Genomic DNA, 72,089 nt, shown 5'->3' on the forward strand with positions numbered 1-72,089 from the left:
CATAACTGAAGCAAATTGTACGTTTTCACTATTTATATATTTATGAACGAAAATCTCAGTCAAATTCGTATCTCATCTTATCAAAAATCGGACGGAAGACCCACTCGTTGCTCGCAACGAGATCGCATCTAGTTTTATTTATTTTTGCTAGTTTACACACATTTTTCTCTTAATAATATTTTAAACCTTTTTAACGTGGAAGTTGTCTCTAAGATCCACTGTCACACGTAAAATAGATTACCTACCAGTGACCCCAGTGACCATCATTGAATATCTCTATTAATTTTCTCAAATGAAATCATATTACCTTCAATTCTGATTTATTATTATTTTATGACACTAGAACATTCAAGGTCGGAAATCAAGCAGAGAAATTCTGTGAAGGAAAAAACAAGAAAGAGGACAATAGATGAAAGCCTTAGTAAGTACCTCTTTCTCTCTCCCTCTCTCTCTCTCTTAACTTTTTAAGAATTAGATGATACAAAGAACAACTAAACCATGTTTATATAAATTAAATGGTTATTTTTAATTTCATGGATTTTAATCTTTCATTCAAGGTTCAATAATATCCTAACAAGTGATAAAAAGCTGTATAGATATATTAGGGTGGCAGCAAGAATGTAGAATTTTGATCGTCATAGAAAGATTACTGTTTCATCATATTATTAGAAATATAATATTTGCATCATTTAGAATTAAAATAGGTCCAAAATATATATCAACCCAGGCATCCATTTTTTTTGTTTGTATATGTCCTTAAAGGGATTCAATTCGAAGATTATATCGTTATATCGAAGATTACCTGGTATATCGTTATAATTATAGATGACTTCGTACATGCTCTCGTTGAAATGGAGGAGAGGCAGACCAAATACCAGTTTGACCAGGAGGAGAAGAGAAGGAGGCTAGAGGACGAAGCCGAACAAAAACGACTGGAAAGTGAACGCCAATTTCAATTACAGCTCTTTCAAATGCAGGCACAAATGCAGATGCAGATGGCCTCACTAATTATGGGCACTTCAGCTCCCATGTCAGGACAAGCTCCAGGGTCAGCAGGAGACAACGATTCAAATATCCCAATACAAGAAGCTCTTCATCATCTTGACTATTATGATTTATGATCATCTATATCAGAACTTATCTCAATTCAAGACTTGATTCATTAACTTGTCAAAAGTCTTATGCGTGTATACTAATTGGATCATTTTACTCATTACTAAAATAAATAAGTTTAGATCTTGCAAAGTTAAATCACTATCATTCATAACATAATATACATTTTATTGACTGGGTTCGACGGCAGCATGCGTTTTGTGGGACCCAAAAACCAAACTGTTTGCCTGAGGCCCTGAACACAGTCAATAAATGTTTTGTTACACCTTATCTTTTTTCTACATGCATGTATCTGGTACTGGTTTCTATAATGTAAATTTTCTTTAACCGCACTGCAAATTAAACTCGGTCCCACCCACAGTGTGACGTCCAATATCTCATCGACAGGTCCAATATCTCACTCAGCGGTTAAACATCGATATTTAACGGACCGCTCAGTAAAACATTGGAAATGTCAGACTTTTTAGTATAGATTTATACAGGAAAGAATTTTTAAAGATGTAACAAAGGCTGATTTGAATTATTTGAATATTTTGACTTTTACTATATCACAATACAAGTCCATAATATTTTTACAGACTTTCTGGACTACAAATATGCGGCAATAGCCTCTCTGATAATGTTTGCATTATGTGGGACGTTTCCTAAATATCTGTTTTGGTCAGTCTGAATTGTCCTCGTCCAATCGTCAATAGCCTCTAAGCTGTCTAGTTCACTCAAATTATTTAAAACACAGCATGCTGTGACAACATCTACGAAAAACGGAAGTTTTCCATCAAATCTTTTGGACAGTTTTCTCCATCTAGATTTCAATCGCCCAAAAGTATTTTCAATCACCATTCTTGCACTTGAATGTTTGTAATTATATTGAGTTTGTACTGGATCAAGATTTCCTTTGAAAGGTGTCATTAGAAAATGTGATAATGGGTATGCAGCGTCGCCAATAAGATGCAATGGTACGTTTACAGTATTAATTAAGAAAGAGAGTTGCGGTAAAAAGTTAGATATTTTCTTACAAATAGAGGAATGTTTAAATATTCTGGCATCATGAGCTTTTCCGGGCCAACCAATATATACGTCCAAAAATCTGTAGCGATGATCTGAAACGCCCTGCATAACTAACGAATAGAAACCTTTGCGATTATAATAGTCATTTGGATTTTCGGAAGGTGCCAAAATCTGCAAGTGTGTACCGTCAATTGCGCTTACTGTTTGGGGAAAACCTCTGAAATTAAAACCATGTACAATATCAGTAGCTTCCTCCTCTGTTCTAGGGAATCGAATAACTTTTGAACACATGTTTTTTTAAAGCAAAAACCACATCATGAACGATTTTCCATACAGTTGACTTCCCACAAGCAAAGGTGACAGACAGAGAGCGAAAATCAATTGCAGAACTTACATGCAACAAAGTTATCAAAATCTTTTTGCGCAATGGAACCGCAGTTCGCATATTTGTGTCCCTCGATTTAACTGTGTCCAGTTCCTTGACCAAGTAATCAAATGTATGTTTCTGCAACCTTAAGTGACTTTTAAATTCACTATCTTTCCACGAAAGAAAATCCGTATACAAATCACTTTCCCTCTCAAACTTCCAGGTTGATCTTCTGAATTGCAATTGATTCCGCCAATTCAATATAAAACCAATAATTAAAAAAAATGAATCGTCTACGATGTCTGCGATATCTCATGAGACGTCCCCACCTTGATTTTCTTCTTTGTTTCAGCCTAAGGTATCTCTCTTTTCTTTGCTGATTTAGTAATTTATGATGAAATATCGTGATATGGAAATAACAGCGAAGGAAAAGGAAAAATTTGCTCAGTGTGGCTTTCTCCATGTTCATTAACACTCAAAATTTGACGTAATTTGCAAATGACGTCATAATAGGTTAACGTCAAATTCGTTAAAACCTTGCTATCTTGTGCTCAACATAATTTTGAGAATTATTATTATTACTATAATTATCATTTTTTAAACTTGTTTGTATATCTTTATTTAAAGATATACTTTGAACCGATTATTTACATGTGATGCAGGCTATACGTATCTTCTGTTCACTTCCTATCATCTAAGCAGTTCATATAAATGATTCTGTTAGAAAATATAACAACTTAAATTGTTTTGACAGGCAACACATTGGCTAATAAATATTTATTTTTTTGTTTTTAGCCATAGCTAAATTTCTCGCACCTGTTAATCTTAAAATACCAACAAATTTAATGCGAATTAATTTACTTCGCATTAGCTGTCGTGTGAACGCTATTTAATTCGCATTAGTTTAGGGTGAATTCACCATGCATCGGACACCCTCGCACTTCAACAAGTTCTAGCGATATCGCTACCGACCGAATATTATCAAAATGGAACTTAATATGTAGTATGTGGTTAAAATATAAATTTTTGACACAATCGTGCCCTATTTATTGAGAAAATATCATTAAAAATCGATTTTTTCGGAATAAGTCAGAATTTACCATGGATCGGACAATATTCACCATGCATCGGACATACGATATTTAAACCAGAAAAATATCATACCTTGATCTCGGTGCTTTAAAATGAGTGATATCAAAACATTTTTATCTTTTATTTAAAAATTAACCTTCTAATTAAATTTGAATGACTATTTCGATCCACAAATGTGAAGAGATTTTAGTTGCATCACATCGCCTTAGAAAGGCTTTACAATACTAGTAATATGGCAACTCGCGCCTTTGTCTCGTGGGTTATCATCATCTAGTTTAAAGAAATAAACAGAGTCCACTTCTAGTCGTCATATATCGATTATTTGTATTTTCACTGAAAATTTAGAGTTTCTATTTTCTATTTCCGTAAAAAAACAGCTGTCATTTGGGTTTTATATGAAAATGGAAGTGATTACCCATGCATCGGAAAGTGTCCGATGCATGGTTAATTTGTGTCCGATGTACGGTGAAATAAACATACTAGTTAAAAACAACTCTAAGAAATATTATGCAAACATTGAAGTAAAATTTTTGAGAATTTCTGTAAAATTATCAATTATTGATAAATTTTACCTAGGTCAGACCCGTTCCGTTGACGTCTATTTAAAAGAACGACAACTCTAAAAATTGCAAAATCGTAAATTTCTGGTTACTCCCCTTTGATGATGCAAAATATGACGTAATTTCAAGGCCATTCCTGTGGTATTTTTATCACAACATGAAAATGAAAATCGGAATCATTAAAAAGTTTAAATCTTCACCTTTAAGACAGAAACAAGTAAAAAACTGGGGAGACTCGGGTTCAATGAAAGTTTATTGCTTAAAGTTGTCCGAAGCAAGGTATGTGTCCGATGCATGGTTAACTCACCCTAATTCGCATTAGTTTACTTCGCATTAATTTACTGCGAATTAAACTCTCCGTGTGAACAGGACATAATTCGCATTAAATTCTCCATGTGAACGCGGATCAAATTTAATTCGCAGTAACTTACGTTTAATTCGAATTAAACTCTCCGTGTGAACAGGGCATTAATTCGCATTATTTTACTTTGCATTAATTTACTGCGAATTAAACTCTCCGTGTGAAAGGGCATAAGATATGTATTTAGAGAATAATTAATGTATCATATTGAAGAAATAAAAATTTGAGGAAAGAACCTTGGGTAAATGTACTTTTTTCCTTATGGCAGTTCATCAAGACGAATTGTTTCTAATTTTCTATCATTGTGTTTTCTATTCCATGTGAGGTCACGCTATGAAAACTCTAAAACTGCATAGATTTGAAAAAAATATAACTTCATTTGTATAAGATAATTCTCTCACGATGATCATTTAAGAAAAAAAATCAACAGAAAAGGCATTCTAGGGAAAGAGAGGCGTTTTGATCGAAATTAACATGTGAAGTTCGAAGGGTACAAAAATACGTAAATAAATTAATAGAAAATGCACGTTGACGTACAACCCCGAGCCGTGCATTGTAAGAACGTCAGGCGTCATTTTAGCATGGAAGGGGACACTTCTGCAAGACATTTTGATTTTTTTTGTATAAATTTTAATATTTTTTTTCCTCTTGAATTCGAAATAAATCAATAAGCTATTAACTAATATGTATTTGACATGACGTCATTTACACATCGGGATACGTCGGCAGGACACGAAAGATGTTTAATTAGAACCTTTAAAATTGGGAAAATTTTCATTATCTTTCGGAAACAAGTAGTTGTTTAAAAGTACTCAGTGTATGTCAAATCAGATTTGTTAATTTACCAACAAAATTTTCAGTTTTCCTCCATTGAAAAAGTGTTACACTAAATTTTCATTGAATGGGACATTTTAAAAGACCTTTATTTCAATGGATGTCCGTATCCATTCTCTAAACAGAGGTTGTCAACAAAAATGTTACGTCTAAACGTGATATAAAAGAACGATCCTGTAATATTTCGAAGAGCTGTGAGAAGATTTTTCAACTTTTTTTCGAGAAAAAACTATGCAGAAAGTATTTTTCAGTTACAACGGGACAAGGCGGAAGTCGACGTTATTACCGAATATAATGGCCGGTCAATGTATGAATACCTTTGTAATAATAATATCTGTTCAACATTATTGGATAGAAAAAATAAACTTTATTTTCATATATAACACTACATGTTTATCATCAGAACTTCAATAGAAATGTAAGCTGAAAGGGAATTAAAAGTATTATTTCTTGTATGTAGCAATTCTTGACGTTGCGTCCTTACTGCTGTAAAAAATGGTCTTAATTTCTTATGTCCACTGAGTCATGACTGTGAAAAAATATAACTCTGAGTCAAAGTTTAAGCAGAATTTTTTATTACTACAATGAAAACGCAATGGCGGATGCAACAGCTGGATTCCAAGTTGAATGATACAGGATCTAACAATCTTTACCTTCAACTTGCCGACCTTGATTGTCTTCAAGGGAAATTCTATCTGGAGCTTAACTGTTTGAAAGGAGAATTGTTAAAAAAAAACTATCTTGATATAAGCAGCACTGTTAATGCCACTTTTAAGAAGTAAGAAAGCTGCTCTGGGATTACATTTTTTTCGACATCTTGTAGGGACAAACATTGACTAGAAATTGCACGGTGTCGTACTGAAATAACTTCATGATTCTTGTACTTACGAAGAAACATATGACAATGATTACATTAAGTTCATTATGGATCACAAAAATAAGCTATCCAATAACCAGTCAATGGATGGGTAAAATATCAAATTCAAACACGAAAGTCATGCCTTTCATTTATGCCCTAGATACGGATATGTTCTTCAATATTGTAGAATATAAACGGAACATGCTCAAAATCTTTCCAATAGGAAGAAAGTCAACCAAGAAATTATAGATTATAACTTTAAACAACTTTTAAAAAACAAACAATAACTTTAACTTTTAACAAACTTTAAAACACAAAAGAGTTTTATAAAAAAAAAAAAAAAAAAAAAAATATTGAATGACTTACATATAATCAATGTTTAGATTGTGTGAATATTTATGTGCCATGCACTATTTGACTCATTAAAACCTGCGTTTTACGTCGTTTTACGTGGAATATTTAGATAAAACTATAGCTAAGGACTGCATTATTAGTTTTATACAAAGTCAAAGTGACCAATCTATAATGTAATTAATATTTGATGATCTTTGAAAAAGCCCCAAGATTTCGATTATGTGTGCAGATATTCAATAAATAACCCCCCCCCCCCCAAAGTTTCCTGGTTTGGTTCAAGTCTGTCACTTTAGGTTTAGGGTGAAGATGCCGAAAAGTTACGATGAGATCCTAACATCCACTTTTCTATTGATATCAGTATTTATCGTTATAAAACTAATCAAATAAAGGCACAAGGTGATGAAAATTGGCTTTCCAAAACATAGTTTAAAATAAAAATATTTCAATTGAAAGAAAGTTATGACCATGACATTTTTTTCATAAAAACAACAAATAAATACACGAAACAAAACAGAACAAAATTATCAAACAAATAAACAAAACAAAATTTCAATGTAAACATTAAGGTAGTTGAATTACACAATCTTATCTGTTTTCCTTTCATTTTAAAAATGCATCGTCATCCCGTGTTACAAAAAGGACCTACACGTACTAAATGTTAACACTGCTTAGACATAAGGCACTGCCTACAAATATCAGTGAGGGAGTAAAATATCTTGCAGGATGTAGTTCGCTTTTGGGGAAAAGAGCTCCATTTTGAAAAAATGAGTACCTGTCAAATGAACAAATTTTAGCTACTTTGAAAATAAATGTTTCTGAGGTATGTTTCTTTTCATTTATGGACATCTCAATGAAGACATAATAATATAGTGTACGATAGAAAATGTAACTCGAGAAATTGAGAAAAAAAAGTTGCAAATTCATGTATTTCTCAATCTGTCATACATTGTGTACCAAGCTTATATGGTAAAATTGTTTGATTGTTTATGCTTGGAAATTTATTTCAAAAATCAAAGAATGATATTTGAAAAAGGGCTGCAGATCTTTTAAGTCAAATATACAAGGTGTTTCAACAAACGTGTCCCGACTTTTGATGTCTATATTTTTGCACAATAATTAAATATTTACAAATTTATAACTTATTGTATTTTATAGAAAATTTCCCTGCAATATAATAGTGATATAAACAATTAAGAAAATAAGGTCGTTATATTTTTCCATTGAAACTTTGATTACATGTTCTGTTCAATGTAATTAAAGTCTTCCATTATCTACGGAAGACCTTTTATCATTTTTTTATATTTCTATTTCACTTTAAATAATTACTTACCGATGTTTTGCACGCAACAGATAAAAAATAATAAATTTTAATTAAAATTTTCATTTTTAAAGGGTAATTTTGTCCACGCGTTGTCTCAGGAACAACTCAATAAATAGAATCATGAAAAGTTCATGGTGTTAGAGCTCTAGTATAGATAAGACCACTGCATTTTGTTTTTGCTAAAAGTTCCACGCTTTGGCGCTCGCTATGGCTCTAACACAAATGCATATCGAGATTATCAATTTATTTTACATATTTTCTACAAATCTATTTATCTCTGAATGTTTTGTCTAAAAATTAAGGACAAAAATTGTCCAGAACAAAACAATCTTTCATATGATATCAACAACTATGGAATGACCCATTAATCATGTTTTCAAGAAGGTCAACAGTTTTTTCTTAATATTTCATAAACAATTGAGAATGTCTAATATATATGGAAGAAAATTATTTAAGTTTATTTAAGTTACTGAATACGTTTGACCATTCGAGTGAAAAGCGGAAGTTGTCACATTGTTTAATTTCATGATTATCCGCTCGCTAGAATGATTAGACTACTAAAGACGTTTGGCATCATTTATCTGCGAATTGCAACATTCTGGTTTACATTTGTAACGTTCATTTTCTTGGATTATTTGGACGAAATACCTGTTTGTTTCTCTAGCATAAGGCTTTGCACTGGTCTTTACTTAAATCTTCAATTTGTTACAGGAAAAATTAAATACGGTAGATTTTTCTCCAACCTACAACTGCCCCTTAAAAAGCACAGACTGTCTTTATTACTACTCAGTTAAAAGTTCCGTTCCCTAACATAATATTTTTTTTTTTCGAAATTATAAACACATGGGTGAAAATAGACATTGTAAGGCAACTATGTGATAGTATGCAAGCGATGAGCCATTACGCTCATCCCTATCAGTCATAAAACTATCGGGCGTAAAATGTAGTAAATAAAAGTGCAAGTCATGTTAACAATTAAAAATTATCATATAAATGTAGTTTTACCTACAGATAATAGTGTAAACGGCTTTTTATACAAGATATCGGAATATCTGATATGTGCAATTTCCATTAATTATCATGTTTCATTCAAATCCTCAAAATCACCTGAGTGCACAATCTTAAAAAAATAGATTCTAAGTTTAACTTTATAATTCTATTCTTTCACAGTAAGTGAATTGTGAATCATTTAATGAATAAAACGTCTATAATTATTTATTGCAATTTCATCATGCTCTTTGTAGACTTGTTCATGACCGCCTCTGTAAATTGAGGTATGAAAAAAATTAATTTTCATGGTTTAGGTATATTTATTCCCTCAAGCTTTTTAGGGGACCAGATTTTGTTAGATAAGACAAAATTAATTTCAATTTTCTGTCCTTAATGCAAGCAATTTCCTACTTCTTTTGTTTAATTCCTCTAACATTTTTATGCTCTTCCCAAAATACACAAATGTAAAGAAATTCAGGAAAATGTCAAGAAATGTAAATGTAATTCTACGTACATAAAACTTCCTAGACCAAACGATCTTAAACTGAGGCCCATCATTGCAGGACCCGCATATAGTACACAAAGATTAAGCAATCTGCTCGATATAATCTTAAAACCACTGTGCACCAAAGTGACCAGTTATGTTCGTGATGATACTGATTTCCTCAACTATATTCCACAAACAATACGAAGAAATACACTGCTTGTTAGTTTTGATGTTGCCAGCTTATATACTAATATTACGCATGATTTAGGAATTGAGGCAATCAAATATTGGTTGGATAAATATCCGGAAGAAATCGACGATAGATTTCCCACAAACTTCATCTTAGAAGGACTAAGAATTGTACTAGAGAATAATAATTTTCTTTTTGCCGACGAAAATCATCTACAAATCAAAGGTACTGCCATTGGCACCAAGGTTGCCCCTACATATGCTTGTTTAGTTATGGTATTTCTAGAAATATATATATATATAGATATAGATATAGATATATATATATATATATATATATATATATATATAAGAGCCAAGAGCAGTACAACCATCTCTTTGATCAAACTATACAATATATACATAAACCATATTTTATTTTAGATTAGCGCCCCTTTTAAGAAATGATGAACGATAATTGTTGTGTTCAAGGGATACAGCAGTAGCGTCAAGGGCACAGGTGCCTCAAAATTAAAAAAAAAAAAAAAAAAAAAAAACAATGTACAGAAACATTGATAACCGCTGTTGATTAAGTGTGATTTACTTTAAAAAAGTAAGAAGTCGACAAAAATTTTAATTTTCTTGTACGGAATAAACTTTCATCAAACAATCCTTTGACATCATTATGTGCCTCTTTGTTATGTTTCTACTCCATAACTAAGACAGGCGAAGAATTGTATAAACAATGGAAACTTAATTATTAAACATTTTTATAAAAAATATTTAAATTAAAAAGTTAAATAAAAAATCCCCTTGGAAGTAGTGAAGAGATTTTTTTTGAAATTTATTATGATTTTTTTATGAAAAAAAAAAAAATGTTTACACATCATAGCGTATCTGAATTTATTTCCCATTAGAATTTTTCGGTGATACAGAAAATACATAAGGTTGTATTATCCCTTCGCAACAAAGTTATAGGGGATAAAGTAACGTGCGTGTATATGGGTGAGTGAATGCGTGCTTATATCCGATTTTTTTTTTCATATCGGGATCGATGTGCTCTTTTGCGAGGGGACGTCCCGCTTTAATTGCACGAAGTGCATTTCTTGGACATCTTTATAGATCTTTTTATATTTTAATATTACAAATGCTGTGAATCTTTAATAAATTGAGCTAGAGTATTAATCATAAAAAGGATACCTTGTGTAGAATTCAACAAGTATTTACTTTAAGAATTATTTTTAAAGTTAATTTTTCGACTGAATAAAAACCGTTCCTAGATCCTGTCTAGACCCCTATCCCTCCCCTTTACGAAATTACTAGATCTGTTCTAAATATAGCATGAAAATAGTATGCGACTTCCCTCATGAATAATTACATACTAGTTGCTTGGAAGGAAAAAAAATTCTTTAGTTTATATGTGTCAAAACGATTATGGTTATTTAAGAAATGTAGTTTTTAAAAGAATGTTTGGTAACTGAATTTGACGCACGCGACGTCATTACATTTTCAGTAAATAATGTCAACGTTGTTTTGAAGCGACCTTACTAAAATGCTCATAAAATACTGAAAAAGTGAGATATTTTAAAAAATGATGTATATTTGCATTCAGAAAGAGTCAGGCTATCAAAATTTACCAAAAAGTCAATTTGTGAAATTTTGACCTTAAGGGCCCTTTTCTCATGACGGCAGTCATATATATATATATATATATATATATATATATATATATATATATATATATATATATATATATATATATATATATATATATATATATATATATATATCAAAAATTACAATCAGTTGGTTAGTTATTATGTGGGTGGACTTCTCTAAAATAGAGTCATGCCAGACTTATTTTTAAAAATGCAAAATTGGTTAATATTTTATGAAAAATAGAACACTCTGTTCGAAATACATTGGAAGTTGAGCAATTGCATAGGTCGGAAAAACAAGGTTGTCATTTTTTTAGCACAGCTGTCGTTCAATATTAAGTTGACAGCTAGTTTCAACGAATGCTGTTTAAAAACCTTTTTCAATATTCAGGTTACAGCTTGCTGCACAGTTGTGTAATTTCTTTTCAGTAACTTACTGAAGAAATTAATAAAACAATGACCAGTTAAATAAAATATTATGTTTGAGCGATGGTGGAAATGGGGGAAGGGGTTTCTCTGAAATAAGAAAAAAAATCTTAGATTACGAAGATATATTTTTTTTTTTAACCATTATTCAATTCAAATTTAAAACATGTTTCACTATGTCAAACAACGATAAATCCAAGGAAAAAATTAATTTTAATTTTTTTTTTTTTAAGTTAAGAATGCAAGAAAGTTGTTGTGATCTAATCCTGATCCAGGTGTAACGTTGAATATTGAATCGGGAGTGCTGTATTACCTGCGTGTTATATAATTGTTTCTGCAATGACTGCAACGTTAATTACCGTACTAACAAACAAAGAAAAAACATTTTATTTATATTTATGTATGTACATATAATCATCTAAAGTAGTATTCAGTAAATTAAATATTGTACTATTGGTATGTAAATCATTATACGTTTCGTTGATAGAAGAGCCACTGTTCAAGAAATCTGTGCAGATGATACATGTACGATTAGTGGTATTAACTGATTGATAAACGATAATGATTTTTTTAAGAAATAAAAGAGAAAATATTCAGTGGATGTAAATATTAAGTAATATTTCAGTTTTAAGATTTACCTTTTTCCATACTAAAAGAAATAAGCCTAAGACCATCCCTAGTATATATATGTACGTTGTTGATCAGTGCGCGATATATCTTATTTTCGTGCATGACAACCTTACTTCTGACATCACTTTCTAAATGCCACAGGGAAGTATAAGCTTCTCCTGTTGACTTGTCACACCCGCCATGAACACTAAGTATCGATCAGGTAGTCGAATTCAGTATAAAAAAGCCTAAAAATTGGTATGAAACACGTTGGCCAAAATAGAACCATGAGGTTATATTTACAAAAAAGCCCAATATATCAACCATAGAATTTATGTAATGCTGACTTTTAACAAGGTTGTTGAAATCCCTATAACATCAACTTATCGTCATGCAGTAGCCTGCTTCTGCTTACAAATTGATCGTACTCGGAGCATGCCCTCGAGTATCAAATAAGTTGGGCTATGTAAACACTATATACGGGATAGGCATTGAAAGTCCTAAAAAGATGCTTAAAAAATCCGGATCTCAAGATGAACATACTCACATTGTACAAGACAAAATATGCATAAAAATGGACATGCATCATGCCAGAATGGAGTGCTGTTAGCCTAACAAATATAAATAAACACATTTCTGAACTAAATTGTTTATTATTTAACTATGTATACTGATATATATTTTATGATTATTTAAGACATATTTATTTTTATATAAATATTACACAAAAAGTTGCTATTTTACGCGAACCGTTCACTACAAATAAATTGATTGCATATATAATAGGCTCTTCCTCTTTGAAGTGGTTGGTGTTTTGACTGAAACTGAATAAAGTATATATTTTAATTGAATAAATCATAGTTATGAATATCAATTTATAAATACGTGTTTTTATGCTGTTGCATTTTAACCGGTTTGATGATCGAAATTCCATGACCCGGCTCAATATTTAACGGACTAGGGACTACATTTAACACCTTTGGTCTCAATGTTCAACGTTGTAAAATGACCCCCCGGGTCAAATTTCAACCCGGGTAAAAATTATACGTTAAACCTGGAAATGGGAGTGTGGTATGTTAAGTTCTAGACATGACTTTCAAAACTATATTATTAGAAACATTTAAATTTCCCAACCTTTCACTGCAAACTATTTTTAACCATGGACAAAAGGCTGGAATTCCCACTGCCTTTTGTTTGATCACATTCAAACCATTTATTCTCTGTATGACGAATGGATATAGAATTGCTGAAACATCCTTAGGTAATTACTGTAATAAATTGATACATGAATCTGTATCTTATGTGTGCTATAAAGAGCGTGTTGATTAAAAGAATATAGAAAAAAAAAAAACACTGAAAGAAAAGACATCTGTCGATTTTGGATTTAAAAAAAAAAAAAAACTTAATAGAAAATGGTCGTTGGAACGAAATATTAATTTGTAGATAATGCATAGAAAATGTGGTCTTCTCTATAAATTCTTTCAAAGAATAAATAGACAACTTGATACAGGTAAGAATATATTTTGTTTATGTTGTTTGCTTATTGAATTAATTCACTAAGGCTAACGTCGTAATTACACAAAGGACCTCTGACACTACATATACGAGTAGTTATTATAAGCATATATTGATTGGCGGTTTGAGAAGATATATAGTTTAATGAGGTACTCTAAATAAAAATATCTAAGCCCCAGCATTCTGCGTAGGAAATATTTAAATAAATCTTTACTATTGCAGCTGAAGTGCTCGCTATCAAGCGAATCGCAAAGAAACAAATGGAACTTTTCATACGTGGTTTTGTTATAACTGTCCATATCGTCGGTAAGCCATTAATCTTATCAATCAGATGAGAGGGATAACAAGTGAAAACTTTTAATGAGTTGTAAAAAAAGTTTCGAAAATAAATAAAACAAATAAATGAATAAAAGACTCTATTCTTCATTTGTTCAATATGTTATACTTAAGAAATAAATCAATTACATGTGTGACAAATTTATAAGGAATTTGTTAAGCATTTTCCCCATAAATTCACAGAAGGAAAGAATATAAATGTGAGTATGTATTATATCCATCAATGTAGTCATAATTATCCAACAAATCTAACTTTTTCTAATTTGTGACTTTTAAATTTATGTACATTTATTAGTCCCCTACCGGTGAAACCAGAGGGGACTATAGGTTTCCTCTGAGTCTGTCCGTCCGTCTGTCTGTCCGTCTGTCTGTCTGTCTGTCCCTCTGTCTGTCTGTCCCTCTGTCTGTCTGTCAGTCTGTCCCACTTGGTTTTCCGCACTTTTTTTCCTAAACGGTTGCAGATATTGAGCTGATTTTTGGTGTGTGAGTGTATCTTGATGAGTTACAGATCAAGTTTGCATTTCGTTCCGCTTCATTGATTTTTGACGGAATTACGGCCTTTTCATTTTTTAGGGATTTTCTGCAATTTTCTTCTAACAGCTTTCAGATATTGAGCTGATTTTTGGTATGTGACTTTACCTTCATTAGTTATAGATCAAGTTTGCATTTTGCCCCGCTTCATTGATTTTTGACGGAATTATGGCCTTTTCAATTCTTAACGGGAACCAGATTACACTTGCCGGTAGGGGACTACCGGTAGTATTGCTAATGCAATACTTTCAGAATACTTGTTTTTTTTTTTTTTGGTTTTTTTTTTGGTTTTTTTTTTTGTTATATCAATAATAAATGTATGTTATATATATGTACAATGACAAACTAATCTTGACAAAAACACTTTTGTCTTTTAATTCGTCTCCACTAGCTGACAATATTCAAGGTCTTACGAAATATGATAATGTGTGTGTATCAATTGCAGGTGTTTTGTCGAAGTTTGTGTTATGAATTTAAATGTCTTCTGATATTAACGAAAAATCAATGAAAGTTCTAGAATTTTGCTTTTTATTCCTTCGACATTCATGCGTGACAATGCCTATTCAAATTCTGACCTAGATCTTTAAATAACTAACAAGCGTTGATCTGAGTTTGTTCAGAAGTAGCAATGGATTTACTGAATGCAAACATAAAAAAAAATAATGACCAGATATGCATATCACGTTTCACGACACGTTTTATGTTTCTTTTTTTTTTTAATTTCTCTTTTACAATCATTTGAAGCTATATGACCATAACTTTAAACGACAACCGCTGTAGAATCTAGATCTGCTTCATTTAAAAAAAAAAAAAAAAAGACTGCATATTTACACAATTGTACAATTAGCTCTCATGAAAATTAAGAAAATTGAATCATTTAAAAAAAAAAAAAAAAAAAAAAAAAAAAAAAAAAAAAACCTCGAACTACTTACCCATTGATCACGAAGTGGTTGAGGGTTGTTTTTATTCAAAAGGTGTGCTTCCGAACTATTAAAAGACATCTTTTATCGACTGTCTCTCATTAACCTTTCTAGTAGATCGATTACATGAATAAGACGTTAAACCAATTACAATAATTTACATATCAATTTGTTTTTATTTTATACTTATAATTTTGTATTGATAGAACATTGTCCAATCCTCACACATGACGGTAATCTGTATTGGAAGAAATGTAATACAACAGGTTGTCAAAAAATCCATTCCGAAGTGTACAAATGTAAGAATGAATTTCAAATTATGACAGAGAAATTGTGCAGTGTTACAAATTATATATGGAGAAGAAGTTATCCTATTTCTATCAATTCTGAGCAATGTAGTCGTTACACTTTTTAGAAGAAAATAAGCAGTGAAGCTATTAAATTTCTACTTAATATATTTAACAAAGTTATAAAAACAATTTTTGTAGATCCTATTTGTTTTGGTGACATTGAAGTTGATTAAAAAGATTTACATGGGTATTAAAAATTAGCATAACAATCTCTTTCTTTAAGAACAAAACACATACACTAGTAAATGCATGTTCAAGTACAAACAAGACAGAGTACAAAATGCATATACGTATGTACAAGGATACCAGTATTCTCAACTCATGTATATGTAAATGTTAATTATATGTATTTCTTTTGTTTTCTTTCTCAGATCAAATAGTATATGGATAATGTAACATTTAAATTCGTAGACAACTAGCTTTTTTGGCTTGGACAACATTAATCAACCATGTATTTTATAAGCTGAGTGCTTACAGCGAAGATAAAAATAAACGACATCTCGAAAGTTGCAGGATTTGGGGAATTTAAAATATAAGTGTACATTTTCTTTGTAGATATAATTATTCAAATGACAATGATGATTTTGTATATGGGGTATACTGCTTTGCAGAGGAAATCAATCATTTTATTCTTGACTTAATTACATGTATTTTTACCTTATTCTAACAAAGGTTTTCTTTAATTATATACTGAACTTGAAAATGCTTGCAAACGTATTTGCCTAAATTTTATTATCAGTGGCGTTCATTATACTTTGAAACAAAATTTTTCTATTAAATAAAACCTTTGGCAAAAATACAGATACATTCTACCTTTTTCTTTAGGAATCCAATTTACCCAATAGCTTTTTGAAAACATTTCTATCTAGCTATATTTTTTTTCGATTAGAAGCGAGGACAATTACACGCCCTTATTTATTGGTCTACCAATTGGGGTAATCATGGGAGTCATAGTGGTTATAACGGTTATAATCTTTATGAAGAGAAGGCAGTCCCGGAATTGTGAGTTTATTAAGCATTAATTAAACAGAATGTTGGATAACCCACTCCTTTCTCATTTTACGGGAATACCTGAACACCTAACCAAACATTGGAATCATTTGAATGCATAGTTAGCAATGTTAAACTGTTTTACGTTTGTTCCGTACAGGTGTGTGTTACTTAGTAATAATAATGTTGATTGCAATTATCGTAAAGTTTGAAGAAATTCAATACAGTTTGGACCAGTGATATGAATTTCAAGGTATTGATCAATAGCAATGAAATTCCATACCAAAAACGAAATAATCATATCTTGACTTGGTCGATATATCTCTAATTTTTTTGGCAAAGTCTAATAAAATATGTGTAGAATTTGTTTTGAAGAAAAAAATGAATCCTAGATGAAATATCCCTGACATATCATCTTGTAAAAAAAATATAGAGAAAAAATAAAACCCAGCGTTTCAACAAATTGAGTAAGGTAAATGGGTAAATTTTGATGCTTTTCTAAATATCCTTGTCATAGGTGGTAAAAAATAAGTCTCAACCAGGACAAAAACCAGGGACCTCTGTTGTACCGTAACAGCGCTCTAACCACTGAGCTGTTGAGACCCGATATAATGACTGATATTCACAAACCTGTAAACCTAGACATACTGAAAACATCTTATAAATAATTCATGCTTACAACCAAGTGAGTTTTATTTCCCATGGTTTCAGAAAATGCAATGTACTGAAAAGATATTAAGAAGTACGTGTATAATGAATTAAAACTGTTGCTCCCTGTCACTTCGCTAAAAACGTGTTTTACAAAGTTTCCACTATTTTAATCTCACCTGAACTAAAGGATTAAGTGAGCTTATCTGATCACATTTTATCGGACGTACGTCAGCCTGTACGTCTGTCTAGCTGTCTGTCTCTCCTTCTGTTCACATGTTCGACTTCTCCAGAACCACTTGGCCAATTTCAACCAAACTTGCAACAAAGCATACATTTATGGAGAGAATTCAAGCTATTTAAATGAAGTGTCATGCCCTTTTCCAAGGGGAGATGCTTAAGAATTAGTCCGAATTAGCTGCCACCTTTCAAAAATCTTCCTCTGAGCCAGAAAAGTTGAACCTTACGTGAAAACTTCATTAAATATGTAGATTCAAATTAACTCAAATAATGACCCCCCCCCCCCCCCCGAGGATAGGGTGGGGCCATAATTAGGAATCAATATTTTACATAGGAAAATATAGGAAGAGATCTTGAAAAATGTTCTGAAGAATAGCAAAGCCATGATTAGTCATAATGATATGGAAACATCCTCAGGTAGTGTTAATTCAAGTTTGTTCAAATCATCCCCCCCCCCCAGAAATGGGTGGGGGCACAATGGGGGACCAAAGTTTTACATAGAAATAAATCTTCCTCTCAGGGGAAACAACGGCCTGATTTGTGATATTGATTTGGAAGCATAATCACATAGTGTAGATTCAAGTTATTTCAAATCATATCTTATTAATGTTAGGCCATTATTTACGCACTTAATTGTAAATGGATTTTTCCATTTTTCCCGTTCATGACAAGGAAAACACGGCGGTCTTGACCGTTCGGCTGGGGATACTCACTCCTCCATGGCAAGTGATCCATTTCTGATGTTTTTGAAGGTCCGTGCTTGCTCTGCTCCCAATTTGTATTGTTTTAATGGGTTTTGAGCTTGGATACAGATCGTTATCTCCATATTTCATATTCCAGTCAAAGATCGGGCCCCAGTGTGGAATCAATGCTTTAAATATTAAAATTTAGGATTTTTTTTTAAAACAAACAAAACCATACTAAGTCATCTTGAAATAGAAGCAACCTCAGGTAGTGTAGATTCAAGGCTTTACCACTTTGGGATTTTAAACATCTTTCTCTTAACAATGGTTACATATTTATATATTTACATTTGCAAATGTTTTCTTTTATATAACACTATTAAAATAGAGCATAAAAAGACTATTATCTATACCCGTATAAACACAGGTTCCTCGCGTCATAAACGTTCGACATAATTTCTCAGTGACGTCTTAAAGGGTCGACGCCCAATCAATAGATCAAACTCGTGCCGTTGAGGTTGAAAAAATAAAACATTTCACGCGTTAAAGTTATAATCAGGCTAATATATTATATGAATAAGTCACAAATGTAAATATAAGTAATAAGGTATCATTTTAAAACATCTATCGGGCTATAAATACGGGTTGGTACGAGATCAAATTTACCATAAAGCCCTTCGAGCTTAATGGAATTTGATCTCGTGACAAACCCGTATTTATATCCTGATAGATGTTTAAAAATGATACCTTATTCCTTAAATATCACTAACGTCTTATATAACGTATGAAAGGTGAAAAAAAAACGGGTTTCTTGTTTTTTGGTAATACAATATAAATTTAATTTGGTAATCTGCAACAACTGAAAAACTTTCCTTTACATAGTAATGATATCTACACTTTACATAACAAGACAATTGTACTTTAGCATTAAAAGACATTATTCTCATTATACACGCAGAACGATCTCCGTACCACTGTCTTCGCTTTGACTTTGAACAGTATTTTTTATACATACATAAAGATTTTCATTTTCATTTATGTATTACAGTGAATTTACATATCTACCTGATTATTAAATCCATGAAATACTTTACTTTTTGTGTTTTATTGTATAATACGTGTTTAAAAAACTTGCATATATTGTATATATATATATATATATATATATATATATATATATATATATATATATATATATATATATATATATATATATATATATATATATATATATATATATATATATATATATATATATATATTGAAATTTGACTTTAACTTCATATCAATCACATTCGTTTGGCTCTCCCCTAAAAATATAAAACAATATGCCTTGCATACGTATCAAGTGATATTAACTAAATAGAGAAATTGCATCTACCATATGATAGAAGAGCATATCAATATTTTTTAGAATTTCCAAACATTCAGATTGAATTGAAGTTTTGACCCACTTTTTCTCTTACGGTAAGGCCATTCCAAGGTTTTTCTTTGATTTTCTTTGTTAAGCGTCCACCCTAAACTCAAAAACCCAACTTTCTATACAAATAAAACACCCTACACAAACCAAAAACAAAGATATAAAACACAACGTTTTAAGCACAATTTTAGATTTTCTCATCTTCATTAGAGAATATTCGTCGCATTGTAACTAAGTTAAACTACCACTCTATTGAAACCAAAAAAAAAAAAAAAAAAATGAATCACCACTTAAAAGAAAGAGAGATGCCGATCCCAAAAAAGTAAATTGCGTTTTAAAGATTTGTTTTTGTCGATTTTAATTTGTCTGTTTTTTAATTCAATAACCTCAAAACCAATCCGTCTGTGGACGCTAAACAAAAAAAAAAAAAAAAAAAAAAAAAAAAAAAAAGAAAAAAAAAAAGGGGAATGGCCTAATGGAGAGAGCGGACCGTCCACAATTTATAATTGTTATAAGCCTAAACACACTTCATATATACTGAACATTTTTGTTACAACTTGATACCTCCTGAACAAAACATAGATATCATTCAACGAACAATATCACGCCTTCAGTGATAATTCTATACTTTGAAGTTATTTGCTTGGAAATGAAAATATGTGGATAGGTACCCATTATAAATTCAACTTCAGAACAAGCTACGATCTAATGGTTGGGAAAAAAATAATTGTCCTTTTTAGCTCACCAGAGCAGTAGGCTCAATCAAGCTTTTCTGATCAAAAGAGTGTCCGTCTGTCGTCTGTCATCTTTAAACTTTTCACATTTTCGACTTCTTCTTAAGAACCAAACTTGCCACAAAGCATCCTTACGTGAAGGGGATCTAAGTTTGTTCACAGAAAGTGCCGCGCCCTCTTTTAAGGGGGAGATAATAAAGAATTCGTGAACATTTGGTGGCATGTTTTAAAAACCTTCTCAAGAGCCACTGGGCAAGAAAAGATGAAACTTATGTGAAAGCATCATTACATACTATAGATTCAAGTTTGTTCATATCATAACCCCCGGGGGTATGGTGGGGCGACAAGAGGGGGTCGAAGTTTTTGCAAAGGGATATATAGGAAATGTCTTTAAAAATCTTCTTCTCGAGAACAGCAAAGCCATGATTAGTTATATTATAACAGAAGTATCCTTAGGTAGTGTAAATTCAAGTTTGTTCAAATCATGACCCATGCGGGTGGGGCAGGGCCACAACTGGAGGTCAAGGTTTACCATAGGAATATATAGGATATACCTTTAAAAATCTTCTTCTCAAGAACAGCTAAGCCATTATTAGTCTTATTAATACAGAAGTATCTTCAGGTAGTGTAGATTCGGGTTTGTTCAAATCATGATCCCTGGGGGTAGGGCGGGGCAACAATAGTAGGTCAAAGTTTTACATAGGGATATATAGGTGTAATGGTTAAGAGCCATTTGAGTAAAAGGCATTGAAGACTTCAAATAGTGGAATGACCCGACAACCCTTGGAATGGACTAGCCAATCCAAAGGTATATAAAGCAAATATTTGGGAAAGTCAGGCATACTGAAGCTAGCTGAAGAAGTTGGATTTGAATCAGCAAGAAAGAAGTTAAGGTATTCCATCCCTAAAAGCAACAGATTCAATGAACTTGAATACATAACAGATGTGTAGGTATTGAATACTTAGTAGATTTAGACATAATTCCCATTTATTACTATTAGCATGTTACGGTTGGATGTGTCCTAATATATGACCTTGAATTTTGGTAAGAGTTATAGATCTCCCTTTGTTTTTAATTGATAAAAAAATCAATTTTAAAAAAAAACTTATCTTGTAAAAAAAAAATCATTTTCAATCGTCATTCTATTTCTAATGTGTTTTAATGCATCTTTCCACCACAGTATTTATTGATGTTTAAAAAAATTGCTCGTCACCATAGACTTCAATGCAATCTTTGTTTATCAATTACTGCTTAGTTATTTACATATTTCTGTTCCCCAAACGAAGTTTGGGAACATATTGTTTTTACTCTGTTTCTTCTTCTTCTTCTTCTTCTTCTTCTTATTATTATTATTCTTTTTTTCTACTTTCTTCTCCGGTACTTTTTTGTCCGGGAGTGTTCTCATAGAACCACTCATCCGATTGACATGAAACCTTTTTAGGGTTAATAGGCATGTTGTGTAGGTGTTCGGAACGAAGGTCATTTTGCGCGCACATGCATGCACGTGCGCGCGCGTGCAATGAGTGAAATGACTGATATACTTGATGAAGCCGTAACTTTTATATTTCTTGATGAATTGCTTTGAAATTCAAGATATAAAGATATATTAGTAGTCTAGACAAGATAACATGGTCAAATTAGCGTGAATTCACGTGCATGCACGTGCGCTCTTCTCTGATTGGCTGATACAAAAATCTCAATAATTTCCTTGTTTTTTGACAAAATACTTTGAAATTTAGAATATAAGTATGTATTATAAGGTGCTACAACATGTTATATAGGAAATTTCTTGAAAACACGCGCATGCAGGTGTGCTGCAATCTGATTGGTTGAAACTTTAAATGTCTATAAATCCCTTAGTTTTTAACAAAACAGGATGAAATTTATGACATGGATAGGCACATGGAGCTTCTACATTATGATACTATCAAAATTGAATGCAAGGCCATGCATGCGCGTATGCTGAATTCTGATTGGCTAATACTTAAAGGGTTACATCTCTCTTATTTTTCAATGAAATTCTTTAATATTTAACACAAATGTTTGTATTGTGAGACACTATAAGAAAATTAATGTGAAAAATGTAGAAAACATGTGCAAGCACATGCGCTGAAATTTGATTGGCTAATACCCATATGGCTATATCGGAGTAGTTTTCCAATGAAATACCCTTAAAAATAAAGTGTCCATCTATATTACAAAAGTATTGTCTAATTTATTGAAGCTTTTGGGGAATGGGGCATCATAAGGGATTGGGGAGCCGTTTGGGGAACATCTGTAACGGTTCCCGTTACAATTAGCACTAGTTGAAACTCTTGTTAAAGCCTTTTCTACTGTACAGTGGTTTAAATTAATATCAGAGTATTATGTATGTGATTGACACTTAAGGAAGGATAGAAAAACCTTAAGGGTAAGAGCAAAATAGAAGTATAAAAGTTATAAACATTAGTGGCAAGTATAGGGATTTGTTGTTAAGTTCTAAATCTGAAGAAGATTGAGGCACCTGGTTCTTATCTAACAGTGTGAACTTAGGGGAGAAACATGATGCAAGTAGTACCTTACACCAGTCCCCATCTCTAGATAAGAGAAAATTTAAGTACTAATTATTATTAGTCATTATTAGTCATATTTATACAGAAGCAACCTTAGGTATTGTAGAATCAAGTTTGTTCAAACTATGCCCGCCCCCCAGGAATTGGGGTGGGGGTTACAACAGAGGGTCAAGGTTTTACATAAGAATATATAGAAATCATCTTTAAAAAAAATCTACTGCTGAAGATTAACAAAGTCATGATTAGTCATATTATTATAGAAGCATCCTCAGGTAGTGTAGATTCAAATTTGATCAAATTTAGGGTGGGTAGGGTGGGGCCACAAGGAGAGATCAGAGTTTTACATAGGAATACTAGGGGGAAAATCTTTAAAATTCTTATGTTTCCTTCTGAACAGCAAAGCAATGATTAGTAATATTGATATGGAAGCATGCTGAAGTAGTGTAAATTTAAGTTCGTCCCCCCTCCCCTCCGTTATTGGTCAATACTGAACTGATTTCTGCTTCATCTTTCTGCTTCTTCCTCGCCAATGTGCTCAGGCGAGCGATGTAGCCCATGGGCCTCTTGTTTTATTTATGTGCATCTGGAACATACTTATCTTTTTATTTCTTAAGTACTATGATGAATTTAAATAATTTTATCACTTAAGACGAAACACTTTTAGACATCAATTTCTTTTCTACCAATGACTGTTTACAATCTATGGATTTTATTGAAAATTCTCCTATCGATAAAATACATTGTCGTATTTTGGTAAATTTTACTGAACATTTATTGAGCATTTTTACTTATACTACAGGACTATTTAAAATGGTTAACCATGATTGCGACCGCACCGATCGCATGTTTCTCACCTCACACTACTGAAAGGTGCCTTCAAATTCTTCGGATATGCTGCAATCTCTATCTGTAGTTGTCTTTCCATTGCACACAGCTGTATCCTCTGCTCAGTTTTTGAAATTTTAAAAACACTTAAGGCTCATGAAAACTAGGCCCTTTTTAATAAATTGTTTAATGTATTTAAAATCATGAAATAAAAAGAAATATTTTCAAAAAAATCGCAAGGTATAAATGTGTCTTTATTTAGTATCTCATCTCAAAGGGAGATCCATGGCACCATTGGAATAACTATCATGATGTTACTTTGGATTGAAACTAATTATTACTATTTTTTATGAAAGTACTAAAATGTCGATTATGTGCTATTGCATATTCAATTATGCCTTATTAATTTAAAACAAAAACAGTGAGCATTCTGCAAAAAATAAGGAAAAAAATGTGTCCATTGCATTCTCAAAGTATTATGCACCCAGATAAAGTTAAAATATCACCGAAATATAGTAACATTCAATTAACATGATCAATGAATGTTTATGAATTCATTTTTTTTTTCTATTTTACTGAACCTCCTCTTGTAGATTGATTCATATTTTCAGCGTTTCTATAGAATATCTTACTATGCTCAATACAAAAAAATTAAAATAAATAATTAAGGATATTTCTCTGGTCTAATCTAATTTAAAGGGCATTTAGAAAATGCATAACGATTTTAAAACTAATCAATCTATCTTAATTATGCTTAGTCCATATTTGTATTTCAACTATTTTAATAGTTTATAACCGTCTTTTTTATTTTATTTTCGATTAATTTGCAAAATGTATGTGTGTTTTTTCAAGCATGCATTCTTACGAATTACGTTTTGACATTAAATCTGATAGCAACAGGGCTGTATATTGTGGAAAGAAATGTCGTAAATAATCAGTTTATTTCTCTTGTACTTACCATGATAAGCAGTTGTCCTACTGTTTGATTTTTGTTGAAGTATTTAATGTTCCCTGTTTACAGGGGATCAGGTGTAATGGCAATGTTCAGACTATAAATAAGAGACTTGTATGAGATATAATGAAAATACATACAAAAATGGCATGAACTTATTTGGTTTATTTCAACTTATCAATGCTTGTGGGTTGAAAAAACTGGGGTTTTTTTTACTCATATTGAGATGCCGCCATCAGCCTGTGGAGGACTGCAAAATTTAGACATGTACTTTGCACTCAGGGCCATTGAGCAGTCCCTAACAAAAAGAAATAGTATAGTTAACTATAGTAAACTATAGTTTATTATAGTATCAAAGTTTTTTAACTATAGAAAATGAAGTATTTTTACCATGGATTTCAGATTCTTGTATTTTTTGTTCTTCTATTAACATATGCAATTTTTTTTTACATAAGATGGAAGAATAAGTTGTATATTCACATATTATTTCCAAATTTTACATAACTGTAACCGAATTTAAGAGATTTTAAGCTTTGAAATCTCAAAAAAGTTCCCGAGTAAAGTTTCATAGTAAATCAAAGTGTCAAAGTTTTCACTATAGTACACTATAGTTAACTATAGTGAGTTTTTGTTAGGGATGAAGGATATCCTACTTGACACGATACCTTGCTTTATACGGCCGAATCCGAGTGATCGGTCTCTCCAAAATCCACAGTGGGAGTCGAACCCGCGACATAAGGATCAATCTACTTCGTGACTCTAGAGCAAACGCTCTTAGGCTAACAACTGCGCCACGTATGCGACAATTTGAGCATTCATCCTTTGGTTAATTACAATATATAATACATTATCAATTTTTTTTATCTTCTTTTAGTACGTGTTATCCAGGATTTTCCCAGTTGATATGCCATCCCAGTCAACTTTGAATACAAAGAACAATGGAGGATAACAGACTCGATTGGGTTTTACTTTAATATAAGCAGAAATAATATTAGACATAAAAATTTTAATAATCTAAAAAGAAATATTTTAAAAATGAAATAAGTTTTTAAGAGGAACAATTTGCACAACAATTTTTGCCAAGAAAGGAAAATTTACTTTTCTTATATGTAAATTTTTTACCAAAACTCGAAGGAAAAAAATCTAAAAACTTACAGACTTATGAAGTTTAGCTCATTGTTGAGGTTCATCTCAAATTTTAATATATATTATTTTGTTTTATGTATTAATTATTGTTTTTTTTTTCAAATATGGGAGCGGTATATACTTGAGGGTAAGGTTTTACACAAACCTTAGTACTCTCCTCCTCTATCTTTCTACATTTATCTTTCTGTAACTGCATAAGAAAATCTAACGAGTGTGGTGCTATTAAAAACCTCTGTCTAAGCATAATCTAACAATATACAATCATTCTGCTTTTAAAGTCAATGCGATGGTTTATCCACATGTGGAATACAATATCCATTAATCTTGAAGAACAGGGTGAATATTATACTTCGAAAGTGAATAAAGCTTCGTATTATGCTAAAAGAGTCAGTAACAATTTTTTTGTTATATTATTAAAGGATAACTCATAGGATTAAAGGATAAGCAAACCAGCCATATTGTCTGAACATAAATTCCTAGCCAAAAGTAGGGGGAAAAGTAATAAAAATGTGTGGAAAAAATCACTATACCCTAAGAAAAAAATACTATAGTAAACTATAGTTAACTATAGTTTAATATAGTTAACTATAGTGAATCAAAGTTCTAAAGTTATCACTATAGTAAATCAAAGTTCCAAAGTTTTTACTATAGTAAATCAAAGTTCCAAAGTTTTCACTATAGTAAATCAAAGTTCTAAAGGTTTTACTACAGAAAATCAAAGTTCCAATGTTTTCACTATAGTAAATGAAAGTTCCAAAGTTTTTACTATAGTAAATCAAAGTTCCAAAGTTTTTACTATATTTAATCAACGTTTTTAAGTGTTTTCGTTAGTTTAACAATTTATGTATTTTTCTTATTTTTTTTTTTATTATTATTATTTAGCCGTTTTAGGGGATGTGTCTATATGGGGTTGGTTGGGGCTGGTTTTTGTTGTACATCTTTATTTAATATACAAAGTAGTTAATTCAAATGCAATGTTTACATTTTTAAATTAAAAAAAAAATACATGTTGACTGAAGTTGATGAAGCAGGTATTTTGATTCTTAATGACACATTATTTTTTATAGTATATAATTTTTTCTCCATAAATAAGAATTACGTTACATCTGCATAACATCAAAATTAAACAAATTGAAATAAATATTGCTTATTTATTGGCGCAAGCGACAACCTTTACATTAAAATTTATATCTTGTACATTATTCTTATAGAGGAAGGGTCGGGTTTTAAAATGTTCTCTAAAGCTCTAATGAATCTTAAACTTGAAATATCATAAAATTTAAAGAATGGGAATCAAAAACATAATTGCACAGGATATATCGTACTTAATCAAAGTTCCAAAGTTTTTACTATAGCAAATCAAAGATCCAAAGTTTTTACTATAGTAAATCAAAGTTCCAACGTTTTTACTATAGTAAATTAAAGTTCCAAAGTTTTCACTATAGTAAATCAAAGTTCCAAAGTTTTTACTGTAGTGAATCAAAGTTCCAAAGTTTTAACTTTGGTACTATAGTTAACTATAGTAAACTATAGTTTACTATAGATTACTATAGTAGTTTTTGTTAGGGTAGTTACATTAATTTGGACTAACTTATTTTTGATGCCATGTAGAAAAGTAAATGTCAGGCATCCAGCATCAATTGCAAAAGGGTAGGGGTACTATAAAGAAAAAAAAAAATGACAAATTACCGGAAAGAAATCTTTGATAAGGCCAAATTTAAACATATGGAATATTCGCCTAATTCCATATCTAATTTTTGGGAGGAGAAGCGGTGGTATTATGTTATTAAGTTATGGACCCATAAATTTAGAAGAGAATATTTTTCATTTAATACTGTACCAAAAAATGGCATTAAGACTTTAATATTTGCAAACTTAATTAATGGCAAAACTTTATTTAAAAGAAATTCCAAATATTCAAATATCAATTTCAAAATATCGGCCATATGGGAGCTTTTATAGCTGTAGATTTCATACAGGTTTATATAGAGAACGTACAAAAAATTGCAAATTTTTATATCCTGACTATTTCGTATAAAGTTCTCCCACCAATGTTCTGAATTTTCTTAATATCTTCTACCGGAATCGACAATATTGTTGATGCCAAAATGAAAGTTGCGACCACCTTTTTGATTTGAAAATCTGAAGTGAGAGTATATTGTTTTATTGAAGGAAAGAGCACATAATTAGAGTTATTATTTTTGGTGATGAAATGTAAGTGTTTATTGCAAGTTGACAGAGTTCTTTCGCCGATTAGTATGTGCAGAGGAATGCTTATTTTTATGAAATACAGATGATTTATCTTTTCATGAAGAGGTGCGACCGCTTTTCTAATTTGAAAACGGCAATTTCTTGCATCTATGTAACCTATTTATTATTAAAAAGACGGTATCATGAGTTGCCAACGGATAATCACACAGAATTTTACCCATATAGCTATGATGTAAGTTTAAAGAAAAAAAAAAAACAAAACAAAACCTGCGCTTGCAGTTTTTATTATAAAAATTGAAAGAAATGGAATATTTCGAGTTTATGAATATTAATGAGAAGTAAATCACGTGCAAGCAATCTAATGAATAAACTGCACATCATTTATCGATATGTCCTACTTGTACGCTCTGTTCTATAAGTTACTCCGTCTTCGTGAAATTTCTGTGAATTCTAATATCGAGAGTCCAGATTGTACCTTTGGCTGTATAATATGTGTTTATTCAGTGTGTTATTGCCTACAGATCATCTTCATAGACAAACTGCATTGCAATCTATTCGTTGAAATTTTCAGAAAGAAGACGAAGGTTTCAAGTTAAAGAAACCGCTGGTAAATATTGTATTTCTATGAAACATGAATAGTGATGAAGGAACAACATATTGATTATAAGCAAAATAATGTGAAATGAACAATTATTTTATTTTTTTTTAACCCTATATAGAATGGAACAAAGAAATTTGATGAAGATATTCACAGACTTATTTGCTGTAATAAATCGATTTTGTCAAAGCACACACACTTACTAAAGAAGATCGTTGACGATTTGCTAAAGAAATTATATAAGATGGATTATAAAAACGCACGTGTCGATATCTATGTGGAGGATATTCACATTGAGATTTTGTATGACGTCGACAACGATTGCTCTGGTTCTATCGTTCGTTTTGTAGTCAATATACATGAAAAAACGTTTGAAGTCACCACCGAATACCCGGTATGTTTTTGGTGTTCTTTAGGTTTTTTTTTAATTATTATTATTTCAATCATAATAAGAAATGCATTTAAAATTATCAATGATCATGTACACTGTAAGTGAAAAAGAAAAAAAAAAGTTTTTTTTTTTTTTTTTTGTAAAATCATTATTGAGTACCAATCATTTCCTATTCAATCCTTATTATTATTATTCTATAATATGTGAATTAATACGTCTGGATACAGTAGAAACAAGTTTAAGTCACAGAAAAGCTATTTTCATGTTAAAATTAAATTAAAAAGGGTACATTTCCGTACGTTTGCATTATCAAAGTTTATTGCTGATTGCCTGAAAAAATCCATTCCGGATAATATGCAATGATATACCTTTCTCTTATTACCTTTTCTCATAGAAAAGGGAAATTTGATGACGAAAACACCGTACTTTACTAGCAAGCTTTATAGTAATGAATGAATCTCTCATTTAATAAAGGTTAAAATTTGATTGGATAGAATTTGTCTTCAAATTCTTGTACCTTGAGCCTTGAATTCTCAATCCCATGTCACCATCACTTTATCTGAGTTATATCTAGACTTGTAATCTTTAACATAAATATATCAGATATTAAATACTATCGCATATAAATACTATCAATTAGCATATTTTTTTATAGAGGTTTTATTTGTTTTCATTTTCATAACTTTATTCCTTATCCTTCAAACATGTCATTTAGTGAAACATGTAATATTCTACTTTCGTTATTAAAAAAGAAAAAAAAAACGGTAACGAGATGTGATTAATCTCAAATATCTTTTAAGCAAAACGAATTTGCAGGCAGGACATAAATCAAGACAAGACGTGGAGCCCGTTCCTTCTGATGAGAACGTATAAAAAGAGGCCAGGTTTAGGTGCTGGTGCGAAAAAATATCTCTCACTGCTCAAAAGCCCTAGGTGCTGACTACAGGTCCAAAACAGCCCTTAACCGGCAAATGATGACGTTCCAATATTATAGAACACTTCTTGAAGGGACATTAAACATACAAACAAACCGTAATGCTGGAGAAAATATAATAACTTTGACCTGCCCCTGACCTACTACTGAAATAGGACGATTGGGTCTAATTACACACATCTAATTTATACCATTTCTCAGTGATTTTGTTAACTTTAATAGGATAATATATCATTTTAATTATAAGAAATGGATATAAGAATACCAAGTTAAATAAGCATAGGATAGATTTTATGAAGTAAATGACATTATTTTTGTTTCATTTCCATGGAACTTAATGTTTGTAAATAGTCTGTAATCATTCTGCGTTAGAAGAAATAGTTTGCTCTCTTTTGTAGAGAACATGGAGAACAATGGTTGCTGATGGTCTACTTTATGGCGTGATGGGTCTTGTATTTGTCTCGGCAGCAATTTATCTCATACGTAAACAGAGGATTTGGGATATGTCAGAGAAAGCTTCAGAAAAAAATTTTGAAAAAAATATTGAGAAATGTCTGGAGAAATTTTATAAACTTTTCAGGAAAAAAGTAAAATCAAGTTCTCATAAGATAGAAAAATGATTTGAATATTTTTTTGTTATTATGATTTGTTTATGCGAGAAAAGATTAAAAATTTATTATGAAGCTTGGTTGAATCTTTTTTTTAATATTAATATTAAAACTTCCTTTAAAGTTTTCCACATTTATGTTTTTTCCCAAACAAGGTTTGTTGCCAAACCCTTCCCTCCTTGATTTTCAAATATTAAGGTATAAGTTTTTTTTTTCTTATTTCAATTTGTAGTTCCCACGACAAAAGATCTTTGTTGTCATCAAGTCTAGATCTTCATGCAACTTTTATTTTACTAAAAAAGTCTCAATTTCATATACACAAAACAGATAAAAAAGAATCTTTCTGATTGTTTCAAATTATTATTTTACCTCAATATTATTAATTTCTGTTTGATGATATGAATTGTCGCTATATAACAGTAAAGCATACTTATAGGAATAATTCCTTTGGACCAATTACACAAAAGCGTTTTATTTGCAGGCTTCCTCACTAAATATATTAAATTCAAATTCATTTAAGAAAAAAAATGCGAGTGCTCAGAATAGCTACCCTAAAATCTGGGAATAATTTTGTTATTTTCGAGATTGCAAGAAAAAAGATTGAAGAAAAATACACGAAGAACGTACAGTAACGCTAATGTAAAATTAGCCCGAAGAAATGTTTGTACATAAATTGTCCGGAATTTAAAATGTGATTTTTTTATTACATGCAACCTGAAAATGTATAAAAGACAGCAAAAATGGATAAATTTCATTTCAAATTTGTAGAAAGATGAAGGATACCTGTAAGCCTTTTTGTGCTACCCTTGAATCTTATTTAATTTATAACAATTACATTTATTTACAGTTAGAAATATTAAGGAATTCTTAATTACATGTCTTTGAAAACATCTCATATTGTAAGAAGATTTTAATTTTCATAGAAATTAAATCAATGCTCCATTGTCATATTTAGGACTTTGAGTCAACCGGTATTGGTGTGTTCTCTGGCGGCCGCCAGAAAAATTATTTGGCTAGAATATTGCCAGTTATTTATGTGGCGGTCCCCAGATCTATTTATTTGGCGGACGCCAGAAAATTATCTGGCTGCCCTCAAATAATGTTAACCAACTTTTATTCACGTGCGAAAGGTATCCGCGAGTTTTGCGACCTTCGTTAATTTGCGAATATTAATAGCCGCGAACCATTTATTTTGCTTTGTATTTGTGGAGAATATTTCCTAAGTGGCCAAAATCAATTGTCGCGGGTGAGTTTTAAATTGACATATTGCGAATAAAGATGACACGAATAACAGTTGGTTTACAGTAATTATCTTGCGGCCGCCAGTTATTTATACAGCCAGATAATTTTTTTTTTCTACTTGGCATATACAGGCTTCCGTATGAATGAACTCCCTTGAACTTGGGATATATAATTATAACGAATGTCATAAAATTCCAAGAACGTTTTCAACTACGTTTTAAAATTCGGCGATATAATAAGACAAAGTGGAGTGTTTACACGGATAAAAGTGTTTCTCATGACTCAATTTTGGCATCACTGTCTGTTTCTGAAGAAAATTAATTTTCCTCTATTTGTATCCCCTAGCAACGGAGTTTGAAGGGATATAGTAATGCAATCATGTGTATGTGTGTTTGTATGCTAGTTACGTCATGTGCGAAACAGAAGTAACGTAATTTGCAGCGGAATCGATGTAGAATGCTATCTTGATCTAGAGACATGCTTTTTACGAGGGGATCTCCGCTTTGCGGTGCCCTTGTTATATTAACCCCTTCACTTCCGTACCGGTCAATTTGAGCGATGGCGCAAAAAAAGGCATGCGTATTTTACACATCACTATTGAGCTTAATTTTACAAACAATATTATAATGTTTAGTATCAATGTTTAGGAAATTTTATGTACTTTCTTTCTATATAAAATTCACAATTGAATTTTTAACTTGAAACAAGTATATCAATTTTTTATGTTAGAGTATAGTTTTGCAAAATGACGTTATTTCGATATGCGACATTGATTTTTTGAACGACTGGTGAAATTTTAAATTCAGCGTAAAATATATAAATTTTGTCAAATACTGTCAAAAAGACAGTGTCCTAAGCTTCCAGAGTATATAATTTTTTTTTTTTAATTCTTTCCTTTTTGTGGTGAAAATTTATAAAATTTTATCACTTTTCCGTTTTCCAAGGGAAATTTTGGCCAAGTTTAAATAAAAGGAGTTTTTACTCATATTTGGGTATGGAAATAGGCAAAACTAAATCTAGATGGTAAGAGTACAGAAAATTTCCTATTCATTAGTGTTTATTTCATCAAAATCTGATACGTATTCGCCTTTCTACAATAGTTCAAGTTTTGCATTCTAGGAAGAAAAATTGTTAATTTTAATGAAAAAGTGATCAACGTAATGTGAAAGATTTGAGTTGTGACACGATTTATTACATGTACATGGTATAGATGTACCTCTAAAAAATAGAAGTGTAGTTTATGCATGGAATTTAAAACAATACTGAATAGTTATTTATTTATTTATTTACTTAATCTATTTATTCTGATTAGGATCTATTTCAATGCAGAAATGTTAGAAGTTTCGTCAACATACCAGTATTAAATATGCTATTCATGTAGGCTTAACTGAGTGATTATTTAAAAATTATAACCTACATCAAACATTGTAGAAGGATTTTGTTAATTATTAAGATGCTGCATCGGAAGACATGAAATATTTATTATAAAGGTTTTAGCATTTTTTTTTTCGGAACATAATAATTCCGCATATTATTGTCCTTCCGTACTCGCATCGTACCCGCATCACATGTGCAGATGCATGGACACCACGTGTTTCCGTTTCTACTGAAAACAACACAGCATTATCTTTAAACTACAGTCTACTTATTCTGCTTGACCATGGAAAACGACCTGATATCGTCAGATGAAGAGGGTGCCCTAGATCTCTTGTAACAGGATGCACTTGACCCAAGCGATCCTGTGTTTAATATTGATGACGTGTAAGTCTAGATCTACTGTTTTTACACACTTGTCAGAATTTTGATCAGGAAAATTATCAATTTGATGTGTATTTGCAATTTCGTGAAAGAAAGTACCTATATTTATAAAAGTATTGAAACTTAGTAATGAGGGGAAAAATTAAACAATTTACAAAGAATTATTTTGCGTAAGACATAGTGATATATTTTTAAGGTCCAGTCAAGGTCAGGAACACGGCATGTTGCGCGTTGCTGATATTTGCATTTCGAACGGGGTATACAAATGATACATATAAAGTAATATCCTAGGCCTAGTTCAGTGATTATGAGGACGGGAGTCAAGTAATAATTGACTGACCAGAATGTGGTTCGGTTCTCTAAGGGGAGCCACTATTTATTTATTTATTTTTATTTTATTTTTTTTTTGGGGGGGGGGGGTAGGGGCAAAGTCTTTCGAGTCAAATTATTTATTTCAATGCTAGTAGACAGATTATTTCTTTCCAATATGATCTGAGAGAGTTTGTTTTCTTATAAGTTTGTCAAGCCAAATATATATATATATATATATATATATATATATATATATATATATATATATATATATATATATATATATATATATATATATATATATATATAAAATAATATAAATGTACAAGATATATAACTTGTCCAAACTCCACAATTCTAATTTCATGAGAGGAGTGGGGGTGGGGGGTGGTACATGTAGCACCAAACAAGACAAATTATTTTCTTGCCAGTTGAGAACTGCAGCCACCCTACTCCCACCCCACCACCACCACAACCCGAGAGTCATTTGGAACTTTGAACAAAAGCATAGGAATTTAAAAGAATTTTTTTTAATAATATGTGAATTTCATGTACAATTCAGATTTTAATTTCTCAGTTTCATTTCCAATTTCTAATAATATTGTGATTGGGGTGTGGTGTACTATGAAAAATTATAGGGTCAATAGAGGACAAATGTATTGCAGTGTGTTTGTTATTTTAAAAAAAATATATATAAAAGGGCATTGGTATCCCAATCTTCAGTGGGGAGTTCACAGATTTATTTTGCCAGTGATGATCCACTCGCAAACCCAGATATGCACTGGAGAGATGCTAGTGAAGAGGATACAGGGGCACCAGATCTGAGAACTGTCACATTTCATCCAGAAAGACAACCTGGCATTCAGCTCTTAAGGTTAAATATAGCAAAAAACTCATATACAATTTAATATATACCATAGACATGCATAGTTTAGAGAAAACAAAACATGAAACATTATTCACTCTCTTTATGAATGTGCTCCCAAATTCATAATCAGGGTTATGAGAAATACTTTAAGTCTTATATGTCCAGTTTTCTTTCAGATATGGCGCTAGGCAGTTCAGAGAACCAGTTGATTTTTCAAAACTGTTTTTGACGGAGGCTTTGGTTTTTTCGATCTATGTGGCCACCAATCATCATGCCGAAATACTTATATCTAGAGGGGAAAGGTCATCCTATGCAAGTCAAGGGAATTGGACTCCTCTCACTGTAGAGGAATTGTACAGGTATTACTAATTCTAAATTAATGTAATTTAGATTATAAAGTGAATTTCCTCAATATCACCTTTACCAGCTCAGGCTATTTTTGTATTACCTTAGAGTCATTTGCATTTACCATAGATTCTGTAAACTGCAATTACATATTATATAAGTATGTACTGCATGTAGTTGCATGTAACATGGAGAATTTCACCCCAAGAAAACTATTGTCAACCAAGGTGCAGCTGAGATTGATAATGGTTTAACCGTTTTCAAGGGATGAAAATTTCCAATGTTTCACTCAACTACAAAGTAACATGCAATATTTATTATATTATACTGAATTTTTAATACAAATATTACAGTGAACAATGAACCCTGCGCGCATTAAATTCTGCACATTCAATATAATATTTTTTAATATTAAATGTCATCAAGCAATGTTGACTGTTGCTATGCTTGAGGGCATGGCTTCATTATTCAGTGGGTAATAGTGTTTTTTAAACAAATGTTTCTTGACGTATCAGATTCAACTTATTTACATCATCAAATCACTAAATATGAAATATCTTACAACTTAATTCATACATGAAACTAATGCTTATTTAGATTCCTTATTATGTAAGGTCAGCACAACTTGAACCATAACTATTTAAAAGAAATAAATGTACTTTTGTTTCAGATTTCTCGGAATTATTTTATACATGTCTGTGGTAAAGTTCCAGATGCTAGAAAGGTATAGGTCAACGCAGGCTCTCTATCGGAACAACCCAGTGCCAGGAGATATGTCGAGAACTAGATTTCATGCCATCTTATCCTTCTTACAAGTAACACCTCCAGCTGATATCAACAAAGGTTTCTCTTACTGTTTTTATGTATTATGTCTTCGTACTTGAGGAAGATTTGTGACATTTAAACCCTTCAATTAGCTTGTAAATATGCCACAGTTGCATTTACATGTATGTAACATAAATATTAACTCAGTCTCTGAAGCTAATAAGTCAGGAAATTAATGTTTGCATTGCAGTTCTTGAACAAAAGTAAATGACTGAATTACAGCTTCTTTTTTTTTATCTAAAAGGGTATCCCAGTACATTAATACTTTTTGCAATTTATCTTTAAATGTAGCATTTCTAAAAACTACGGATAGGGTCAGTGAAGCACAGTTTACATTGCTTTCAATCTTATTCTTAACAGCTGAGAAGTTGACGCGTGTACAGTCATTGGTTGACCATGTTAAAGAAAAGTCAAAGGAATTATATCAGCCACACAGGGAAATAGCTGTAGATGAGAGAATGGATTCATCAAAACATAAGTTCTCTGGTAGTCGTCAATTTATTAATGACAAGCCTATTCGCTTTGGTATAAAGCTTTGGGTTGTAGCTTGTAACATGTCTGTGTACACATACGACTTCTTTGTTTACCTTGGTAAAAAGAACACCATATTTACTGATCATGCGAAAGGTATTGGACACAATGTAACACTTAGATTATGTGAATCCCTTTTTGTTCAAGGGTATAGGCTTTTTACTGATTGTTTTTATACATCTTTAGCTCTTGGCAAAAAATTGTTTGCAAGGAAACTTTACCTTGTTGGGGTACTGAAATCAAACAGTTTATCTATACCTGATGAACTTAGAGATGTAAAAAATTGGGAAAGAGTAGCAACACGTGGTGACTTAGATGGCACAGAGTTGATGAATTTGTATTTGTTCAGTGGAAAGACTGTAAAGTAGTCACTTTTATGTCACCTTTACATCAGGGTTCAGCTACAACTGTTTGTGAACGCACTATGAAATCTAGATTAACTTGGAACAAAAAAGAACTAGTACAACCTGTAGTAGCAAATAATTATAATAAATGTATGGGAGCTGTTGATCTTTCAAACCAGTTTACAAATAGATATCCATCTTATTTAAGAACACAATATCATTGGTAGAAAGTTCTGTTTTTTTTTTCATTTATTAGATATAATGGTTGTGAATTCTTATATTCTTTTTCAAGAATTTAGAAAATCGCATGAAAGTCAGATAACAAATTGTTCTTCAGGGTGTGCACAACTTCAATTCTGTGAATCACTTGCTTTGTCACTGATGGGTTTGAATGAAATGTGTTATTAAAAGAAAGTGTTGTTAAATGTATACCTGAATTTTTAGATAAGAGAAAAGATTGTACATTTTGTAATGCTGAGGCAATACTTTTTAAGAAGAAGTCTCCTATTTATAAGACACTTGTATTTTGTCCATCATGCCAAGTTCCTCTTTGTTTATCAAGTGACAGAAATTGTTTTAAGAAATGGCATAGTAAAGAAGGAGAAGATGTTCGAAAGAGTGCAGATTTGTCATGTAAAAAGAGAAAGCTATGAAAAACATCATGTATTTTTAAAGTACATATTTCTGATGTCCAGTGAATTCTAATATATGTACATATATAAATATTAAACTGCTATGAGACTTGATGACATTGCATAAAAGTTTCTCAACAATTATGTTCAACTTCTTGATTATCAATTATATTAAATTTACATATAGTTGTAATTTGCCATACATTTGTTGATATGTAAGCAATCATGCTAGTTTGTCAGAATTTTAATTAAATTTTTATCAAATTTGGAGATCTTTGTAAAATGAATGTGAAATTCATTATAAAAAAACATATTTCATTTTAATAACTTTTTAGATAATTAATTTGAACTGTTTTTAAGGGAAGAAGAGTGAAACATTACAGTGTCAAATGGATAGTACCTCAAGTATTTTTGTATAATATTTCCCTCGGTGTTGTTGCTTAGCAGCCAAAAATATTTATTAAAAATCAAATTGAATTATTTTAAATAAACAGTAGTGTAAAAGGCCTCTATTTCGTTGTTGTAATTTTTAATTTATTTTCTCATAGTGGAAGGAAAAGTTTGAAAAAAGAGACAAAATCTGAAGCACAAATTTTGCACTTAATGACCTTTGACCTTTATTGCATAAAAAATATTAAGGTTAATTATTGCTAAAAACCTAATAGAATATGTCTGAGGAATATCTTTTCAAATAATTTGATATATGCTAAACATTATGCTTTGTAAGTATGTTGATATTATACAGTATGGAGGCAGAAATGTGAATTTTAGTTAAAATTGTACTATGGGTATTGTTACTTAGCAACCAAAAATATTCATTTATCAATTAAATTGATTAATGTGATAATGGTGTTTTAGTTGTATCTTAGTAGGATCATCAGCACATACAATTAGAATCTCTTGTATATCCTTTACATTATTTTGGCTCCATATCTTACTTAACAATATCATGGAGTGCACAAAAGTGTCAAGATTGAGTGAAAACAAACATATACAGCCGAAAAATAAAAATAAAAATGTTGTAGTTGCTAAGCAACCACTTAAAAGTCATTAAACACAAATTTAAACTTAAATGGTGTGTGGATATTGCAGTTCAGCATAATGCCTTCTAAAGAGTGTTTTCAGAATTTTCTATTTCAGCATCCATTGTGTAAAATTTTAGCAAGAATATTGAAAAGTGTTGAAAATGTAGATGAAATTTTTGCACTTATTTGACCTTTGACCTCCTAAAAATAGTTCTAATGAGGTCAAACTTTAAGACAATTTATCTTCTGTATATCCCTTTTAATTTTTATGACCTCACATCTGACTTTAAGGTGTGCTGGAATGCATAAATGTGTCTAGGATGAGTAAAAAACGAAAATTGCTGCCCGAAAATTAAAAAAAATATTATGTTGCTAAGCAACCCCTTTTAAGTAATTATATACAGAATTGAAAAAAAAGTTTATGTGATTCATGTAGTACAGTATAATGCTCTTTTGTGAGTATCTTCCAAATTTCCTATTTCAACCTACATCGTTGTAAATTTTTAGTTTGAAGATTAAAAAGTATATATATAAAAAAAAAAAATGATAGAATTTTGCACTTAATTGACCTTTGACCTCCATTTCTACTAATAAGGTCAGTCGTTGGGTATGTGAGTAGTCATGAAAAATCATCTCTAAAAAATTCCCTACAAAGTGGTATGCATTATGCCTAGCTTTCTCCTTTGATTAAAAAGTTAGAAATAATTTGATAATGCTCTGTCAAAAGGTCTCCAAAATCACGTAAAATGCGCCGGTAGAGAAAGGGTTAAGAAAGATTATAAATTCTGTGGAAAATTACACCAGGCCACGGACAAAACATAAAAGAAAAAACCTCAACACTTTGTCACGATGGATTAAATGCATCAGGTGGATGATGAATCTCGCATTGAGCTGCTAAATCACGCATTGAGCTGCTAAGGGGAAATGAAAAAAAAATCTATCCTTCTGTCTTCAGTAATTCAAAAGTGAACAAAGAATATGATAGATTACATGCTCAATATCTACTGGTTCAAACTGACAAAGCTGGTAAAAACACTTTCATTGTTTGTACGCAGCACTGTTAAGGCGTACTTCGAAGAAATCAACAGAATATAAACGTGCATAAATACATACCTTATTAAAATAAATTTTAATTTTGTAAAGGTACTATATTACCTTATGACTTTAAGATTTTTTGAAACAACATTTTATACCCCGCTCTGTACTAAATTTGGTTTGGTCACGTTATTTGATAGTCACGTGATAAATGCATGTAATGTGTACTGTATGTAGGTCACAAACAAATTTCAATATCGCAAGGGCATACCCCAGTTAAACTTAAAAATTAAAGTTATAGATTGTTTCTACATAACTTGTAGTTTATGGAAAGTGCTGCTGCTTTAAATAGAATTCGCATTTTATTAGTTTAAATTTCAAGTTATCTTGCTAATGTCAAAATATGTGTGACCTTTACCAAGTATTTTATGTATTTATTAAGTTATGCTATCGATTTCAGAAAAGCAGCAGCACTTTTCAAGTTAAGGAATATGTCCATTATGTGTATTCAAAAAATTGTCAAGATCTATTATGTGTATGCCCTTGCGAAAAGGCGATTTAATGAGGCACCTCGGCGTGAAACATGCACACCCTGTATACAAAAATACGGTAGAATTAATTCAGTACATTCTCTCGATATTTTTTAAATAATGGCACTAAACAAACGTTTCAGATTTGTATTAATGGTCTACCTAAGATTTTCAAATAATATTCTGTTTAATAATAAAATGCATTTTTCACTGTGAAAAAATTACTTGATCCGCCTCTCACTGCACATAAAATGCGTCAAACTTTACCATGATGACGTCATGTCGACAAGTGCATTGCGATCAGTGACTTGTTTATAACTTGCTTTGTGGGATTTAACTAGCGACAAAAATGAATGCAGTGGTAAGTTTTGATGTAGTTCATTACTCTTATGCAGTTTAGATTCGCAAATTATTTCATATTCTGTTATTGTGAGGAATTGCTATATTTGTGTGATGTCACAGTAAACTTTTCCCGTATAAATTAGGCCCCGCCCCCTTTATACAGCCTTAACAGAGCTGCGTAAGGTTTATTATTTTAATTGAATGTTGGAGGAACTTGGATTTAATTCTGCGGATGGTTATTCAACTTTACTCATAGTTCCCTTTGTATAGAGGAAGGTCTTAAAAATCTTATGTCAATTTTGAATATTTTTTTTTTAAAATTAATCTTTACAATGAAATTGAACTTGAACTACCATACCTACATGTATACTGCAATCCTAATCTACATAAAATCCTTACAAAGATACATAACGGATTCCAGTAAATGTTCCACCAAGCCTCTTTTTCTCCTTTCTGAAATATTAACAACAGTGAGGGAGAAACCTCAGGAGTATTGTACATTAAAACATGTATATTCGAGAAGTGGTGTAAATCTTATGTGGGTCTTGAATAAATTTTCCAAATGAAATTTATGGCCGATAATACCTTTCTGTGAAAAATTCTTGTCCAAAGCATATTTTCTCTTCCCTTGGCTCAGTTGGGCTCATATTTCACTCAAGGAGTTTTCGTACGGTGGAGAGTGTGCTGTGATCTTGCACTACTTTTCATAGATGGAACATGAAGGTCAGAAAACCTCTTTGTTTAAAATCCTTGTTCAGGGTATATTTTCTTTCCCCTTGGAAATACCTGGGTTACACCTCAAGCTTTTAGGTTGGTGGTTTACATATAACATATACATTTACTTAACCTATGCATCCAAAAAAATAGGAAGAGCTATAAATGTATTTTGTATTATGTTGGGCAAGAGCTTAAGGGTCATCCCTACCCCCTATTGTTAGCTCATCTGAGCTGACGGCTCAAGTGACTTCTCAAAATTTATATCCGTTGTTTGTCTTGCTGTCGTTATCCTCAGGTTTTTACAGTATCATCTTCTTCTCAAGAACTGCTGGGCAAATTTAAACAAAATTGCCTCAAAGTATCGTTGGGTGAAGGACATAAAGTATCGTTGGGTGAAGGGCATTTAAAGTTGTTCAAATGAACGGCCACGCCTTCTTTTGAGGATAGACAAGAATGAGTGAAAATTTTGAAGTTAGTGATTTAGACCAAATTTTTTTCAAAAGCAGACGTATAACATACCTTACACTGCTTGAAATTTTATCTTTACAAAACTTTACTGCAGAAGTAAATAAGCTTAAAGGTTTTAAAAAATTCAAGGTTACCTTTACCTAAACTTTAATTTAATTAAAGAAGTAAAGGTTATCTTTAAGTACTTTTACATTAATTTAAATCTTTAAAGATCGCCTTTGCATTTTCTTTACTTACAACAAATGATGAAAGGTCACCTTTTTTTCTTTACTTTGCATAAAACATAAACTTTATGCTCCTTTACTTCTAACAAAAGTTTCAAAGGTGACCATTCTTGCTTTTAGTATATACAGTTGAACTTTAATTTGTATTTAAACTTTTCTGTATATATATATAAAAATTATCATATATGAAACTACTGAAAGATAACCTATAATTTAAGTAAAGTTTAGGTAAAGGTAACCTTGTTTTGTTTTTGTTTTTTTAAAAAACCTTTAAGTTAATTGACTTCTGCAGTTGTTTTGAAGATGAACAAATGTGATGACATGTTTTGACAGACCTGCAATTTATCTTTCCAGGCTGGATTTCATAATATGAAAATGAAATGCATACATGCTATCCATATTTAATTTTTTTGTCCATCTTGTTTCGCCTCTTTTTTTTAAATCAGGACATTTAATCAAATTTGATTTTAGAATGAATCTTTTTATGAAGGATAACCCATGATTTTCAAACAAATGTAAAGATAAGATTAGAAAAAAGATAAGATTAGAAAAAAATTAAGTTCCCTCCATACAATTTTTTTTTACAATCGACAAAACTTTAAAACACCTTCAAAAGATTGAAACGTTTATTCACAAAATAAAATTTTAATTTAAAAAATTCAAATAATACCTTGTACATTATGAATGCAATGGTAATAAATATGTATAAACTCTTGCATAATAACAAAGTTTTGCTACATAAATAATTACAAAATATAAAAACTAATATATTTGAAAAATTATATTCTGCTACTTTATCATGGCCCTTGCTGAATTGTGTTTACTGAACAAAAAATTTTAAAGTTGTGCATAAACTGAAGTGTTCAATGTGTGTTTGTAAATATGTTGTCTTATGTGTCCGGCTTCACACGTGCTGTATGTGCCCGACTTCACAAGTTTTTGTTGTGCATAAACTGAAGTGTTCAATGTGTGTTTGTAAATATGTTGTCTTATGTGTCCGGCTTCACACGTGCTGTATGTGCCCGACTTCACAAGTTTTTGTTGTGTATGGACTGAAGTGATCAATGTGTGTTTGTAAATATGTAGTCTTATGTGTCCGGCTTCACACGTGCTGTATGTGCCCGACTTCACAAGTTTTTGTTGTGTATGGACTGAAGTGTTCAATGTGTGTTTGTAAATATGTAGTCTTATGTGTCCGGCTTCACACGTGCTGTATGTGCCCGACTTCACAAGTTTTTGTTGTGTATGGACTGAAGTGTTCAATGTGTGTTTGTAAATATGTAGTCTTATGTGTCCGGCTTCACACGTGCTGTATGTGCCCGACTTCACAAGTTTTTGTTGTGTATGGACTAAAGTGATCAATGTGTGTTTGTAAATATGTAGTCTTATGTGTCCGCTTCACACGTGCTGTATGTGCCCGACTTCACAAGTTTTTGTTGTGTATGGACTGAAGTGTTCAATGTGTGTTTGTAAATATGTAGTCTTATGTGTCCGGCTTCACACGTGCTGTATGTGCCCGACTTCACAAGTTTTTGTTGTGTATGGACTGAAGTGATCAATGTGTGTTTGTAAATATGTAGTCTTATGTGTCCGGCTTCTGTTTATCTTTACAAAATAAACAACAATAAAAGTGCTCAAAAATATATATATATGCATAACCATTTAAAAAAACTACCCAGCAGCATTGAGGAAAAAAAATCATAGAAAAATGTACAAAGATGTCCTTTTTAGGCAGAAATAAGACATTTATTTATGCCAGAAATACTAATAAATCTAAACAACAAAATATCCAATGAATATGCTTGCCACATACATTCAAGAAAGTCTTCTTTTGCATAGCATATTTAATTTTAATTACAAAAACCTTTCACGTGGTATAACAACAATGGTATTAATCCCTTGCAAGTTCTCAAAAGCATAAACAAATTTGGATTTTATTCTCTGAATGGGAATAAAACTAGCAGGGCCTTCAATTTCATACATATTGGCCTTCCAAACTTCAACTGGTTTACCAAAATAATTTTTCATTGTTTCATTCACTTTGCAAAACCATTTAACCCTTGCAAGGCAATGGACATGTGATTTTCCTTCAATAAGAATATTATGCAAAATTATTTTCTCAACTTGTCCAGGCCTAGGTTTAAGGTCCATGTTCTCAAATGAAGATATCTGTCCATTATTGCCATACCAATGTGCAATTATCATAGAGGATCGATTGCTTCGACCTCGCTTGGTCCCAATAATATTTCCAAATACATTGATACTTTCAGTGGAACGAAAAGTATTACACACTTCAATGTTTTCAATTAACACATTTGGATATAAAACTTGGTACAGATGTTTCAAATATGAAAAATCTCTTTCATTCAAAAAACAATTTTTCAAAGTGGAATGAGAAAAAACAGAATTTATCATACCTAATGTCCAATCACACATGCTCACTTCAACATTTCTAGAGGACATTTTTGACAAACTGATATTTTGACACATATTCATCTCAGCAAGTGTGCCCCTATCTTTACTATCAATCATAGAAACAATTCTTTCAAACTCAGGCCCAAAATCTTGGCCAATATTTTCTTTACAATCAATATCAACAACATGCACAGTTTTCAAAAATTTTCGCATGAGTTGCAGCTCAACAAATCTGTTATTTGTAGGAAATGCACCCAAAATTCCATTTTCTCTCTCAAAACTGAATAACCAGAATGCATACACAGGACCAAAATCATACAGGCATTTGTCCAAATGAGCATGTAAATGTATATTTGGTGTAATGACCTCATCACCAAATGCTCTTTCAACAGATTCACAAAAAGAAATCAGCAATAAATGTGCAACTTTTACATGGTTTTTCGTCAATGATCTTGAACATAAAAATTTACATGCAAGAACAAATTTTCTCCAGTAATCAAAATGATCATTAGGAAGGAGATCTTTAAGTGCATACACTGAAAACATTATCGTCCAGTTTTTCCACTGATCAGCATTGAATGAACCATAGCTAGATGCAAATTTTTTGGGCAACTTTCCTATATCTGATGGACAATACACACCTGAAATCTTTTCTTGTATTTTTTCAAAATGATCGGGCAAGAGTACTTTTTTATCTTTCCATAGGGTCATCATACGTTTTGCTGTTCCTAAAAACAAGTTATGCATTGGGTCAATGATTGTCATACGAATAGGATCAAAGTACTCTAGCTCCAAGAGTACAGAATATCTGACTCCATACTTTTTTTCTAGCTCTTCTTTTTTTGTTTTGGTTTTTGACTTCATAATTTCCTTCACCATATTCATATGAGAATCTTTATCACGTTCAACCCATTCCCTCACATTAAACCCCCCATAATTTTTCTGACCAATAACTCCTTCAAAACGCTTCATGCACTTGTTACATCCCAAAGTAGCAGAGTGACCTAAAAAGCCACAAAGCTTTCTGCTTGCTGGAACATCACAACCCACACACAGAAGTGCCAGCCTAAAACTAACAGGATCTGAAGGAGATGTATAACTATCTAAATGGTACCCCACCCATGCTTCCTGCAATTCATCTACAAGAGGTTGTAAAAATGTATTTGTTGGGGGTTCAGTTTTACAGTCGGGTATTAATCCTACCAAAATAATGTTGTTTCTTTTGAATCTTTCTTCTCGTGGCAAATTTAAAACTGACAAATATATGGCACCTACTGAGTAATTTGAATACTTAAAAGGTTGAAACCAATCAACATTTAACATAAGTCCAAAATTATTTGGTTCTGTAAAAAAATTAAACTTCTCACCATTGAATTCTTTCCAAACATTTCCATCATAAACATCACTCAACACATCATCAGTGTAAGTTTGATGACGCCACTTTTCACACAAGTTTTCAAAACCTTTCTTTTTTACAAGCCTGTGGATACTCTCTTTAAGACTTTTATAACAGTATGTTTTTTTAGCAACAAAAGTTATCTTTCCATTTACTGTTACAGATTTAAAAAGAATTTCTCCACAAGGCTTTCTGAAATTGGCTAATTTATGGTTTGGTTGGACAACATTGTTACACTTTTTTGACACATTTTTACCCTCAATAATTTGTAAACATTGGGAAAAATCATACAGAGAAAAACATTTTGGACATACAACATATTTCTTGAAATTATCTTTTTTAAAATGTACTGAACTATTTGCCTGATACAATGTTGATGGAAAACTTTTGTAAAGAGCAGCAATAAATGATGAAGAAAATGAGCCAAGATAAAAAATTGATTTGATCAGCATGATAATGAATGATAAGGCCATATCTGAAATGAAAAAAACTGCTTGCCACCTAAACAGTAATTTTAAAATAATTTGTACATATTCACGGTTTCTGTCTGTTTCTGTAGGCATCTCAGATTCTCCTTCACTCTCCCCCATAAACATTTCAACAAGCTCCTCATCCTCTATATCAGTGCCTTCTTCACTATCTGAAGATATATCCTCCGGAACATTGTCCGATTCAAACGTAGGTTCAGGGTCCACAGCTTGTGAATAGTCTTCCTTTCTGGAGGAAGTAGATGGCATTTCTTCAGCCATTGGTTCAGGAATTGGTTCATAATTTCTGGATTCCTCCACATCTGTTACATTATTATCTTTACACAAATGTCTTTTGAAATATCTGTTAGAAAATTCCTCTTTGCAATTTGTGCAATATTTTCTTTTTCTTTTATAATGATCCATCACGGAACTGCAAACAAAGGATTGGGTACATTCACTAATTTGATTTAAATACTAAATATTCATATATCACAAGAGGCCCAGGGGCCACATCCCTCACCTGAGCACTTTGGCTTGGAAAAGGCCGAAATCAGTTCAGTGTTGGGGGGGGGGGGGAGGGAGGGAGGGAGGGGGGTGTATGATTTGAACTAACTTGAATCTACACTGCCTAAGGATGTTTTTGAATTAATATGACACATAATGGCTTTGCTGTTCTTAAGAAGAAAATTTTTATTGATATCTCCTTGGGGGGGGGGGGGGGGATTTGAACAAATTTGAATCTACATTACCTCAAACTTAAATTCCCTTTACCCAAGAATACATTGTGGCAAGTTTGGTTGAAATTGGCCCAGTGGTTCTTGAGAAGATGAAAATGTGAAAAGTTTACGACAACGGCAATGACGACAATGATGACAGACAACGGACAAATTTTGATCAGAAAATCTCAATTGAGCCTTCGGCTCAGGTATAAAGCAGAAAATGAAAATAGACAAATTATTAATATTAAAAATTACCATGATGTAGCATTTACGTGTGATTATTATTTTCTTTATCATTTCTGGATAAGTTTTTTTATTACTTGTGGTTGAATGTCTTGTCAAAAAATTGTGTCCAAATTACGCCTTTAAGCATGTACATGTATTATTTAAAGTAGTCAGAGACTATAGTTATATAAATCAAGACCGCACTGATCTATGTTTTATATTAAGGTCACCTAATCTAATGATGTAAAAAAAAAAATAATTTTGCTTACCACCAATCCTTATTCAGGTGTCTTGACAACAGACATCCCACAAAATTTCTTCAGCTTGTTCCTCGTCACAATATAAGATTTGAAGTTTTTCATAAGGGGGTCATCAAACAAATCTGTTGAAGATGAAGCAGTTGGTTTTGCTTTTGTATGTACGACTTTTGGATTTGTGACTATGGAAATGAAAAGAAATAATTTGAAAGTAAAAATGTGACTATAAAAATTCTTCATTTCATGCACTGAAACATGTAATCTCAGCGAGATCCGTAGAGACTAAAATTTTGGTCTGGTGTCTCTACAGATCTCAGACCAGTGTCACATAATCTCATTCGGGGCTTCATGCCCAGACTTCGACCGCTTTTTTCTATTAATACGGACTGAAATGAATTAGCTGTCCACTTCAACTTTTTGCTTTGGACATCCTTTTAATTCCCTATCACCATAAAACTTACGTTTCTTACCTCTGAAAAGTTTAAATCCATCAAAATATAAAGTTGTTGATTTTTCATAACAATAACCTATAGATTTGTTTAAACCTCCGATACTGAAGAGTTCCAGCAATAGTCTGCTTCAAATACTTTGTACTATGGTTCATTTCTATAGGAAATGGTAGTAGTAGTATTTTGTGTTGTTTTACCCCCAGGGGTCATGATTTTAATAATTTGTAATCTTCACTACTCCAGGATGCTTCCACATAAATTTCAGCATATCTGGCCCAGTGGTTCTTGAAAAGGAGATCTTTAAGGACTTTTTGAATATATTTCAATGTAAAAATTAGATTCCCTATTGTGGCCCCGCCCTACCCCTGGAGATCATAATTTTTACAATTTGGAATCTCGATCTACACTACCCAAGGAACCTTCCACATAAGTTTCAGCTATTCTGGCTCAGTGGTTCTTAAGAAGAAGATTTTTAAAGATTTTTTTCTATATATTTCAATGTGGAACTTGGATTCCCCTTTTGTGCTCCCCTCCCTACCCCAGGGGTCTTGATTTTAATAATTAAGAATCTACTCTACCCCAGGATGCTTCCACGTATGTTTCAACTTTTCTGGCCCAGTTGTTCTTGAGAAGATTTGTAAAGATTTTTTACATGCAATTTTGTTTTGTATATTTGTAAAATCAGTCAATCAGATAATCAAATTTATATCACATTTTGCTCAAAATATTTAATTTGAAAATTAGCAAATATACATGCATCTAAATTATGTGATAAAAGTATACACTTATTCCTTTCTACTTGGCTACATCGATTAAAACAACACAAATGCATATCACACCTTTCTTTCCTTCTCCTTCCCTTTCGTATTTCTCACAAAATGTTCCAAGAGATTCATCAGATGATGATAAATCCTCTGCCTTTTCTGGTGCAGAAGATTGGTTTTTCAGCTCTTGTCTTCTTTTTCTTTTCACATCTCTTCTTCTTCTTGATCTCCTCTTTACTTGTGTTGTCTTCTCATTTGCAAAATCTTTACTATCCATAAATCTGTAAGACATACCATCAATATAGTACACAATTAATATGACACACCTCAGATGCATTTCTGGTATGTTTCTTTTTTTTTTAAGTGATATATTAACAGATTTAGACTCAATGTATGTAAGCCATAGGTATGATCATAGCAATGTCACATTTTCTGTTAGTATTTATACTAGACATCGGTGACTTGGCCTACTATTAGCCACAACCTGACCATTCCTGCTCGTTTTGATAATTATCTTATACTTCCGTCACAAGTCTTTTGTCATGGAATAAAGTAGATTTCAGTTGTGATGTTTATTTATCACTGTTATTGTCATCATTCCTTTGATTTTGACGCCATTTTTTGTATTGAACAGACTCTAATATGTAAACCAGACCCGAACCGAAATCCGGTAAAATGGAACCAGAACTGAACCAAACAACTTGGACCGCAGTTCTCGGTTATTTCGGGTACTCGTGACAGCCCTAATTTATGCCCCAAAAAAGTATTAATACACCACTTTATACTATTATCTTAAAGAATATGTACAAGTAATACAACTTATAAATTGAATTTTAAAATGTGTGATTTGTATATTTCATTTATGCAAACTCTGAAAAAAAAAAATTCTGAAGTGTTTATTACCTATTTCTGTTTAAATTTCAGTAATAAATTGGATGAAATGAGATTTAAAGTTCAAGCATATTTAAATTTATCTGCATGTTCTGCTTTAATTAAGTCATAATTTACCCCAACATTAATTTTCTTTCTAAAAATAACTAAACTACTAAATTTAACAATCTGTGAAAAGCAAATTTTATTCTTAATTAATCTCTTACAATTAGCAATGATAAATTCCTCCATTTTAAATGTTGATCAGCATCTCTAAGATTGAGTCATTGAATTTACCCCCCCCCCCCCCTTCCCAAATTTGTTCTTAATCCAACTCTTTGATTTTCTCAGTTTTAAGAACTGATTTTTGATGATAAAGCTTGTTGTTATATCCTTATATTCATGTTTATTTTATGCTTCATGTACAGTGTCACATAGGCATTCTGTCTTAGGAAATAATTAAAATTTCTGTGAATTGCAATTTTAATCTTTTCATCAGTCTCTTTTTTTAATTGTGTTTCAAGTTTTAAATGTACAATTAATCAATTGGTAATTTGGTTTCATCTTATAAGTGTAAATACCTTAACTATTATTTAAGACTTACACGTACCTAATCAAAGGTCAGAAAATGATTTTTCAAATTTAAGTAATAAATTTGATTAATATATTCATATGCATAATTATGTTCAGGCTATTGTTCGTGTAGCACTCCTTTCATTAAAAGCAATGGAGCCGAGGCCCACTGCTTTTAAGGAATGGAGCACTACGAGTATATTAACCCGCTTAAAATCCACTGTTTTAAATGCTTGTAATTATTGTTTGTTAATATATCATAAAAAATATATAAAATATACACAATAAATATATCTTGAACATATTAGTAGTATTTTATATATATAGAGAGAGTAAGGCGAGTAAAGTGTTATAAAGAAATTTAAATCTCTGTCAACAGCTTCGATAACATAGTGAGATAAGTGTTTGACTACCATGTTGAGGATACTGGGATTGATTCTCAATGGTACCAAGGTTTTATTTTTTTTAATATGAAAACAAATTTAACGAAATTTTCAAAGTTCTTTCCTCAGTAGAGGCACTGGAAGGATAATTTGAACATAGCAAATACCGTTTTCAATATAATTTGCAACTCCCCATTCCTGAAAAATAATGGAGTGCTCAAACAAAAGAGTCACAAGTCACAAGTGGATTTTAACTATAAATAATACTGAATAAGCATTTCATTTACACAACATTATGACATCTACAATATCCTGTTGATAATTAAACATCAGCAACTAATGGCCTTTTGGCAGGGCAGATAAGAAAGAGTCTTAATACACCCCCCTCTGTGAAAACATACTTATCTTGAATCTTAAACAGTGATAACACTGTTTTGTGCATGTCCAAGATGTTGTCAAGTTAGTGTGTATATGTACATGCCATTAGATGTCAATTAAGGCCACTGTTACAGTTGTAAATTGTTATCTTTATGACAGACCCACTAATGGATCAAGACCCTGGGTGTTCTTATAATCACACAGGATTATTAATCACAGATACAAGATATATGCAAAATTTATTGCTCAACCAGCAGGGTGTTATTTCAATGAAGTTTGCTTTGTATTCAATGCATCATTATTAACGATAATATAAATAAAATTTGGTCATTTAATGCCTCTACAATTGCCTATAGAGTGCAAACATTATGAGTTTATATTAATATTATATAAAAAGGAACATTCTATGTACATGTAAGCATGTAGAGCAGGATTGTCCCTAAGAATTCAAATAGTAGGGGATATTAAAAAAGTAGACGGGATCTGATGTTTCTTCCTTAAGAGGGAGATGAAAGGGAATACCAGAATAACCGGTGTTTACATCATTATTGACAGGGAAATTCCCCACCCCAAGGTCTTAGGGACAACCCTATTAGAGTAAGACCAATGTACAAAATAAATAAAATATGTATTATTATACCTCTTCTATTTTTCTATACATAAAAATTTGATCAAATAGATTTAACAATTCCCTATAAATTTTGAGTATGGACTTATAATTTTGCCAATAAAGAAATTGTCATGATTATAGATTATAAAAATTGCCTGAACTGTCAAACCTTTTCCATTAGGAAAGATGTGCATGTGTTTTATTGGGTGGGGGAAGGGGGTATTTTTCAGGGATAGCTTTTCATAACATTTTACAAGGGGTCCATGTTTTCAGGGGGGGGGGGGGAGGCATGGTTAATTTTTTTGTTACTTTTCATAAAAAATTGATATATCCTTAATCTGTGTAGGACTTTCATTTTCTGCCAGTACCCAGTACTTTTACCTTGATGAAATTATGAATGTACAAGTCAAACTATTTGATGAAGAAAAATTTTAAAACATATTTGATAAATAAAAAAAATATTTCCAAAAGGTACGTGTCCCCTATTTTTGTAAAAGTACCAACTGTTTCTACAATCGCAACTTCTCGGGCCTTTCCAACTACCGGAAAAACAACCTCGAATGTATTACATAGACGCCATGACAACCTCCCTTTTCACAAACTTTAAACTAAATGTGGGAAGACCTCTTTTCTGTGGAGTATGAAGTTAAACTTTATTAAATGTAAAGATATTATCTAAAATAGACTATAGAAGGGACTTTTAACTCCGTCTATCCTATAGTTTAATAAATAGGAAGTTGTATAAATTTTTAACATCTGGTGATGTTAATACATTTAAGGTTGTTTTTTCAACCTCTGACGGAAAGACCCGAGATGATGCCATTGCTGTTTCTAATCTCTTAAAATACACTGGAATAGTTTAGTTTGTACATCTAATTGAAAAAAAATGATGCTAAATGGTGCCCCCCTTTAATTTCTTTGTCATATAAAGTAAAGTTTAGTAAACTAAACCTAAAAATTGAGACATTATACTGATAAAATAGCTCACCCCCTCCACCCCAATAAAAAGAACTTTAATTTATTTCTTTGGTTTGTTAATCCTTTAATTTCTAAGAATTATTTGAGTTGATTTTTTTAAGTCCCTCCCTCCCCCTCAGGGTTAAGAAATAAAAAAAATTGTCTCAGTTTTCTTAAGCTCTCAACCATGGGGCCCAACATGCATATTGTGAGATATATCTGTGAACATGCTCAAACCGTACAGAACAATAATGTATGATTTTGAAACTTAACAGTCGGAACTCTTAAAAGGTTTTAATCACAAGCTCTTCATCACATGAATTTAATACTTGCTCGATTCGGATGGAGACCTAGCTGTGCTTTGCGTTCTTCTAGAAATGAACGTTCATCGTGTTTAGGAACAAAAGATGAATTTTAAGTTACAAAATGCTTATCATGCTAACTACGGACATACTTACATGGCAATCCTTTGTTCTCCGTTGAGCTGTTGTTGGCGCACTTTTCCGAAGACCTCCTAGGCGGGGATTCTCAGCATCAGTAACTTCTACGTCGACGTATTCGTTATTCGCTTTGTTTTGTTTTGTATTTTACCAAGTATACGAAATTATATACATATCTTAAGGTTCAGACTTATCGTTGAAATCAATATGATTCGTTTTAAATTGATGCAATGTTCTTTAGAAAGTATACTACAAATCTGAAGAAAAAAGAAAAAGCTTCCAAATCCCCGAACTAATTTACATCAGCAGCTAGTTAAAAACTAACCAATAGGATTCTTCCTTCTCCATGCGCGGCTACTTTCTTTGTTCACACACAGTTTAAAAATGGAAGTCGGGTCCGATGTTTTATTACATTTGGAAAAAAGATGGATTGGGATTCAGAGGCAACAGAGATTGAGGAGGAAAGTTTACATCTTCACTTTTCATCAGGAGGCGAATGTTCTGAATCTATCTTATCTACGTCAACCCCACAAACAAAGGTTTGTTTTAGATTTAACTTTTTTTTTCGATAAGCTAAAGCAGGGATTGATCTAGATATTTTATTTGACTACTCTTTTCATGTAAAAGGGGAAAAATGAGAATAATTGCTCGACATTCAGTGGCGTATAATGTGTAGGCTAGTGTGAAGTCACAGATTTATAACCTGAGGTGCAAAGTGAGGTATTGGGGGGGAGGGGGGGGGTCAAAGGAATCATTTTTGCAAACCCAGACATCTACAAATTTAATCTGGCCAGTAAAAATAATATTGTAGACATATTTTCAGTTTATATTGTGATATGAAGACCACTTAACAAAACTGAACTCTTAACTTATCCTTTTACTCTGCTCAGAAAATATGGAAACCTTCTTACTGAATAATCAAAATTCGAACAATACGTTTAATTTCCTACAAACCAAATAGATTTCAAGTTATCAATTTCATTTCCTGCACTTATTGCTTTTGATGAAATTTTCTGATACAGACTTAATAATAATAGCACTTTTATTTTGGCTTAAAAAATTCCAGTTATGGGAATAGTTTTGTCCTTAAATATAAAGTAAAACTGTAAGCATAATAGGATATGTATAAAAGTGTGGATTGCTAAGAATGCTTTTTTGGCATTTGCAAAAAAATTAAATTAATAGGTACAATTTCAGGCAAGGATCCAGGAATTTTTTCGGGGGGGGGGGGCGAGGGGGGGGGGTGTCCACCCCTGTCAAAAAAAAAAATCCAACCCAAAAATTTCTTGACAAGTAAAAAAACCAAAAAAAACCAAAAAAAAAAACCAAAAAATAACCAAGAAAAAAAAATGTAAAATTCATTTCCAAAGGTGAAAAACACATTTCATGGTGATGGTGGTGTCCACGTTTTCTGGGGGGGGGTCCAAAGTCATTTTCCATTTGCTTCAGTATATACTTTTAGAAACTCTGCAAATTCGGGGGGGGGGGGGGGGGGGGGGGTTCAAGACCCTCTCCCCTTCTAGATCTGTGCATTCATTTATTACTAACTCCTCGCCCCTTTATTCAACCAAATTTTTATCCCTGAGGAAATGATGTGTAGGCTACAGCCTTTTTGCCATAGTATGGAATATACGCCACTGACATTATGCTGGGCGTGAATATACAAAGGAAGTCCCGGGACATGCTCCCCTGGAAATTTTCAGATAAATGAAGCAAAAATCTGCATTCTGAGAGTTAATCTAGGTGTCATTTCTAAAACTTTTATAAATAAATAATATTTAAAATGTTACATGTTTGTATAATCAGGGGAATTTCTGTAGCTTAAAGGGAATTGTCACATTTTTTTCAAAGGGGAAAGGTACTGTTTAGCAGTATTTAAATCAGCATTGATAAATCCCTGTAAAGGAACCCCATATTTGAATTTTTTCAGATCATATAGATATTCAGATAGCCTAGCAGAAGAAATTGCAATTGAATTGTTAAAACAAAAGAGCATTTAATATGCTTTGGGGTTTTTTGGTGTTTTTTTTTACCAGATATTTTTATCTATATCTTACTTGTATCTTCCACTTTAAGATTATTTTGTGCAATATATGTGCAAGGGCACTTTAATTTCGAAGTTATGAAATTTGTTCCATACAATATAGTTTTAAATGAAGTTATTGTTACATTTAATTATTTTATTGTTGAGCTTTTTGAAGGGTTCAAGTTGTAGACTGCAGAAATATGTTTTTCAAATTGTGTGTGTGTGTGGGGGGGGGGGGGCACAAAAATATTTGACTAGCAAAGAAAAAAAACCTGAACTATCTTAGACTTGAAAATCCTGGGGGAGGTGGGGTGATGGGGACATTAATTGATAAGATCTTTTTAATGTTGTTAATCTCATAAAAGCCTTACTGATTAGCCTTACAGTAGAAGTAAACTTTAATTCGCATTAGTTTATTTTGCATTAATTTACTGCGAATTAAACTCTCCATGTACAGAGGGCATTAAGAATGTTGATTTTGAGTGTTTTTAAAATAGCAAGAAATACAAATATTGATTCAATTCCAGTTATAATTAAATTATGCATGTTCAATAGTCATAAATTTCATAAATTTGAACAAGTTAGATATTATGATTTTTGGCATAGATGTTGTAATTGTGTGTGTTCACCAATGAATTTGCATGGATTAATTTAAATAATTGTTCTTCAGAAACATCAGGAGCAGCCTGTTTCATCTTCGAGGAAAACTGCAACAGGAACATTTGTTCACAGAGTACGGCCATTGTCTTCCTCAGATTCAGATGATATAGAACAAAGAAATCAAAGTCAAAAGGTAAATTCAAATTTTCCTATATATGAAATTAAAACAATTCCTTATATCATTTATGCATGCATGTATCATCAATAATGAGATTTCAATCTTTGTAAATTAAAAGTGCTTTGTTGTCTTTTTAGGGGAACTTAACTTTAATGAAAAAAATTACAAATTATTTTAAATTGATTATTTTAAAAGAGATGTAATTTTTTTTTACTTCTCTAAGTATAGAATTGACATATTCTTTCAAAAATGTTTTTCTCAGACATTATCCCAGTACATATCTCTTCCTTAAGGCAATTTAAATCAGTACTGCATGTATTTATTTACTACTGAAGATATTTCCAAGGATATTCTAGTCCATTCCTTTGGGTCACATTATATTCCAAAGTGAAACACATGATTTAATATTATCCTTGCTTAAGTTTTTCCACTTTTAACTTGTAGATTCTTTAAAAAGTTTGTCTTCTCTTTCAGAAAAAAAGGACATTAAACATACAGTTTTCAGGTGTGAGGAGGTCTCCAAGAAAAGCTGTTAAAAATAGTGATCCTCAAACCCAGCAGCCTTCTCAGTCAGAGTCTGGAAATGACAAAGACTCGCAGCATGATCACCAAGCACAAAAGGTAAGAGCTCTATTGGGAGTTAGCACTACAACATACCTGTCCTACTCTTAGGCATCATACATAACCCATTATGAAAATAAAAATGTGAAAATAATAATATTATTCTAGAATCTCTATTGAGTACAGATAAATCTTATTTATTTCCAAGGATATGGGATATATATTCAAACATTCAGTATTTTCAGATCAATTATTTTTACCTATTTTTTTTAAATGAATATGAATTTCACCTGGTAGGCCCAGTGCAAGTGAGAATAAAACTAGGGATTCTTCTTATGAATAAAATAATTATGGTATATACTCGCTTATAAGTCAGTCCGCCTATAATAATAGTATGTTTTGAAGTTATTTTGGAGAGATTTGCCATTGACCTGCTTTTAAGTTAGTACAACTTATTGCCAGAATCGGTTGACAATTTCAAATCAATGCTCTGATGTTTAAACCTGGTTTCAATTCATTTTTTAAAAATGATGCCGATATTTAATTTAAATCATTAGACAAATAAGTAATACACATTTAAGGTAAAAGTAAAATTATTAAAATATGTAAATTATACTTGTACTTTATGTATAATCTTAAAATACATAATGATGTAATACATCCGGACTTTGTTAAACGATAAGCATTGGAATTGTATTTATATAAATACATTGTCCAGTAAAATGCCAATTTTTTATGACTCATCTATCAGTCAGACATAGAGTTTTGGACCAAAATTTAACTCCCAAAAAAGCGACTTATAGGCGAGGATATACAGTATTTTGTATGTCATTATTAAATGAATATAATCATTATCAGTTGAAGAAAGTGGAAAATATCCTATACTTAAACAATGGATGTTTCATGAAATTAAATTTGGATAATAAATAGTTCAAGAGCAAGTTAAAAATTCTACACATACATATGAACTTAAATTATAATATAAATGAAAACAATAAAAATTTCAAGAATTAGAAAAAAGTTTTATCCCACTTTTTATCACTTGCCTTAAAAACACTGACAAAATCACCGTTTCTGACATGTAATCATAAATTATCTTTTCTCTATCAGAAAAACAGAAGTATGGTGCCCACTACAGTGGTTAGGAGATCTCCTAGAAAGCAATCGCAGGGCATTAGTTCTTCATGGATGAGACAACTCTCCCCATCAGAATCAGATAATTCAGATGACCTCCCTACTTTCCAAACTCAAAAGGTGAAATTCAATGTAAATATAAGTCAAGAACATATAAGCAAGGGGTGTTTTACAATATATAATATTTGGCATGACTTATGCTTATACACATGTACATGTATCTATATATTACAGTGGAACTGTACAGGTTTGTGGATTTTTTGATGTATTATTAATATTTTTTGCAGAGAAAAAGATCTACAGGACAAAATAATCCACAAAGAAAGGCCCAGCAAGTTCAGTCTGTTGCTTCTCAGGAAACAGTGATGGTAACTTTTTTAATAAAAATAGAGAGATAAAGTTTATTCAAAAGCTGTTGCAAAAATATTGCTGAAAGTTATGGAACATATCAGTGTGCATGACTTTAACACTTCAATTTATATTATTGCTTAGACACCATGTAATGCAAACCAAAGTCAGCCAGCCAGCGTATCATCAGGAAGAACACCATCAAACAGTTAGTTAAATTTATTTTGAATTTTAAATTTATATGTTTATACAGTAGAACTACAGCGTTGTAAAGACCTTGCTTATGAGGAAATTTTGGTGAGAAGGTAATTTTTATAAATCCCATGGAAATGTTCGACCTTTTACTTTGGCAGTCAGGGCCTGGGGCATAATACAAACAAGTTATTGTCAAAAATAACTCAAATGAGTTATTTTTTTGTGACAATGAGTTACCTCTCTTTGCTATGACCTACTTTTTTACAGCATTAGTAACTCAAACAAGTTATCTTTCCAAAAATACACCTGTAGTTTCAATGAAATGATAACTTGTTTAAGTTACTTTGTGTCTTTCCTCCCTAACTTCACACCCCGTGCACCAAAGGTTTTTGCTCGTGCACCAAGACAAAAACAAATGATTCATTAAATTTAAACCTTTCTCATTACAGAAAAATTGTTCAATTTTGGGGGGAAGTTAGGGATAATTTTTTATTTAATGATAAAAAACTTGACCCAAACCATGTAAATAACACCCCGAAATAAGAAGTAAAATGCTTTTTATCTCCGCCTCCTCACCAGTTCTCCATTGAAGTCAGTGCACTCCATCTAGTATTACATAATGGAATCCCAAAATGCAATGCATATTGGCAGGAAACACAAAAACCTTAAGAAATAAATGTCCAAGTAGGATTATAAAGGTTATCGTTGAAAAAAATTGTATGGGTGTAAAATAACTTATGTAAGTTATTTTTCTAATAACCTGTTTGCATTATGCCCCTGACTGTTAGGTAGGGATAAGAACTTGATCAATTATGTTGATAAAAAGATACATATGATGCAAAGAAAAAAAATCACTGGTATTTTATATACAAGTGTTGAAAAAAAAAAACACCTGCTTGAAGTGTTCAAGATATTTTTTGTTAATACGTTTACATAATGTACATGTATCTCATAAATTTCATTTAGGCAGTGGTCTGAAAACGCAAATTTCACAGATACTTGCAAACCAAAATGAAATTCTTCAACAATTGGCCATTGTAAAGAAAGATGTCCGAGAAGTTAAAGCAGAGATTGAAAAGAAAAAGCAAGAAATCAGTGAACCTGTACAGGTTCCAGCAAGGATTAGGGTGAGGAATTTAGAATATAAGCTAATTTGTCCAAAAAACATATGATACAGTTTCTAAAGAATTCCGAAAACAGAATGTTAACAACTACATGTATGTATGTGTGAAGTCTAAAAGAATTTTTTCTTTTTTTTCGGGGTTGGGGGGGGGGGGGGGGGTTGGGGTTAAAAGAATGGGCACAATTTTTTTTCAATCAGAAAATATGTAATGATTCTGTTATACATGTATTAATATAATAGAACTAGAATCAAATATTTCTTCTGCAGAAATTTAAGCAGTGCTTTTTAGAATGAACTTCTTCTAATGATGTTATTAATCTTTCTTTTTAGTAGGGGCTTTTTTTGTACTTCCTCTTAAGTCATAGTTCATTTGATATTGTAGCTATAAAAAATATAGTTCATTCAGTGAAGGTCAGCTTGTATTGTAATCATATTGTATTGCACCCCTGCACTCTAGAATGTATATAAATACACCATAATTGTTTTCTATTCAGAGTGCAGTGAAGGACTCGTATTTAAATGGCCAACAGACAAATTTGAAATGGAACTGCAATAAAAGGTATCTTTACATACGTATACAATCACGAACACTTTTCCTTGCATCCATCAAAGCCTACGTCTTTATGTATTTTAATATAATTTAAAATAACTCGTGAAATGTTTTACTATGATATATAACATAAATATTTTGTAGATTCATGGATGAAGAAAACTCTGAAATGACAGATTTTATTAGGAAAAGTGTGCAAGGAATCACTCCAGATGAAAGCATTGATGTTATAAATGGTACCTAAATAAGAATTACTATATATTATAGAAAAATTCCTGTGTTTAATACATTGCATTTTATATATATCTGAAGTGGAGTACATTCTGTATGCATTAAAAGAGAAAATTCAAATTCTGAGTAAAAGTTCATTCATTTGTTTAAATTTGAGCTATTCATAATAAAAATTGAATGCAATTTAAAGTTAATTGAAATCAGAGGCTGCAAATTAAATTAGTGTAATTAATTACATTGAACATTTTTTAAATAATAAGTGCCAAGCTTTTGTGTAATGACCAGTTACTTTTATGTTTTAGCTGCAATTAAAAGATATTTTACGTCACAAAAGGAGGCAGATAACAGACAGAAAAAGAACAAAACAGATTTACATAAAAAGAGACAGGCAACTTATGAGAGAAAGAAAGAGGTAAACTTTTTAGATTTTTATGTTGGGTTGATCATACAATCAGTTAAACCTCAGGTGACTGAAATATTCTTGTCAAGAGTAGAAGAGTTAAATTTACCTTCACATGGGAACTGACACTGTTTTAGGGTCACCTTGGCTGTTCAAGGTCATTGCAAGTTTTCATTGGCTTACAATATTTCTTAAAGTTAAAAGCTTGGCAAAGAGAAAAGAAAAGAAAAGAATCCAGAATTGTGATGAGTTAATTAAATCATGAATTATCACCTGAGGGGGGGGGGGGGGGGGAGAGAATGAAGTAGCCAAAAGAATTTCATTTGAGTGTTTGCTGATATGAACATTTCTCATTTGAATACAAGTAAAGTGTTGAATTAAAAAAGATTTGGATGAAATTATTTTTTCAATTGATGCAAATCTTAGACAATTTAAAGATATGTTATTAATTAAAACTGAATCAATGTATCACCTTTGCTATCCTTTAAATGTATTTAAGTATGTACATGCATATGAATGAATATCTAAAAAGTCTCCTTGAAAATGGTTTTTATCAGCATTTTATTTAGTAACTATATTGTCTTTAACAGAAATTAAAGAGAAGACTAGTAGCCCTTGAAAAGAAGACAGGGTGGTCTCAGGAGAAAAAGGTCAAGGTCAAGTCTTTCCTTCAGTTGCCGAATGCCTACAAATACATGAGTAGTGATGAGGAGGGAGATGATGGTTTTGTGTCGCATTCATATTCCTGGGAAAGTGAAGAACTTCAAAAAATTAAAGATAGCTTAGACAAAAAATATTTAGATACTTGTCCTCCACGCAGCAAAAGACTTCTGTCAAAGAGGAGCAGGGGGTCAATAAGACAACAAGATCCCCCAAAACTAGCCAGTGGACATGATTGGGTTCTGAACATTGACTCTTAAATTTATTTTTTTTTCCTGTTTGTAAATATTGAATAACTGTTTACTTAACTTGTTTTACATTAGATTCGACAAATTGTATAAAGAACATAGCATTCCATATCTCATTTTTGTATTTACTTCAATTATTCAGACACAATATTTTGATGTCTTTTTTCAAATATATATTCATGCTTTGTTTGTGTTATAAACATGTATCTAGGTTTGATATTAAGTATGCATTAGTGATCAACTTCCATTATATTTTATGTATTTTCAAATGTTTAAGAAATGAAGTAATAAATAGCTACTGATTTTTAAATTTGTTTATGTAATTTATTGACATCAATTCACAGGAGGAACTGTCCTGAGTCCAGATTTGAACACACAATCAAAGCAATCAAATATTATTTTTGAAAAGGATTGAAACTGTATTGTATTAAAGTTGTGAAATGGGGAGTATAAAGTGTAGGGGTTAAAATTATACACCTTTAATTATAATTAAATTTAATATTTACTTGAATTAAATTCATTGGCAAATAAGATCTTTAAGTTTTTGTAAATACATATTTACTGTGGTAAATATAGTATTTAGTTTTTTGTAAATACATTGACAAAGACAACCTTTGAATTTCAGTAAAGTTACATTTACTTGAGTAAATATTGTATTTAATTTTTTTGTAAAGATGTTGTAAATTGGGCCATTACAAAAATTTACTTCACAGTAAATGTAATTAAAGACCATATTTACCAACTTTTTCTTATTTAAGTAAATGTGCTTAAATGTAATTAAAGACATTGTAAATATTACATTTACAATACCTTTACTTACTTTGTAAAGACAGTTTTTCATGCAGTGTTAACTATTGTTTATTTACAAAATGTCGTCAAAATATCTATAAATGTCGAGTTGAAGCCAAAGCAAGTGTTATCGTCTTCTCATGACGAAATTCTTCAATAAATTCTGCTTTAATTTAATTAAATCAATATTTCAGTATGTGAAGTCAATTACATTATTGGATTGGACACATCAGGCTTATATAGGCAACCTTTATAAGTCCCCTCTAAATTCTGCTCTAAAAGAGTTTAAAAACAGGACGGCTAATTAAACAGCACAATTAGTACCTTTCGAAATTCAATAGTTTGTTGGAAGATCTGCTCTCCTAAGAGACATAGATATTGTCAATGAGGTATTCCAGCATCCAACAACTATTGAAACAATGAGCCTTTTGTGATACTTATGCCCTGTTCTATGTTCCCTGATGATTCATTGTTAATAATTCTTTGGTTTCTCACGATGAATAGTTTAATACATGTAATAAATCGTCATAACCTCCAAGGACGCTTTAAGAGAGCCCTTTAGATATTCCTTAGTCATGTGACACTATACGTTAGGTAAGCAAATAAATAATGAAATATAACAGAGGAAACATAACTAGACATTACTAGATAAATTAATTTGAAATTCATTGAGGGGCAAAAAAAAAAAAAAAAAAAAAAAAAAAAAAAAAAACGTTCTTTTCCCAAATGTTCCTTCCATCGATTTTCAATTCTGTCAATAAACATTCCTCTTTACACATCCTAAGCCAATAACTACAAATCTACCATAAAGTATAGCATTTGATTACAACATCATTTTTCATAAAAGATATCGCATCATGAGTTTAGCTATACATCGGAGAAAAATGAATAAAACATTACGTCTTCCTTGTACGGTAACTTTATTACATTTCCAATTAATATTTCAACGGTCCTTAAAATTAAAAAGCAATTTGTAAAAAAATCAATCCTCACATGAAAGGTTTACTAACACATAATTTCTATTCTGATATTTAGTAACAGATGACTGATTTTTCTCTGCATAAAAAAACGTGTACATAATGAGCTTCTGTAGTTGACTAGACTTAGATGAGATCAATATACATAGTGTGCTATTCTATTGCTCAGTATGATCAGAATGAGGTCCTTTTATATAGCGTGCTCCTTATCAACCTTTATGGGAACATTACTCTGTTCTTTTTCTGATTATTGTGGAAAGAAACTAGAAAGAGACACAGAATACGATAATGCTGTCATGGCCTATTCCTCTTATATCAGAGAAGAAATTTTGGAGGTAAATCTGGCATCATGTGCACGAAAATGTTTTACGTATCGTTGTGGGTGTTTAGCAATTTTATATAACAGAAGGATGCAATCCTGTAAGTTATTGAGTGCCAGGTTAAATCCTCAGTCTATTGGACCTGGTCCCCCTGTGGAAGGCTGGGTATATTACACCACTCCGAAAGGTAAAAGTTAAAGATAATTTAAAACACTACGAATTTATTATGATTTATTTCTTTAACATAAATTTAACAAAGATTAACATTTTTGAAGTGAGCTTAATCATGAGCTAAATCAATTTTTGGAATATATATATATATATATATATATATATATATATATATATATATATATATATATATATATATATATATATATATATATATATATATATATATATATATATGTGTGTGTGTGTGTGTGTGTGTGTGTGTGTGTGTGTGTGTGTGTGTATCGACAAACAGACAGGTAGAGAGACTGTCAGACAAACAAAAAAAAAAAAAAACATAATAAGCCTGAAACTAACGTAAGGAAGTTTTGAAATGAAAGTTTTTGATGAGGATATGAGGATATTATCACTATGTAAACAGTTGATAGATATTTAACAGGAAAGAAGATTTTTGAAAGTTCCATGAATTTTGTGCCTTTGAAACAGGTTGTGAGCCGGGCTGGGTGAAATATAGGACGCACTGCTATCTCATTGGCCAAACAGAGGTCACGTGGATTGAGGCAAAGGTAAAAACCCAATGAAAAACATTACTTAAGAGAATCCAAGGAACTTTTAGACCATATGACATCACAAACGTTTTCTAAAAAATCAATATTCTGAAACGTACATGCACAACTTTTTAACATTTACACAACCATTCACTACAATAAAGTAGAGTTCATGGGCCCGTTTCATAAAAGTATCTTGCAACAAAGAAAGATGTTTTTTAAGACCGAAATTTATGGTGAAATTGCACCATATCTTTTTTTTTTTTTTTTTTTTTTTTTTTTTTTTTTTTTTTTTACAAAACTCTCATATCTTAAAAAATCATAAGATCTCTCTTAATCTAAAGACAACTAGATGCCTGTCTGAATTCTAAAGTGAACATTGCGACAGTATAACTTTGTCTCAAAACCGAGGATTTATATAGAACGGTATTTACAGAAAGAACAATATTTTGGCCGGTGTCAGGTTCGTAGGAACCTCAACTCACCCTTTCCAACAATCAATATTTTTGCCAAGATATACCCTAGAAAACAAGACTACTTTATAGTTGTGCTCCAATATTCTTTTGCTTGTCAAGTGTCATGGAAAACTTATGAGGTTGTGCCCACCCCTCCAAACTGAAATTGTTCGGATGTGCATTCCCCACCCACCCCCCACCCCCGACAAAATTCCTTGAGTTCTTTGGGCCTGTTACAGTGAGCACCTTTCAGTGAAACTATAAGATTCAACAAATTTCAGCAGACATTTGTGATTTTCTATAATTAATCGAGGGCGGTCATACTTTCAAAGCTGTTGATTACTGTCAGCCTTAGTTGTACAAACATGTGCGAAAGGCAGTTAGAACACATCTGTGAAATCAGGAAATCGACACAACATTAGGCTGGTACTTAAAACATTAAAAATGTATAAAAAGTTCAATGTGTTCCTATGGCAAGCGAGAGGAATTTACCGATGTGACCTATATTGAATTCACCTGTGGAATAAAATATTTAAAATAGTCATATCAGTTCTACCCAGGTAAACATTTTCAAAGGTGCTTACTGTAAAACATATCCTCCTTTTATACCATTTGCCAAAGCCGTGCCGCTAAGGGATGTTTGTATGTACTTGGTTGAAAATCAGTCATCTAAATAATTCCAGATTCTGTCAATGTATAGACCAAATTTTTCTCCAAAAATGTTTTCAATTAAGAAAAAAAAGTTTTTTCCTCCAGAAAGCCTAGAACTAGGGTTGCGTAATTAGGAACTTCTTGTTCAACGCAAGGGCTAAGTAATTTCCTAGATATTCTACTTAAACCTATCTGCAAATTAGTACCCAGTTTTATTCGTCACGAGATGGATTTTTTCAACCACATTCCAGAAAAGGTTGAAGAAAATACGAAGTTAGTGATTTTTGATGTCACTAGTTTATATACAAAAATTCCTCAAAACGTTCATGTAGGGATAGAAGCCATTTTCTGTTTGATTGACAAGCACCCAGATGTAATCCAGCCGAGATTTTCTAAAGAATTTATCCTTGAAGAATTAAAAATAGTTTTTCAAAATAATCATTTCTTTCTTGGTGACATTTTTTTCGACAAACAAAAGGGGCAACCATGGGAACAAAAGTCGCTCCTACTGTGTCACGGGACCTCGGTTTATAAGTCTCATGCGAAGGACGGGACTCCAAGTCCTGCAGAAGGATTTGAATCTGCGACGTAAGGATCAACTCCTTTGTCCGTGACAATAGAGCAAACGCTCTAACCACAGAGCCACGAGGGCCACCATACACATAGTTACTCAACCATTTTTTTTTAATTTTAAGAAGAAAAATCTTAATCTCGTGTGAAAAAAAAAACAAATAATTGACAAAAAGAATATTTAATTAAAAGAGAAATTTCTTTTATAGTTTGAGTGTGAGGCAAGATGTTCCCATCTTGTAGAAATAGAAACTAAAGAAGAATCTCATTGGCTGGCTGAAACATTCGTTTTAAAAGGTTAGTCATATATCACTGAAGAAAAATCTAATTTGCTGGTTGAGACATTTCTCTTTAGAGGCTAGTCATTTTTTATTAAAGAGGAATCTGTTTGACTGGTTGAAATAGCTGTCTTTAAAGAAAATATAAAAAGTAAAGATAACGATCTGTTCAACAATAAATCCATGTAACAAAACAAATCGTGAATAGCACAAAACATCTACCTCTGATCACCTCAGAAGTGGGATCAGGTACCTAGGAGGAGTAACCATCCCCGGACAAGGCACACCATCGTAATCCAAGTTTATTGATCAGGTTTACTCCAGAGTCAAATTTAGTGTAAAACCAGTGACTCAACAAAAGGTATGAAATATATCAGACAATATACGAGCCAACCGTAGGTTTTACAAACAATGTAATTATAAGGACCGCAAAATTTGCTAAAAGCTGCCTTTAAACAAGATTGTTAAAATCTAAGTAACATCAACTTATTTGTCAGTTCCTTGCCTCCTTTTCTCCATGAAATGCATTTGAAGGTAAGTCCTTAGTTACTTCAGAAAAATGCAAAAAGGTGAAGATAACGAACTGTGATCAGTCTTAAATAAACCTTCAAATATATAAACAAATGGGTGAATAGGGCACAAATCACGGATCCTTGAAAATTTCAAAGATGGGATCTGGTGCGTAGGAGGAGAAAGCATTCCATGCCTACCACCCGCCAGATCTGTATTTCGGTTGCCGTCTATAGTCAGTAAAAAATCAAACTTTGAAACAGATGTGGCAGACTCTGCGGTGCCTTGTACCTCGAATTTACTGAGATATAACAAGTCGAACGAAATAGGAATTGATGTAGCAATTGTTAATTGATAAAACGTCATCGATACATATAGATCTGAATGTGGAGTTGAAACCAATAGCGTCTCTTCTTCTTATGTGGAAGTCGCCCGCGTGGCGCAGTGGTTAGCGCGTTGGCTCTAGAGTCTCGGAGTAAGGAGTTGATCCTTACGTCACGGGTCCGAATCCCACTGTGGGACCTGGAGACCGGTCCTTCGGACCGCATAAACTGAGTTCCTGTGTCGCAGTAGGTGCTGGCACGAAAAAGATCCTTCATTGCTCAGTGGCCCTGAGTTCCGAGTATAGGTAAAAATTTGTAGCTCTCCACCGACAAGTGAGGGTCCTTTGGATTAGACCTTAAAAAACGAGGCCCCATGTCAAGGTTGACGTTGACACGATAAAAAAACTTCACATCTCAAAGATCTTGAGTGCCTAATAAAGGTCTAAATTTGAAGCCCTTCACCAGTATATGGTTACGTCTCTATATGAGTGAAAAAAATTATCGAACGGGACCTAAAACAACAACAAATCAATCAATCAATCTTCAAAGTGATATAAAAACATGTCGGCTAATAATGGAGCACATTCAATGTCCCTAGAAATTTCAACAGTTTGACCTTCAAAGACCACAGAGATGTTGTCTATGAATATCCAGCATCCTTTTAATACCAATTCCAGAGTTCTTGTAGAATCAGAGTCTTATTGACTGGCTAAGATATTTCTGCTTAAGAGTAAATCATGAGTTTAATTATTATAATAAGCAGCATACCCAAAACATTTTTTCAATTCCAAAATGTTGTTGAAGATTTATCTAGTTTTATGTTTTCAAAATATTTCACCCCAATAAAGGGTAAAAGTCCTTTAGATAAAGGAACAATTCAATCTTGTGTTTATATATAGGTAATTTATAAAATTGAAACAATTATAAGTGTTAACCAGACGTTTCCCTTAGCTTTAATCGTACGCAATTATGCATAAATTTTAATGAATTGAGCAATTTTTGCGTCGCCTACAGAGCAGAGTGGCACTTACATGTAGGGATCACTTTACCCGGCGTCTGTCTACTGTATGTCTGTCTGCTCTAGAGTAGCGGTGTAAGGAGTTGATCCTTACGTCGCTGGTTCGAATCCCACTGTGGGACGTGGAGACCGGTCCTTCGGATGAGACCGTATAAACCGAGGCCCCGTGTCGCAGTAAGTGCTGGCACGAAAAAGATCCCTTACTGCTCAATGGCCGTAAGTGCCGAGTATAGGACAAAATTTGCAGCTCTCAACCGGCAAGTTGTGGCGTCTCCACATGAGTGAAAAATTCTCGAGAGGGACGTTAAACAACATACAGAAAAAAATGAGCTAATAATACTGTACTTTGAAACTGAATGGTATTCAGTTACCACAAACTGAAATTTAAATTTTTATGAAAATACATCGGGATCGGTATCCCACAAAAGATCGTGTAGAGTGACAATTGGTGTAAAGATTTTGAAACAGGTATTAACACATGTAAAATGATAAATTATTTTTATAATAATTTCAACTTAATTATTTATTTGATTGTTGGGAATCATATTTTCTTTGACTGTCAGACTTTATCGCAATCTTATACTATGTGTGGATGCTTTTTTGTGCATTCATGAACTATCGTGCTAATTAAGGAATAACTGTCTAATTTTTTGGGTTTCATGATGTGATTAATCGATTGGCTTGCGTGATAATTTGCATAAAATGCCGAAGGCGTTTATGCATAAAATTATCACGCAAGCCAATCGATTGATCATCGTCATGAAACCAAACAAGAGGCCCATGGGCCACAACGCTCACCTGAGTTACTTTTGCCCTGCTGTTCTTCACAAGACCTCCCCTTTGTAATATTTATTGCGGCCCCGCCCTACCCCTGGGGGCTATGATTTGAACAATTTAGAATCAACAATACCCAAGGATGCTTCCACATAAGTTTCAGCTTTTCTGGCCCAGTGGTTCTTAAGAAGAAGATTTTCAAAGATTTTGCCTATATATTTCAATGTAAAACTTTGATTCCCTATTGTGGCCCCGCCCTACCCCCAGGGGCTATGATTTGAACAATTTAGAATCTTCACTACCCAAGGATGCTTCCACATAAGTTTCAGCTTTTCTGGCCCTGTGGTTCTTGAGAAGAAGATTTTCAAAGATTTTGCCTATATATTTCAATGTAAAACTTTGATTCCCTATTGTGGCCCCGCCCTACCCCGAGGGGCCATGATTTGAACACACTACCCAAGGATGCTTCCACATAAGTTTCAGCTTTTCTGGCCCAGTGGTTCTTAAGAAGAAGATTTTCAAAGATTTTGCCTATATATTTCAATGTAGAACTTTGATTCCCTATTGTGGCCCCGCCCTACCCCCAGGGGCTATGATTTGAACAATTTAGAATCTTCACTACCCAAGGAAGCTTCCACATAAGTTTCAGCTTTTCTGGCCCTGTGGTTCTTAAAAAGAAGATTTTCAAAGATTTTGCCTATATATTTCAATGTAAAACTTTGATTCCCTATTGTGGCCCCGCCCTACCCCCAGGGGCCATGATTTGAACAATTTAGAATCTACACTATCCCAGGATGCTTCCATATAAGTTTCAGCTTTACTGGCCCTGTGGTTCTTGAGAAGAAGATTTTTTAATGACCCCACCCTATTTTTGTCTTCTCTTGATTATCTCCCCTTGTGAGGGGACTTGGCCCTTCATTTTAACAATTTAAATTCCCCTTCACCCAAGGATGCTTTGTACCAAGTTTGGTCAAAATTGACCCAGTGGTTCTTGAGAAGAATCAAAAATGTGAAAAGTTTACAGACGGACGGACAGACAGACGGACAGACGGACGGACGGACGGACGACGGACAAAATGTGATCAGAAAAGCTCACTTGAGCCTTCGGCTCAGGTGAGCTAAAAATCTGACAGTTATTCCTTATATTTACATGCTCGTGATTCTGCAAATTCACGTGCTGCAGGCCCCGCTTCTGTCTCTCTTTGTCCCGACCCGCACGTGATTTTTTTTTCACCAAGCCTATCGATGAACCAGTAGATTTATGTAGAAATAAAGTATTTCTACTATTTGAAATTTTGTCTCGGACAAAGACAAAGTAAATAGCTAACTACACTTACATTTATATACATCTTTAATGAAGTTACAAAGCAGCGACACATGCGTTCCTTGGATCACTCTAGTTTTTGTAATATACATGTTCATAGTTTTTACATTTGAGTCAATGCCACAAAATTTGGTTCACACATACAATTGATAGGTACATATTTACAAATAACATCGGGTAAACCCTCAAAATCTTTTTGAAAGTCCTCAAATAAAAATTCGCATGACACATACAAACTTTGATCGCAGGATATTTATTCTTTTTTGTGTAACTCAAGACCGTATAGTCCAGATTTATATACAAGTATTTATAATTTATAAACTGTTTATTGAATGTGTTGAAATCACTTGATTTGTTAAATTTTATTATGTAAATGAATTAATTTGTATAGAAATGTTTATTCCAGACACATGTCCAAGTAATCTTTATGACTGCGTCGCTTGGACTGGTGGTAACGACAGAAGAATTGAAGGTAAATATCACTGGAACGATAGAAACCTGTCCATGACCTTCACAAACTGGTATCCAGGCCAACCCAGCATTGGCTATCCTAATCAGGCAGAGGAAAAAGATTGTATCGACCTATTTAGAAATGGAAGATGGAATGATAGGCCCTGTTCACACAAGAGTCAATATATTTGTGAAAAGTCTTCTGGCCAGAACGTTTAGAACTTGTCTTTGGCAATCTATTTTACAATTTATTGTATTCACATTAATTTAGGGAACATATATGAAAAGGAGAGAACATCTCTTGAAGGAACCTGAAAAGTTTACTTTTATATTTATTGGAGTTTTGTGTTTTTATTAAATTGTGAGAGTTGTGTCTTTTATATTTGTGAACGTGTTACCATTATGTGGAACAAATTAATATTGATAGAAACATTTTAGAAGGGGAAAAGACACCCAATAAATTCTTTCTTTCACATATTGTAAGTTGTACATTTGAGTTTGTTTGCTTTTTATTTGCCCTAAGTCTTTTCATATGCATATTTTCTTACAAAGAAGGAACAAAGAATTACAGTTTGAGACTGTGTATTATATAGGGCTAAATATGTATTTTATTTTTTATGCAGATTAATTGAGATTCTTGGACATGTTAAATTTGTCCTCACTTTTATTTCCATATGTTTATTTTCATAAAGAAAACTCACTTGAAATTACATTGAACAGCATTGTTGCTGATACATATTTTATTTACAATCACAGTTGAAAAAATGATAATAAATTTTCGTGCACTAACGTTGTTTTAGTTATTCTATGATTTAATTCACAAATGATACGATAAAAAGTACATGTAATATTGCTTACATGAGCCTGATCTTGAATAATCGAACTTATTTAAGTAACCCTAGTAACATTTGTTAATTCCAATTAATTTACGTCCATTTGGATGAATATCTTTATCCGTAGACACAAGCTATCATTCCGGATAATATAGGTCCATTTGCGTATAGTCTAATAATAAGTTGTTTACAACATCCTCTCTCGAAAAAATCAATAAACGTTAAGGGTATGAAAATTTTTAGGAAGTAAAATTGTGGCAATGTTTAAATTTCACCCATCCACCCTCCTCTTGTTTTTATAACAAATACTGCTGTTTTTGTTATACCATCGTAGCTGAAGACTGTCTGCTTGGTCCAGAATCTATAAAAGCCTTGTTGGCAGTGATGAATTATTACGTAAAGACAGCCTGCCTGGTCAAGCGTCCTCCTCAGCCTATGTCGCGTAGGTGAATTCTGTGTTTTTTGTGTATTCCCTGAAGACTGCCTGCTGGGTACAACCTTCACATCAACCTATGTGGCGGTGGTGATTTTTGTGTGTTGCATATTCCGTGAAGAGTACCTGCTGGGTTCAGCGTCCACATCAGCCAATATCGCGGTGGTGAATTCTGTGTGTTTGCGTATTGCGTTAAGACTGCCTGATGGGTACAGCTTACAAGCAGCCTACGTAGACGTGGTGAATTTTGTGTGTTCGCACCTCAATGCAACTGGAGGAGTGCAACATAAATTATCACGCGCATTCCAATGTTTATCATATTGCACATATTTTTCTAAATTGAAATTGGGGATTTGAATTTGAATTTTTGACTTGTAATTGACAAGTAATTGATTGATATTTGAATTGATTGATTGATATTGATTGATTGATTTTGATTGATAATTGAATGGTGACGTTCATGCACTAGTGACCTACCCAGTGATTGATCCACCCAATATGGGTCGTTACATGTT

The 72,089-nt window shown here is 32.1% G+C and overlaps 4 protein-coding genes and 1 long non-coding RNA gene across 5 annotated transcripts; 4 read left to right on the forward strand and 1 right to left on the reverse strand.

Annotated features, from left to right (window-relative positions):
- Positions 1–13,987: 13,987 nt before the first annotated feature.
- Positions 13,988–30,605, forward strand: LOC133197960 (uncharacterized). The gene is made up of 3 exons (XR_009722467.1): positions 13,988–14,028; positions 28,833–28,868; positions 30,583–30,605. It is a non-coding gene; the product is annotated as an uncharacterized LOC133197960 (long non-coding RNA).
- Positions 30,606–34,880: 4,275 nt separating this feature from the next.
- Positions 34,881–37,041, forward strand: LOC133197857 (piggyBac transposable element-derived protein 4-like). Its single transcript, XM_061334043.1, has 5 exons — positions 34,881–34,978; positions 35,149–35,331; positions 35,988–36,160; positions 36,503–36,769; positions 36,860–37,041. Exons 1-5 carry the CDS (start codon positions 34,881–34,883, stop codon positions 37,039–37,041), a joined length of 903 nt encoding a protein of 300 aa, XP_061190027.1.
- Positions 37,042–42,733: 5,692 nt separating this feature from the next.
- On the reverse strand, positions 42,734–46,694 carry LOC133197961 (uncharacterized). Its single transcript, XM_061334121.1, has one exon. It carries the CDS (start codon positions 46,692–46,694, stop codon positions 43,845–43,847), a length of 2,850 nt encoding a protein of 949 aa, XP_061190105.1. The 3' UTR covers positions 42,734–43,844.
- Positions 46,695–57,833: 11,139 nt separating this feature from the next.
- Positions 57,834–61,162, forward strand: LOC133197858 (uncharacterized). The gene is made up of 7 exons (XM_061334044.1): positions 57,834–57,848; positions 57,888–57,951; positions 58,905–59,065; positions 59,556–59,620; positions 59,756–59,847; positions 60,145–60,254; positions 60,833–61,162. The coding sequence occupies exons 1-7, from the start codon at positions 57,834–57,836 to the stop codon at positions 61,160–61,162; spliced, it is 837 nt and encodes a 278-aa protein (XP_061190028.1).
- Positions 61,163–63,092: 1,930 nt separating this feature from the next.
- Positions 63,093–71,017, forward strand: LOC133197962 (collectin-12-like). Its single transcript, XM_061334122.1, has 4 exons — positions 63,093–63,423; positions 63,894–63,973; positions 65,841–65,928; positions 70,265–71,017. The coding sequence occupies exons 1-4, from the start codon at positions 63,096–63,098 to the stop codon at positions 70,525–70,527; spliced, it is 759 nt and encodes a 252-aa protein (XP_061190106.1). The 5' UTR covers positions 63,093–63,095; the 3' UTR covers positions 70,528–71,017.
- Positions 71,018–72,089: the final 1,072 nt, after the last annotated feature.

Source organism: Saccostrea echinata, unplaced genomic scaffold (genome assembly GCF_033153115.1).
Source record: "Saccostrea echinata isolate AGI-Se365-2 ecotype Australia unplaced genomic scaffold, CSIRO_AGI_Sech_v1 ptg000032l, whole genome shotgun sequence".
Classification (NCBI taxonomy): domain Eukaryota; kingdom Metazoa; phylum Mollusca; class Bivalvia; order Ostreida; family Ostreidae; genus Saccostrea; species Saccostrea echinata.

Bases quoted from the DNA above. Each gene is read 5' to 3' on its own strand.
- LOC133197962 (XM_061334122.1), top strand. From the start codon at position 63,096: ATGAGGTCCTTTTATATAGCGTGCTCCTTATCAACCTTTATGGGAACA. The intron at 63,974-65,840 runs GTAAAAACCCAA...TTTCTTTTATAG, and splicing joins TCACGTGGATTGAGGCAAAG to TTTGAGTGTGAGGCAAGATG. The intron at 65,929-70,264 runs GTTAGTCATATA...TGTTTATTCCAG, and splicing joins TGAAACATTCGTTTTAAAAG to ACACATGTCCAAGTAATCTT.
- LOC133197857 (XM_061334043.1), top strand. From the start codon at position 34,881: ATGCACTGGAGAGATGCTAGTGAAGAGGATACAGGGGCACCAGATCTG. The intron at 34,979-35,148 runs GTTAAATATAGC...GTTTTCTTTCAG, and splicing joins CCTGGCATTCAGCTCTTAAG to ATATGGCGCTAGGCAGTTCA. The intron at 36,161-36,502 runs GTTTCTCTTACT...TATTCTTAACAG, and splicing joins TCCAGCTGATATCAACAAAG to CTGAGAAGTTGACGCGTGTA.
- LOC133197858 (XM_061334044.1), top strand. The intron at 59,621-59,755 runs GTATCTTTACAT...AATATTTTGTAG, and splicing joins AAATGGAACTGCAATAAAAG to ATTCATGGATGAAGAAAACT. The intron at 59,848-60,144 runs GTACCTAAATAA...TTTATGTTTTAG, and splicing joins AAGCATTGATGTTATAAATG to CTGCAATTAAAAGATATTTT.
- LOC133197961 (XM_061334121.1), bottom strand. From the start codon at position 46,694: ATGGATCATTATAAAAGAAAAAGAAAATATTGCACAAATTGCAAAGAG.